The 60,948-nt window shown below is 43.0% G+C and overlaps 2 protein-coding genes across 5 annotated transcripts in view; one reads left to right on the top strand and one right to left on the bottom strand.

Moving 5' to 3' along the window:
* The first annotated feature begins 2,147 nt into the window (after positions 1–2,147).
* Positions 2,148–34,352, top strand: SANBR (SANT and BTB domain regulator of CSR). 2 transcript variants are annotated; one of them, XM_063123794.1, is made up of 20 exons: positions 2,148–2,368; positions 6,043–6,229; positions 8,029–8,122; positions 13,348–13,586; positions 15,308–15,366; positions 16,211–16,371; positions 17,380–17,466; positions 17,568–17,678; positions 19,644–19,767; positions 20,119–20,271; positions 20,643–20,788; positions 20,921–21,020; positions 22,257–22,289; positions 25,735–25,834; positions 28,267–28,358; positions 28,725–28,753; positions 30,090–30,163; positions 30,610–30,698; positions 33,051–33,142; positions 33,882–34,352. In XM_063123794.1, exons 1-20 carry the CDS (start codon positions 2,165–2,167, stop codon positions 33,916–33,918), a joined length of 2,211 nt encoding a protein of 736 aa, XP_062979864.1. In that variant the 5' UTR covers positions 2,148–2,164; the 3' UTR covers positions 33,919–34,352. The 2 variants fall into 2 exon arrangements, with proteins under 2 accessions (XP_062979864.1, XP_062979862.1); XM_063123792.1 differs by having other exon boundaries at positions 28,264–28,358.
* Positions 34,353–45,492: 11,140 nt separating this feature from the next.
* Positions 45,493–60,948, bottom strand: part of USP34 (ubiquitin specific peptidase 34) — a 143,069-nt gene continuing 127,613 nt past the window's right edge. For all 3 annotated transcript variants that reach the window (XM_063123786.1, XM_063123787.1, XM_063123788.1), the window contains exons 73-80: positions 60,330–60,434; positions 58,640–58,764; positions 58,079–58,202; positions 55,253–55,332; positions 53,620–53,760; positions 52,497–52,643; positions 50,077–50,236; positions 45,493–46,769 (exon numbers count right to left, since the gene is read on the bottom strand). In XM_063123786.1, coding sequence (XP_062979856.1) covers positions 46,162–46,769; positions 50,077–50,236; positions 52,497–52,643; positions 53,620–53,760; positions 55,253–55,332; positions 58,079–58,202; positions 58,640–58,764; positions 60,330–60,434 — 1,490 coding nt within the window. In that variant the 3' untranslated portion in view covers positions 45,493–46,161. The remainder of the gene's footprint in view (positions 46,770–50,076; positions 50,237–52,496; positions 52,644–53,619; positions 53,761–55,252; positions 55,333–58,078; positions 58,203–58,639; positions 58,765–60,329; positions 60,435–60,948) is intronic.

Genomic DNA, 60,948 nt, shown 5'->3' with positions numbered 1-60,948 from the left:
GCAGTACTGTATTTCAGTTTATTATTTATTTAGTATGTATGGTACAAGAGGCTGGTCCCTGCCCTGAGGAACTTACAACCTAAAATTTTCCATGGAAACACAGAGGAAGGTGAGGCAAGGATTTAGAGGGAAGCAATATGGTGCTGCTTCAGTTGTACATGCTTAGGCTTAGTTACAGTCTGAGTTGCAGAAAGGCATTTCCAAGTCAAATCAACTTTTTAAGTTCAGTTGTCAATTATGGTTAGCAGGATCAGCCTTTTGTTGCCAGCTGCAAAATTATAGAAACCCTCTGAAAGGAATAACTTGCCTGTTTGCCTCGGTCCCAAGGCTTTCACAGTCTTGACCTGTGTGTGGCAAAAGCACCTAAGCCGTCAGCATGCTCCAAGAGCTTGGCTTCTCTAGCCATATTGTAACTCACAAAGACTGCAGATTTTCTTAAGAGTCATGAGCTGGATAGGAGAGAAACATTTGGTAGAGGCTAAAAGATTGTCAACTTCTTACTTCTCCAATATTATCTCCCTCCATTTAATTAGCTGGGCAGAATTATAGGCCCCTTCCACCTCTACTATTCTATGATCCTAATTAAATCTAGAGTTGCCAATTGTAGAAGTCAATGATTCAGTTTGACACTGAATGCTTTTATTACTGTCAGGTAAAATAAAATCCAAACTGTACAGCTGACTTTGTTGTATCCTGGAACTGGAATTAATCACCCATACACAGTTTTCCCCCTTCCTGAATCTCAGATGTTTGCTTTCTGTTGTGATTCATTATTTAAGAAATGTGAGACTATAAATAGCAATGCATAGCAGTTTCCTACAGAGCAGCAATTTTCTCTCCTTCCAGTTTAGATGTCAAAGTATGTTGAGACTAGCATTGTGTTTTGTATAAGTTAAGTCTTAACACTTGTACAAATGAGCTTTAAGGCAGCGGGGTGAGTGGGGGGAAGTATCTATTATCTGAATAGGACAGTGGCTATTAAAACTGTTACGGAGTTTTATGAGCACGCTCATTTCTTATGGATTGAAGGTAATACCTAGCAGCCCTGAACAATGCTCCAAATGAACTGGGAGTATATCCTAAACACTTCTCTGCATTGTGCATGGGTTCCATGACAGCTGTGAAGTGGTTTCTTGTCAGACCATTTGATAGTTATTTATTAATTATTCAGATTTATATACTGCTTTCCACGAAAGTATCAAAACGGTGAACATAAAATACGATGGCATAAAAACAACTATAAATATAGCAATAAAAACAGCACAATACAACCAATCAGCAATAAAACCACACATACTATTGTGTGCTACAAACAATAGCTGGCTGGCTGGGTAATACTTCAGGGAAAGCTTGTGTAAAGAGATGAGTTTTAAAAAGACATCTAAATGTCAGAAAGGTTCTGTGAAGGCTGAAAGTTTGAAAACACTCCAGTGCCTTTTTTTAAAAATGTAATGAATGAAACTGATTATTTCAATTTAATTGTACCTTTCCTTTTTTTTCTTTTCGTTGGAAGCTTGTGTTAAATTCCAATGCTTGACCTTATTATTCTTTGGGTTACCTTCCCCACCACAGTTAAACTGCTCAATAAGCTGGATTCACTGCCTGCTGCCATATCAATATCACTTATTTTAAATCCTGCTATTCTATGTTCTGCATGCTATAGCCTTTGGCTTGAGTAGTTGGTTTAATTAATATAGGTCTAATTTATGTTGCCAGGCTGATGTGGTAGATGCCCCAAAGCACTTTCTGTGGGCTGTGTTTACAGCCAGAACTGCCTAGTTATTGGAGAGGGGAGGAAATAGCAGTGTGATGGGGATTTCCACTGTGTTTGGAGCTTTCACGAAGGTGGGTCATGGGGGAGCCCAAGGCACCTCCATTAACACAGTTGCAGCAATCGTGAGTTGGCTGAAGCATCCTTGAGCCACAGTTGCTCTCTTGGAGGACCTGATTAACACTTATAATTCCTGCTTTTAAGAGTGTCTTCACTTCTACTATTCTCTGTATATTCATCAGCAAGGCAAATATTACAAACACTACACGCAGTCTCCAGTGCTTTCTCATGCAAAAGACGCTAAACTCCTAGTGCTTCCCCTAGATCTTCTCTCTGCTCAGAAAGTGTGTAACAATATGAATTGATGGGAGTGAACTAAAGTTCTTTTAGGTGATGTGTGTATTGCTACCCTTTTCATGTATTTTCCTTTCTAGTGCCAAAAAAAAAATGAGCCGTGGATATTCAGAAAACAATAACTTCCCATACGACAATAACCAGATGGTTTTGGATATGATACTCTGCTCTTTATTTGGGGTCCCTCAACCCATCAACTGGGACAGTGTGGCAAGGCTGGTTCCAGGCTATTCATCCAGAGAGGTATGGTGGTGTTTTTCCCAAGTTTGGGAGGGGGGAAATGACTGCTAAACAATGCAAGTTGGGCAGGGTCCCTACTAATTACCTTCAATCTCTCATCTTTTTACCTTACATTGATGGTTTGCAAAAAAAACCTTTCAGGTAGAACTATAATTGCCCAGTGCCCTTGTACCGCTACACCAACATATAGACTTTTTTTTTCTGGAACTTTTAGTTTAAGGTAGGAGAAGAGGAGTCTCTGGTTTATTGTTAGGATATCAAACATACATCCAGTTCCCAAAGGCTTTTTGTTACATTTATGTAATAAAATGATGCAATAATTAACACTAGCAATAAAAAAAGATAGAAAATAAGACCAAGGCAGTAAAGTTAAAACAAGCATCTATGTACAATCAGAAACCCAGATACTGCTCAGAAAATCCTCTTGCTATCTAACAGCATCTTCATACATGACGTTCTTTGAGATTTTGAACCTCACATTGCTTTTATATTTGTACATGAATGATGTGAAGAATCAAACGTATATCGTGCCCAGTGTAGAATTTACATTTCACCTTAGGAACTTCGTTTTAATGTAATATTATAATGCAAAGTGAACCAATCTGCAGCCGGAACCACTCTCCCTGATTATGGTGCTCCCTTCCCATATGACTCAAACCTAGCAAATGTAGAAAAATAGATGAAGGATAGCGAGAGAGAGAGAGAGAGAGATGGTAGAAAGAGAAAGATGACTACAAAAAGATACCCAGAAATGAAAAGCAAATATATATGGATTCAAGGGGCTCTTAAGAATTTAGACCAGGTACCACTGAATTTAGTGCTAAGTTTTATGCTTTATTAAATAATTCTTTGACTGCCAGGTCCAGAAGCTCTTCTATATATGCTTTGATTTGTGGTGGGGACAATATCTTCGGTTGCAGAAGAATGAAACTTGAAAAACAAAGTTGATTTTAAGCCTTGTGTGTGATTGAGGCACTTTATAAGTGGTGTTGTTGTTAACTTGTTTTGACCCCTCTACAGAACAGCCCTCCACACCTTCTAAGCTTCTGTCATGATTCCCAGTGGGAAAGCTTGCACAGAGGCAGAGCCATCATCCACTGTGACATCACTTGGTTGCCCTGCCCCCTTTTGCATTGTTTGTTTATGGAGTGATGGAAAGTCATGTTCTAGAAGTATGGCCCAAGTGCTGAAAACATACAGAGCTTTTTCTTACTCATGTGCCTGGCTAGCAACACTGGAGGAAAGTTTTGGTCAAATTAGTTTTGCTGCCCTAGCTATACTCTCACTGAAGGTGGGTACCCAAGCCACCTCTCAGCTTGAGAATATATTGACTATGGTAATAATACTGCTTAGGCACATGAGGTCCCAGTTCCCGCCCTTAGCCCTTCTATAGCTGCTGCCTTTTTCCTTCCCAGCTGCCTCTTAGGACACATGAGAGAAAGAAAAAGAGACATTTGTGCCTCATAGAAACTTTGAAACAAAGAGATTCTCTGCCCTGGTGCTACAGCCTACTGAAGATGTGTCATCTCTGTACGTTAGGGCAGAGATAGGCAGAATATAGATTTTCAGATGTTTTGGATTTCAACTCCCAGCATTTCTGACCATTGGCCATGCTGGCAAGGAATTATGGGAGTTGGTATCCAAAACATCTGAAGATCTACCTTCTGTCCACCCCCTGTGTTGGGGTGCTGGGAAAGAGGAGCAGCATGGAAGGATTATTTTACTTTATATACTCTTCGACAAGCTCTCAAGTAGTTGTAGGAGACAGTGAACCACTAATTAAGCCTTTTTCTGACTTAGTATAGCTAGGATGTAGTCAAGCTTCAGTTTACAACTTCATAGTAAGGCCTCTTACATACAAACTGCTTATTTAAAATTCTCACCATGGGATGATAGTGGAGCCTTAGCTCAGGGGTAGAACATGTGCTTTGCATGTAGACGGTTCAGCCACCAAGTATCTCATGTTAAAAGAAGTGGTGGTTGCAGGACTGGGAGAAACCTCTGCTTCAGCTTTTGGAGAGCCACTGAGAGTCAGAGGAGACATTACTGGACTAGAGGGCGAGTGGTCTGAGGAGATAAGACACCTCCTCTACGGGCTCATCTACACCAAGCAGGATATTCCACTATGAAAGTGATATGAAAGCAGTATATAAAAGGCAGGAGCCATTCTACTGCTTTATAGTGGTATTGAAGTACACTGACAACTGCTGCGGCCCATTGATATATCGCTTTCATACCACTTTCATAATCATAGAATCATAGAATAGCAGAGTTGGAAGGGGCCTACAAGGCCATCGAGTCCAACCCCCTGCTCAATGCAGGAATCCACCCTAAAGCATCCCTGACAAATGGTTGTCCAGCTGCCTCTTGAATGTCTCTAGTGTGGGCTCTCCCACAACCTCCCTAGGTAACTGATTCCATTGTCGTACTGCTCTAACAGTCAGGAAGTTTTTCCTGATGTCCAGCCGGGATCTGGCTTCCTTTAACTTGAGCCCGTTATTTCGTGTCCTGCACTCTGGGAGGATCAAGAAGAGATCCTGGCCCTCCCCTGTGTGACAACCTTTTAAGTATTTGAAGAGTGCTATCATGTCTCCCCTCAATCTTCTCTTCTCCAGGCTAAACATGCCCAGTTCTTTCAGTCTCTCTTCATAGGGCTTTGTTTCCAGACCCCTGATCATCCTGGTTGCCCTCCTCTGAACACACTCCAGCTTGTCTGCGTCCTTCTTGAATTGTGGAGCCCAGAACTGGACGCAGTACTCTAGATGAGACCTTACCAGGGCTGAATAGAGAGGAACCAGTACCTCACGTGATTTGGAAGCTCTACTTCTATTAATGCAGCCCAAAATAGCATTGGCCTTTCTTGCAGCCATATCGCACTGTTGGCTCATATTCAGCTTGCGATCTACAACAATTCCAAGATCCTTCTCATTTGTAGTATTGCTGAGCCAAGTATCCCCCATCTTGTAACTGTGCCTTTGGTTTCTATTTCCTAAATGTAGAACTTGGCATTTATCCCTATGAAATTTCATTCTGTTGTTTTCAGCCCAGCACTCCAGCCGATCAAGATCACTTTGAAGTTTGTTTCTGTCTTCCAGGGTATTAGCTATCCCACCCAATTTTGTGTCATCTGCAAATTTGATAAGCGTTCCCTGCACCTCCTCGTCCAAATCATTAATAAAAATGTTGAAGAGCACTGGGCCCAGGACTGAGCCCTGCGGATATAATGTTATATCCTGCTTGGTGTAGATGTGTCAATGGGCCACAACAGTTGTCAGTGAACTTTAGTACCATTATAAAACAGTAGTGTGGCTCCTGCCTTTTATATACCGCTTTCATTCCACTTTCAGAGTGGAATATCCTGCTTGGTGTAGATGAGCCCTGGATCACCTTGGCTGCAGGCGGATATGCTAGCACAAATGTTTTTGATTGGAATTCCACCTTCAAGAAAACAAAATATCGTTTCAGGAAAAATCGAAAAAGCTTTCAAATTTCTGACCCACCTGTATTACTTGGGAGCCAGTTTCAGTGCTTAGTCACCAACCTTGTATAAGGTTGAAAGTCATTTTTCAGATTTCCAGAACCCAACCTCAGCGTCCTGAGTAAACCTGCAGTTTCTTCCAGCCTCCCTTCCAGCAAGAACTATAACTGAAAATTCCTCATCTGATATCTTTTGACAGTGTGCAAAAAGGTTTGATGAACTGAAAAGCAGTGGAAGCTCTCCAGTGGATAACCAGTACAATTCACTAATGGCCAGCGGCGGGAGCCCTGTGGAAACACTAGCTAGTTATATCAAATCATCGCTTCTTGATGCTCAGGAAGAGTTACAAGAACCTCCTAGTGAAAAAGATGCAATTTCTGTAAATGGTACGTTTTCGTAACGGTTGTTCTGCTGCGTTCATAGCATCACATATGCCATATTTTTTATTGGTCTGCAAATTTAGATTGCTTTTTCAATAGCTGTCAATTCACTTTCAAGGTCTAATTTATGTGGTTGCTTTTTTAAAAAAAAAGATAGTCATGGAATAGAACAAAGAGTGTCTGTAGTGCCATAACAATGGCTGAGCTTTTTCTGTTTATGAAACTTGCCTACAAAAGCTCAAACTATATCAGCCTTCAGATATGTTGGACTACAACTTCCACTGCCCCTGGCTAGGATGGCAAATGACTTGCCTGGGGATGGTGGGAGTTATAGTTCCAACATATCTGGAGTCCACCAGTTTGAGGAAGGCTTCCCTGAATAATATAACCACCAGATAAATATGCTGAGTGTCTAAAGTTCCACAAAAACCAGTTACTGAACCAATACTGGGAGACAAGGCTCAGTGTTAAAGCACATGCTTTGCATGGAGAAGATATCAGGTTCAGCCTGTAGTGAAAGGATCTCAAGCAAGGCTGGGAAAGACCTCTGCCTGAGACCATATCTGGGTAGACTATGGTAGACGTTGAGTACTGTGCAAGGCACTGTTTCTGACCAACCGAGGCCATGTACAAAGTGTTGGTTGTTTTATATGGTATTGAACCGCTGGTAGTGAATCCTTGCCATGAACAATATTTGCATCAGCTTAGGAGAAGGTAAGGACAAGCCAGAGATGGACAATAGCACAAGTGAGAGAATTGGCTGTTGAGAGAAGGCAGAGCTGCAAGTGGTGTAAGTAAAAATCACACAAGGGTGGGATGCATGTGAGATATACATGGCACAGCTTGTAGGAGAAAAGGTTTTGGGCAACATTGGGAGCATGCATCAGGGGCTGCGCGGGGCTGAGGAGGAGAAAGTAATGATCTCCCACAGTTAATTGATAAAGTAGCTGGTGAAAGGAGGGCTTGTGTGTATTAGAATTTCCAGGCCAAAAGCTTGGCTGTGGGCCTCTAGTTGGGATGCTAATGCCCAATACAGATGCAGAATGGCCTCTGGCGTTCTTGGGTTGATTTGATTTGTTTGCTTTTATCTTGTTGAGAACCTAAAGTTCTTGGATTTTGTCTCTACTCAGTCCTGTCAGAAATCTACCATTACTTTTCTGGAACTGGAAGTATTTTTTTTATTTTTATTTTGTTCTTAATGGGAAAGGAAGCACAAATTGGCACTATCCCAGTGAATGTTTTAAGAGAATGTCCACAACCCAGGAACATATATCCTCTGCCTTTGGTACTGTCAGTGCAGGAGGTAGTGCTGTGTGTGGTAGGGGGTAGAGATAGCCATCAGGCTGTACTGCGTTTTAGTTGATGTGTTTCCTGTTGGCTAGACGTCAGAGGCTGTGTGTGTGTGTGGGGGGGGAGAGTTATGAAATGCAGAGGCCCTTTCTCACCCTCCAATCGAGAAGATAGTGCAATAAAAAATAAGCAGCACAGAGCTAGTGAGACAGTTTTACACATAGCCATGATGATTTTGCTCCTTCCTTTTTTGTATGAGTGGACAAGCCCTCTGTGACTGAAAAGATTTAGCCCCTCACTTTCTCCATGTTTCCACCTGGCTGGATTGGTCTTTAAAACAGGACTTCAACTGAAGGAATATGAGAAGTGTCCCACCTAGTAGTGAACTGGACCAGTCCCCTTGCCACTTTTATCGCCCTTGCCTCTGGGCATGGGGCCACCACTTACCAAGACATGTATGAGAAGACCATCTCAACATTATGTCCTAATGCTTTTTCTCCCCGCTTGTATTTAAGGAAGGCCAAGTGTAGCTTCCACAAGGAATTGCTCTTCAGAAAGTGAGAAATGCCCTGCACATAAAGGTGGAGAAAATGCTGATGAAACACAAGGGTAGGAGGATGGCTGTTTCCTTTCAGGAAAGCTAGATAAACCTGAGTCTGTGAGATCTGTTTGTTTTTGTACCTTTACACTTGGCTTATATCGCTGTATTTTGTGGGATTTCTGTTGTGGGGGGGGTTATGTGTAATATTCTATAAATTCTTTTATAAAAGAATTTATATTTATGAGTAATTATTTTATTAACAATCACTTTTTTAAAAAAAAAATAGACACACAGAATAATTAAAGTGATAACACTTTCACAGGTCCAAAGAACATGTTCAGGCCTAGAATAATCCCAGTCGTTAAAGCTTGCAGCTCCTGCCCTAGAAGTATAATTGAATCCATTTCTCGATATATTCATGTCTTTAAGTTTTCCATATTTCTTCTGCTTTCTAATCATTCAGTTGAAATGACTGCTACTGCAGCCTAGAGATAGATGCAGAGAGAGAACTGTTTAGTCCTGACTGGCTGGAGCTGGGCTCCTCTGGGTGGCTTTGGCCTCTGGAAGTTCGGGGGTGGGGGCAATAATTCTGTATCGCTTTTCCCCATTAAATAAGGGCAACTTTTACTTCGTTTGACATGGATAATAGTTGTATCAGTGCGGGGAAGTGTATAAACTACAACATCAGGAATACCCATGCTATAATATTTCCTCTCGTCTCTTCCCTTCCCTGCCCAGTGAACATGTTTCCAAGCTTTTTGCAAATTTGGTGAAAAGCTGTGGTCATTGCTGTCAAATCTTCTACTTCTGTCCTGCTATAATTTCCATAGTAAATCCTGAAAATGCCTACTCGTCTCCCCATACATTATTATCAGTTTGCTTGTAGAGATGGTGAGGCTGCCAACAGGCCCACCTCTGCTCTCCCCTTCCTACACATAGTTTGCCTGCTAAGAATCAGGGGTTCTGTGGCAGCCAGGTTCTAATGTAGAATGTGTTTCTTGCTTGAAAATCATTGTTGCAGAGCTTGCAGAAGGCCGAGAGCTCTCACAAGGCAGCCTGATCAAGCGAATTCTGCCAAGTGTGAGGGTTCTAGTGCATGCGCACACAGACAAACTTTTCCCATTCACTTAAATAGAAAGGGAAACTTTGCATGAACATCTTGATGTCTATGTCTAAATGCTCCCTTCCTCTCCCCCCCCCCATCACAACACCACTGCATGTGTGGACCATAAAGTGTATGAGATTATGTACTAGGATTTATGAACCACATAGTTTTACTTTGACTGTAACCCTAAGAGGTAGACCATAAACCTCTTGTGCTGTGTCTTCACTAGAACCTTACACTGACCCAGAGTGGTGTAGTGTTGGACTAGGAATGAGGAGACACAGATTCAGATCTTCACTCACCCATAAAGCTCGCAGAGTGACTGCCACAAAGTGTCCATCTTTCATTCTGACTTACCTCACAGGGTTGTTGTGAGGATAAATTAGGGGCAGGGGGAAGAATAATATACTGTACATCCCCGTGAGCATCTTGGAGGAAAATTAGTAGGGGATAAATGTGATAAAATATATCCAATATCGGAGGAAACAAAACCCCAGAATACACATCCAGCTCATTCTTCTTAATGCAGGTGTGGTTTTATTCATAGTTCCTCTTTGATCATTAACTGAGGGCAGTTCTGTGAGAACGTAGTTGAAAGTTCACAAGATGAAGTAATAGCTAAAAGTAGTACCTAAAATACTCTTAATTGATATGTAGCCTGTTTGCACTTGTGTAACAGGGTTATGTGTACTCCACTAAACCTTGCCCTGCCAGTTCTGCATATGCATAGCACATTTGCTTAAAATCACATTCTGTATTACTTTTGCTAGGCCTGGGGAAAGTTATGGGGCTACGTAGAACACCAAGACCCTTCAGCCACTCACCCCTCTGGTTTTAGAGGTGTCAGCAGGCATCACTACACACTTTTATTTATGAGCTTTATATCCTGATTTATCACAGAATAAATGGTTTACAATAAATTCAAAACAAAAAGAAATAAATCAGTGTTTTCAGACCATAAGGGTTGGAAATGTATTTCTAAAATTATGAATGAAAGAAGACTTAAGGCCAAACTAGATGTGATACAGCAGATATGTGGAACAGTCTCCCAACTGTTTGGTTTTAATTAAAAGTAGCTGCAGGAGCTACTTTTAATTAATTACTTTTAGTTTGAGTGGAGGACTGATAGTTGAGGGGCAGATTTACGCCTTCCCTCTGGTTTCTTGCTCAGAATCATGCCTTTTCAGCAGCGTATCCACCCAGAGTGAGTAGAAAAGCTTCTGGACAAGGGGGATTTTGAGCAGGAATATGGCTGAAAAGGAGTTAAGCGGCCCCCTTACAGGGATTTTTGCCAGGATATACATAATTAGTGCCAGAGAACAGGGCTTCTGAGCTCCGGAGATCTGGCCTCTGAGAAATGTGTATATCAGGGGCACATCTACACGGACTCTTTACACCGATGTAAATGCGCAGATTTGCATTTTAGGACACATGACGCAGCCATCCATTTGCCACAGCGGCGGCTTTTACCTGTGATAATGTGCACATTCTCATTTCCAATTTACCGTGACTTTTAGGTAAATGTCTGAGTTTGCACCACCTTGGTTATGTGTCGTTGCGGGAGTTAAATCACATTTTAACACGTGTGCATAGCTTTGAGGGTGCCCAGGGCAAACGGGGTGTGTGTATGTGTGCGTGCGCCTTCCTCCTCTCGGCTGCAGCTAGCTTGCATGCACACCCACCCACCCACCCACTGAGCAACCATGCTCAGCAGCAGCCAGGCCATGGGGATGAGCGGGCGGCACGCAACAGTGGACCCGCAGCGTCCCTAACCCCTGGGCAGCAGCCAGAGCAGGAGCGGTGGAAGCAGAATAGCACGGGAGCTCCCGGTATGGCGGTGGAACCTAGCTGGCCATCAATGCTGTCACAACTAGGGCTGTGTATCAGCCCCTGAACTGTTTCGGGTTGTTCAGACCCTCCCTCGAACCGCTCCGGATCCAGAGTGAGATCCGAAGGGTCAGATCGAGATTTGCTCCCCATTTTGCCCCACTTACTTGCCTCTGCAGCGGGCGGCACAGGTAGGTAAGTGGGGAAGGGGGAACAAAATGGGGGGCGAATAAGCCCCCCTTCATCCTCAGCCACACGGACCGCGGCGGTGGCGGGCGGCAGAGCCAGGTAAGCCCCCCCTCCCCCCTTAGCTGGCTCCGATGCCATCGCTGCACAGACTCCGTTGTCATCGGGTAAGCCCCCCTCCCCCCCCCCACTTACCTGCGTTCAGAGCTCCAAATTGAGGCGAAGCGATTAGCTTCGCCTCAATCCGCAGCTCCCCTGACCCCATTCAGATCCGCCCTTAGTGGATGCGGATCAGGTTGCTCCGCTCCCTATTCGGGGATTGGAATTGGAGCGGAGCACAGCCCTAGTCACAACTCGGCGGTTTTGCACAGGAGGAATGGCCACCCAAGGAAGAAGAAAAAAAGAAAGTGGGGTTAAAGTGCCGGGTTGGGGTGAGTGCTTGGACACACAGGAGAGCATTTCCTAAACTGCTCCCCCTCCCAGGATTTGGCTTTGTCTGTCCTGGAAGCAAAGGTGTTCCTGAGCATTGGCAGAACGCTCGGCAGGGAATTCTTCTGCACCGCCCTCTTCGGCTTCCTTAATTGGGAAATGGGCGTGAGACTCGGCAACATTGCATTAATATTGGCTGGACATGCCATTTTTGCACCCAAATTAATTGATTATTAACCACCATCCTCTTATATTGCTAAGTAGAAAGTGTGCAGCATCAAGAACACTATAAAAAAAATCAGGATATAAATCGCCGTTGCTGTTGCAGTGTGACCCTCGTTGCCTACATTCGGATCAGCTATAATACGGGTTAAATTTAAATGACAAGCAATTCCGCTGTCGTATAGACAAGGGCCTGGTCTATGCTTGCATTGTTTCTCAATAGGTAGACCGGACAATGTCTTTCCACCTGCTGCTGAAAACCCTCAGTTCTTTCTCTGGCTCCCTTCAACCACTCTAGCCCTTAATTGCATTACTGCTATAAAAAAAATCTACCATGCCGAGGAGACTGAGTAATAACACTGGACTACACTACAGGGTTGCCATACTCTATTCTAAGTCCCAACTCCCACCCCCAAAGAAGCCCAGGTTAAACACTGGGCTACTTTGAAGGGCTGGTATAACCCACGCATTCTCAGCCACAGCCTTGCTCCTTGCAATATGGGTATAATAATGGACTTCATCTGCTCTGGCATTGTCAGGATAACTATTTTTTAATGTTTATAAACTTGAGGAAAGCCACATTGTTTTGGTATAAAATAAGACCTGAGTTCATGACTCCCGTCTTTGGTACTACCTTTTGTTTTGGGGTAAATATACTGCTCAATCACAGCTACACTAAAATTGTGGATTTCTGAATGGTTTTCTATGAGGCAATAATCATTTTTCCATTGGGAAGAACAAAAAAAGTGGCATAATGAATTGGGAAGTTTCTTCTCCAGACAATTGGTGTGTCGAACATTGTCTTTGGCTTCATTCGTTGGCTAAAACATTGAAAGGTGGGAGCAGGCTAGTTTACTCACAAAATGATTGGGCAGAATATTTCCTTCTCATTTTGCCTTGCATGTTAGGTTCTACAAGGGACATACTTTATATATAAAAAGCTAGGAGTTATGGCTTATCTGGGGGCCAGCTTTCCCTCTCCTCTGCTCAGAACTGCAGCTCCGCTCAGTTGCTTTTAATTAAAAACAAAACAGTTGGGAAATAATTGCACACATCTAGTTTGACCTTAACGTTTTCTGTGCTTCTGCAGTATCTCTTGATCAATACTCCCATCTTGCAATGGGAAGAGAGTACAAAGCTGTGAGTTAGTGGACTGTTGAAAACTTTCTTCCTAAATTGAGTTTATTGATAAGTTGAGTCTTGGAGGATTTTCCAGATCATCTAGCCTACAAGGTTATACATGCCCCACTATTCAGCTTGCTTTTTTCACATTTTGATTTTCTTAACCATATTTACACACCCAAATCTTAGTTACAGCTTTAAAATTCATGTAAGTGTCTCATGAAAATATACTCTAAACTATGTGTGTCTGTGTGTGTGTGTTGAACGTATATTTTTTCATATGCATAAAAATTGCACCAACCTTAAAACTGAGGGATAATATCTTCGGAAATCAGTCTAATATTCCTGTTGATAAGCTATAATAATGTTCCTCCCTCTGGTTTTTTTTCTTCTCAAATCAAGGCCAAATATGGTGATCCATGTGTGTGATGAAGCAAAAAATCTGAAGGAAGATTTTGTTTGTCCACGCGATCTGTTGGTTTCTGAAATGAAGTACTTTGCTGAATATCTATCAGTGGATGCCCAACGCTGGGAAGAAGTGGACATTTCAGTTCACTGTGACGTTCACATCTTTAACTGGTTGATAAGATATGTTAAAAGGAACACTAAGGAGTATGAGGTGCATGAAATACCTACCTTAGGTAAAAGAAAATCTATTCCTTTTTGCTCCAGGTTCATTTTCCGAAAAGCCTTCCTTCTACTTCAGACTAAAAAAAAACATACCCTATATGTAAAATTGGTTTGGAAGGTAATTTCTCTGCCCTGTTCTGTTTTAGATGATAAAAGCCCAGTCTATAATAGCTGGAGAAACTGAAGCTGGCTGGGAAGTTCAGTGACACGCATTCACTAGTCATTGACATAGGGCTCAGGGCTCATCTACACCAAGCAGGATATTCCACTATGGAAGCGGTATGAAAGTGGTATATAAAAGGCAGGAGCCACATTGCTGCTTTGTAGCGGTATTGAAGTGCACTGACAACTGTTGGGGCCCATTGACACATACCGTATACCACTTCCATACCACATTCATAATGTTATAGCCTGCTTGGTGTAGATATGTCATGGGCCCCAACAGTTGTCAGTGCATTTCAGTGCCACTATACAGCAGTAGTGTAGATCCTGCAGTGCACTTCAATATTGCTATAAAGCAGTAGTGTGTCTCTTGCCTTTTATATACCGCTTTCATAGTGGAATATCCTGCTTGGTGTAGACGAGCCCATAGTGCCAGAGTAGCACTGACTGATCTCTTAACCATGCTTAGGTAATTGGGAGCAACTGGCAGGTTCCCACTTCACCTCCTTCCCTCTCATGGATGAATTCCTCCCTTCCCTTTTCAGAAATAACTGTGGATTACAGCTAACCATGGTTCCTAAGTGTATTTAGGAGATTTGCTCCTAACCATGGTTATCTCAGAAAAGGGAAATGAGGGTGTGTGGGGGGGGATTTGACAGAAAAGAAGGGAGAGTGAGCTCATAACATATGAGTTCCTAGCATGATCCTAATCTCCTAATGGGGAGCTTTATGCCTGCACCTGGTCATTATGAAAAAGATAGAAGATACTAGATACTGCTTTAGCTTTCAAACTAGAAAATTTAGAGAAGAGTGGCAAAGTTTAGGGAATAAAAGTCTAGAAATGGGCCCATTTAGAGGAGAGAATATGTCATACATGGTTGTCATTGTCTTTAAATCCTGAAAGACTGGCTATTTCAAACTCAGATAGGACGGAGAGAAAGAATAGGATTTTGAAAGCAGTGACAAATTTGTTTTAACCCAGGTCTCTCAATCATTTGTGACGAGGGAAAAGTGTGTCTGTGTGATTTTTTTTTTTTTAGAACAAAATGGAGATATAGTTGTGGAGCTTCAGATTTTTTGAGTATCTCAGATTTATTTATTTATTATATTTAGAGTATTTATACTTCTTTTTCTAACAAAACACAATTTCCCTTTCAAAAGAGAGAAACCCCCTCTCCCCAAATTGAGGAGTTCAAACTCAAATTCTACACTTTAATGGAAAGTGTTTGGAACATGTGAATTCAAACGTTTAATTTTTCATTTTAGCTTTAGGTACACTGTTAGCATTCTCCAGCTGATTAATATGATATGGCTAGCTTTGCTCTCAAAAGGTGATTTTTAAACTAGTTTTAGCAGACAACCCCAAGTCAAGATATATCATTAGATATATTTTTTTCCTCTATAGGAGGGACCAAATCAAGTTCCCGAACGTTCTCCCATTCCTTCTTTATGGAATGTGGATTTTGCGATGCAAAGAATCTCTTGTAGTGTTTCCTTTTACAAATAATGTGAGATACTTAAAGTTAACCTAATAACCCTTTTCACCTTGTTCTCTCTCTTCTCTTTTTAGAACCAAACAATGTCATTTCAATTCTCATTTCCTCCGAGTTCCTGAAGATGGATTCTTTAGTGAGTATATCAGGGAATGTGGGTTTTGAGCCATTGGAGCTCCATATTCCCCTGGGATGGGAGCACACAGTCCACAAAGCTGAGCCATATAGCCAGATGTACCATTAGGTTGGTTTCCATATCTTTTACCTCTGGTGTCATTGGCTACAATGTTCATTTCAGAGGTGATGGTCATCATAGAAATGGAATCTCCTTGCCCTAGCTAAAAGTTGCCTATTTATTTATTGAATGTTCTATCCTGCCTTTTGATTGGAAGGGATCTCCAGATAGCTTACATAAAATATAATTACATGAGGATTGGTTCTACCACCCTTGACATATATTGCTCAGAAGTAGCATATCCTCATTCCAAAAACCCAGTTTTCCCTTTTTGTTGTTGTTGAGAATTGGGTGTTCTGCATGTTCTCCCCCCAACCCCACCCAGTTGTACGTCTTTTCACTGTAGAGAGAAGGGGAGAGAGAGAGAGAGAGAGAGAGAAGGACTTGGCTGTGTGGCGTTCCTGCTGGAGTTTTTTTCTTGCATGAGAGCCTTGGAAGGGGGATTCTTCCCATTGTCTCAATTGCAGCTCGTCCCATTGTCTCAACAAATCCTCATTGACTGATTTTGGGGTTTTGGGAACGATGCCTGTGATAGTGGTGAGGAACGACACCATTGCCAGCACAGAGTCTTATGGGCCACGCAAAGGCCAAAATGGCTGCTATCACAGCAACAAGACTCAGCTTGTGTGAGCAAGCTCTCGGGTTATGTCAATCTCACCCCTGTGAACTTTACTTCTAACAGTAGCGTAAGATATTCCTGTGTGACTAATAAGTGGATCGCGTGCACGTTTATCTGTTTTTCTAGGTGGAAAAATGTATTAAATATTGCCACAAGAATATGAGCGCTATTGTAGCCACGCCATGCAACATGAACTGCATCAATGCTAATCTCTTAACTCGCATAGCAGATCTTTTCACACACAATGAACTGGAAGAGGTGAAGGACAAGAGAGATAAATTTAAGAGGTACTTTTTTAAAAAATCCATCATCTCTTGATAGAACAACACTTGTCTATCCTTTTACCTTTCTATAGCATTACCCAGATCAGAGCAAAGACCAATCAATTAATATGACTAATTGGTGGTACAAATGTGGATTTTGAATTACCTAGCAGTATTTGATAACTGATGGTTAAGATCCTAAAACCCATCAGGTTTGGGCAGCGACAGGGTGACAAAAATCTGTGCCAGAAGAAAAACAGCCAGATAGATCCAGGCCTTGGTAATGCCACGATGCATAATCTGTTCACGTATTAAGATGTCTATTCACTCTATTTTCTGAGAACCCATGTATGCTGAATTATAATTTGGCATTTTTGCTTATTTCTTTTGTTGTAATGTTTTCATGGCTTCAACGACAATTAATAGCGTGTTTTCCTAGTAGGCAAAATGACAGTGGGTGTTCTGTTTTTCTGGCTGGCTGGGCATAGGATAGGCGGATTTTAATTTTTCCCCTCGTTATATATGTAAAATATGGAAAACTTGACAAAGTTTAAAACATGGTTAAGACTGTTTCTGCATGCCAAGTGGCTTGAGTTTCACAAACAGCAACCTCTAATAAATCACTTTTGACAATGAGGGGACTATCAAACTCAGTTCGTGATAAGATCTGGGTGGGTTTTTTGCTATTCTGTTGGGCATTTTTCTTCTCTACTTCTATTTTCCCAAGCTTTTGGGCACACTCAAAGTAGCTCCTTGGCTCCCAGCCACTACCCACGCATCTGTCTTGGTTCAGTTCAGCAAGGCATTGTGACCTATGTCACTGAGTTCATCTAGTAATGGGGATTAAGAACTGAGTAACTGGAAGAGCAAACCATACAATAGGCCAGAATGTTTGTGAGGTCTGATACTTCATAAAAAAATCTTGCTACAGGTTGTTGTAGAGAGAGTTTGTTTCAGCAAATCAAAATTTTGATTATAAGCAGTTTAGCAGGTAGCTCGTTCTTATGATTTGTCTTTGTTTTCCACTGATAGCAAACTTTTCTGTAAGAAGATAGAGCGATTATTTGATCCAGAGTACCGGAACCCTGATTCTCAAGGAAATGCAGCAACCCTGTACAGGTACAGAGCAATCATCTTATTTGTCTTACTTTGGTACATACTTCCTTTTTCACTGCAAATATGTAATGCCAATCTCACAGGATAACTTTGTTCTTGAATAGGTGCTGTTTATGTAAGAAACTTCTTATTAAGGACACTGAAAGAAGAATCCCATGTGTTCCTGGAAAGATCAATGTAGATCAGCATGGAAATATTATCTATATCCACATAAGGTGCTTCATAAATCATGTTGTAATAACACTTTTACAGGGTGCGTCTGTGGAATCCTTTTAATAATGTGCCCTGGCAGGTTTTTAAATTATAAACTGAGCTCTCTGTCTATTGTTCCAGGTCTTCAAAGTCTCAACCCGCTAGCAACAATGGCGTTAAACATGAATTCTATGGCTAAGTGTCATGAAGAGCTTAATTAGCAAAATATATTTTGCAGGTCAATAGTACCAACACCACAACAATCATTATAAACTTAGTATGTGTATACAGTTCTCGTCACCACACCTAAAAAAAAAAAGAAGATATTGTAGGGCAACTAAAATGATCAACAGACTGTAGCATCTTCCCTATGAGGGAAGGTTACAACAGCTGGGATTGTTTAGCTTGGAGAAAAGGGGGTAAGAGGAGACCTGGTAGAGGTGTGGAGAATGTGGATAGGGAGACATTTTTCTCCATCTCCCATAATACTAGAACCCAAAGGGGTCATCCCATGAAGCTGATTGGTGGGAGATTCAGGACAGATGAAAAGAAGGACTTCTTCACACAGCACATAGTTAAACTCTGGAATTCACTACGCTAAGATGTGGTGATGGCCACCAATTTGGATTTATTTAAAAGAGGGTTGGATAAATTCCTGGAGGAGAAGGAGATCAGTCACTACTAGTCCTAATGGCTATGTGCTACCTCCAGTATCAGAGGCAGTAAACCTATATATATCAGTTGCTGGGGAATATGGGTGGGAGGATGTTGTTGCACCGTGTTCTGCTTTGCTGGTCCCTGGTCATATTAATATGGTCATATTAATAGGGGTTGATCCCCTAAGATCATATTAAACAAACTCCAAGGAAGGGAGGCTGTTTGTAGGAAGCAGGAGGGAGCGCATGGGCCGAGACTGTTGCTGTGCCTTGGCTTGGGAAAGGTTTACAGGTGAGGAGGAGCGAAGGTTTGTTTTGCTCGTTTCAAAGGGTGGACAGATGAATAATAATTTTAACTAATTGCTTTTGTAAAGGTAGTCAGGTCCCCTCCTTTGCTCCAAGGTAACCAAAATGCTTACACCTGCGTAATTAAAGATAAAGAGAGCCCAGAGAGCTTCGGCTATGGGGCGGTATATAAATTAAATAAATAAATAATAATAAATAAAGAGATCTAACTTGGCACAGTGATAGCTCTTAAGGAAGGCTTTAGCCAACCAAGTTTGAATCAGATCAGTTCATCCCTTGATTTTTTAGGATTTTTTTTTTATTTCTCCCTCTTAAACCCCTTCCCTGATAGTCCACCAATGCGAAAGTCCACCTGTTTGCATTTGTGAAGGATCTATTTTCCTTTACTTTGATAATGCGAAGCTGTGCATCTCCAGTTCATAAAATAGAGATCTGCTGGTTCGCTTACTCAAGAGTAAATCCCATTAATTTCAAATGCATTTACATCCACGTCATACTAAAATCAGATGCATGCTTACCTTTGAGTAAACCTCATTGAACAGAGAGAGACTTACTTCTGAGTAACCTTGCAGCCAGCATGGAGAGAACCTGCTGGCTGCCTCTTTGAGCTCACAAAAGTGACCTGGGAGATGAGGGAAAGGGGGTGGTTCCATGCGCAGAGAGGAGAGGCTCACTTACGAAGAAAACTGCTTTCCCAGCCTCCATTCTTCCCGCTTCACAGAACCCCAACGAGACGGGCAAAAAAGCCTATCTGGCGAAAATGCAGCATGGGAGGGATGCAGAGGCCAAGATCGCCTCCCTCTCCTCCCACATAGGATGTTTGTCAGCATCTGAGACAGGCTTTCCTATAGGATTACGCCCTAAATTTTGCATCCGTTGTTTAAGTCCTTCTATACACTGTAACTTTATCAAGTGAGGGAAAAGGTGAGAGATCTATAATTTCCTGTACAAAAGTTACCAGTGGGAATTGAGAACTAATATCTTTCTCTCTGATCTGTCTGCCCACTTGTTCCTGTCTGTGTACAGAGATAAATCTTGGGATATCCACGAGTACTTGCTAAGTCTTTTTGAAGAATTAAAATCTTGGCGGGATGTATACTGGCGCCTTTGGGGAACTATCAACTGGCTGACCTGTTCAAGGTGTAATCAAGTGAGTATTTTGGGGGCCCTCTGAACACTCTTGACTGTCCTAAAGCTTAGAAGGGAGCAGTTTTCACATTTTATAGGATTAATGTATGATCTGTGCTGAGTTAATTTGGTGAACCATTCTAAGAATGCTTTAGAATGGATCGCCCAAGACTCCATTGTCATAAAAATGACATTCTCTTCAATATGTAAGAGCTACAACAGTTAACTTGTACATCATGGTGCAATCACTGGCTGTAAGACATCGCTATGTTCTGGCAATAAATCTTTTCTCCTTTTTTTTAAAAAAACAAAAAGATTGACCTTGAAAGTGGTGGTGATGTTAACATTTGCTGGTGTTGTGTCTCCCGTGCAGACTTTCCTATGCACTGAATTCTCACATTGCCAATATCACCCTCAACCGGTTCTGTACCCTGGCGTGGCAAGTGCTCTTGGCTCTACCGGCACTGGAGTGTATCCTTGCTGTAACCAAAAGGCTCTTAGGTTTGATCCTGCTCCTCTTCCCAAAGTACGTATTTGAGAGAGAACTGGGAATCTCATTGCACCTTCTGGTTAATGCCAAACCACGTTTATACCCAGCAAAAGTGCGGGGGCATTTCTCCCACATCGTGGTGCTTTGGTTCCCACTGTATAATTGAGTGATCTGGAGTAGGTCCAGTAAAATTGTATGGTGAACATGCAGTATGTAAAGTAGCTGCACTCTTGCCTTAATCATGATTAGGCGTTGAATCCAAATACCTAAAGTAGGATTGGTCATGTTAGAATTTGAAACCATGGTTTGAGTTGGGATTTCAAAGCGTTGTTTGTGTTTATGTCTTCATTCAGCAAGTAGCCTATCTAACCAGGCATCACTTTGCCTTTTTTTTTTTTTAATGGAAGGGGTGCAAAGTAAGAGACCATGTGATCGGCTTGCCTGCTGGAGGTGAAGGTGGAGATGCTGTGCCCTTTCATACTGCTAAAATACTGAATGATCTGACTCAGCACAGAAATGTCATTGTTGTGCCTTTTTCAAAAGACCAAAACAGGTAAGAAAACCTATATGTTAGTGTTTCTCTGGGTAAAATAATTCCCAGATGGCGACGCCACCTGTGGAGTGGGCTTCTCTGGAATCCATAATATGGACACCTATAACTTACCTAAACATATTTCCTTTCAAGCGATTCTGGAATTGGACTGAGTGACGAAAAGGGGATAGAATGTGATGTGCTATTGGAGCCAAATTCACCATGGGGCTCCAAAACAGGAGAGATTAATGCTGTGAGTAATTATTTTCCCCTCCTCTCTTCTGTTCTTGTTTTTCACATAGTTGATTATGTCTCAAAGTTTTAGATTGGAATATTAAAACATAATGTTTCCTTTACAAGAAGAGCATTGGAATTGTGTCCATAGGAGAATAAATATATATGGGGAATGTTATGTCTCAGTGGAAGATATGCAGGTAGGATTCAGTCTGCCCTTTGTAGATCTCTCTATCTCTCTCGAGTGTGTGTGTTTTCCAACTCTAACCATCCATGCTCCTTTACAGAAATGTGAACATATTCACCCTGTTCAGACGACACGTTAAGCCATGGTGTTTAAGCATTTTGAGCTAAATGTTATAGCTTAGCGTGTCATGTGAACCATGGCTTAGTGTGTCGTGTGAACCATTCCTAACCATGGTTTAAACACACTCACTAACCACGGCGTAACATGTTGTGTGAACAGGCCCATTCTGAAATACTTCCAAGCTGGAAAAATGTAACACATGTAATACTAAATCGTGACTTTGTGTTGCCTGACTGTGCCCTGGGCCCCTTCCCTCCCTTCTCCTCACACTCCACTTGCTGTCAAAGAAACCATGGTTTGCTGATTCAGATGTATGGAAACCCTAATTTCCCATTACAAGTGGAAATACACTGCCTTGAGAGGGTTCCACCTTTAAACGCAGCCTAGAAATAATTTTAGATGGATGGATGGGCAGAAAGATAAAGTGGAACTGTCTTAAGAGAAGTGGGGAGAGAGGAGAGCACAGGGCTTGTTCATGGGAGCACAGGGCTCGTTCGTGTAATGTCAAACCATGGTTTGGTGTTACATGTCAACAGACTCCATGGGTATTGTCCCAGCTGCAAACTGGATCTTGATAACCAATGGGTTGGTAATGTCAAAGACAGTGGGGTAAAGTTTGGGGTGCATCACTTCCTTGTGTGTTCTACATTCTATTACTACACACAACTGCTTAATTCATGTATCAAATGACCAGACATCTCAGGATGAACCTTTAAAAAACAATTAGTGGCAGTTGATCGGTTTGGCTCCTAAGCAATAATTGCATATACTATCACTCCCTAGAAATCTCATTTGTACTTACACAACTATTCAAGCCCCCTTTTGTTGCTCTTGGGGCAGGAGAGTGCCTTTCTATGCACAAATTGGTGCCATAAGAAATGCTGCCAGCACCCTCCACGTTCCCTGATACTCATCTCTGCCCATTTTGATTTTCTTTTTCTTCTCCAGTTCCTTTCTCTGAAAAACTGGACCCTCCAGCTGGTATGTTTACCCCAGTTATCTCTGTTCCGTGTTTTGGTACTTTTTGTATTTTAAACATTCTGTATTTTATTCACTCGTGTTACATTATTCAGTTCTTCGGCCACTTCTGGCACATTAGCTCATACAGTCAGGTGTGTTTGGGTCTCGCGGGTGCTGTCTCAAACCATTGTAGGTGCTTCTGGTCACGTAGTGCAATGCAAAAGTGTCATGCAAGGGTCTAACTAATACTATGAAGGCACCATGTGACTCTCCTGCTGAAGCAAATCTATGTCTGTCCTCATACATGAGAGATTCCCAGAACCGCACTGTACGCTACTCTGAGCTCTGTAGGAGAACGCGAAGAGTCATTAATAAACTCGTGTGCCATTGGGACGATATGGTAGGATGGGCCAGAGTCCCATCTACCATCCTTGTGAGGCAACCTGTGGGTTTTTGGGGTCCACTGGAGACTGGTGCAACCCTAACAAGACTTAAAGGTAGTGTAAACCGTCTCCCTGGCCCTTACCTGAAAGGAAAGCAGGCTAAGCTGTTACTTTTACATCAGTCCAGTTTCTTGTTGGGCCGGGTAACTGGAGCATAAAACACTGATTCTGTACTAGATATGCTCGTTACCAGTGCATTTCAAGACTAAATTTAGAGAGGTGGGTATTACCTTTAATGTACTATTATTATTATTATTACTGGTGTTTTATATTTCAGGTTTTTTTTCTTAAAATTGTAAACCAATGGGGACTTTGCTCAGAAAGGTGGTGCATAAATACTTGCTGCTATATGGCGAGTATACAAAAAGGATTTACTTCCGAGTATTTCCCCAATATCACTAGTGATAATGATGCAGAACTTTCCGGGAAACTTAAAAGATAAGTTGGGGAAAAGTTTAATAGAGGGAAAGGTAATGAAGTTAAAAGATTGGCTAGAAAAGATGAGAACACGAGAAGAATTAAAGGAGAGATTAAAAGAGGGAAATTTAACGTGGTTAAATTATTTTCAATTAGAACAATGGACGAAGAAATGGCTAAAGGATAATGGAGAGCATAGAGCGATTACGAAATTTGAGGAGATGATCTTAAAAAAAGAAATTGAGAAAAGGGAAAATAAATTAATAAAAGGGTTAACGAGTGAAATATATAGAATATTAGTGGAAAAGGGGGAGACGGAAAGTGTTGGCAAGGTGGTTTGGGAAACTGACTTGAAGGAACAAATAGGGCAGCAGAGCTGGGAAGGAATGTGGAAACAAAGAGTGTTGAGAAATATGTCTGTGAGGATAAAAGAAAATTATTATAAGATTGTATGGAGGTGGTACCTAACCCCGGTGAGATTAAATAAAATAAATAAGTTGAATTTAGCAAATTGCTGGAGAGGTTGTCAAAAAAAGGGAACGTATTTACGTATGTGGTGGGAATGCGAATTTGTACAAAAATTATGGAAAATGGTGTTTAATGAGATAAAAGAAATTTTAGGAATGGAGATTGAAGAGACACCTATAGTGGCAGTGGCATTGTTATCATTATATGGAGAATTAAATTGTAATAAAGAGACAAAAGAATTGATAACGAATTTGTTAACAGCAGCAAGGTTAATGATATCTAGGAACTGGAAGGTTCAAGGGGATTATCATATAGAAGATTGGTATAAAGAAACATGGGATATTGCTATTAATGACAAATTAACATGTAATATAAAAGTTAGACGAGGAATGATAAAAACGAATGATTTTGAGGGAATATGGAAACAGTTCCTAGAATTTGTATTATCAAAGGGGAGTGGGAAATCACCTCCAGAGGAAGCAATGAGATTTTGGAAACAGGAATAAGATCCCGTGGTTGGGGAGAGCACTTTTATGTTAAGTATGATTATGTTAATATAATAAGCTAGAATATATGTTATCAAATGTTATCCAATATTTTATGTATTATGTAGTATTGTTTTATTGTATTGATGTATGTTTGAAGTATTAAATAAAAATTTAAAAATAAATAAATACTTGCTGCTGCTGATAATGAGAATAATAATAATGACATATCCCCGATGATTAATTGAGCAGGCAGTTGCTGATGGCGAGCCTGTGAGGTTGGACTGGATATAGTCCAATTGTTAAAGAAAAGCTGTGATACGTTGCCTCTTCTGCCAATGTCTTGACCGTGGAGCTGATCACTCCCTGAGTTATGTCCATTTCCAGTGGCGCTGTTGACATCCACAACCTTGGTTAGACGCCTAGATTATATTTCTAGGTTACCCAGGAGGGAAGACAACTCCCAGTCAGTGTAATGTCAGCCAGTGAACACGGTTATCCATTTTAAAAGGAGGCCTCTTCCTGTGTTCCATGTAGCAAATGGGAATGCCTGCCTACCCAAGTTTTTTTCTGTTTTCAGATGCATTCTCTATGGTGCAAGTAGTTAACTAAGAGCTTCTTCAGAAGGGCATTTTAAAGCATGCTGGTGACTGGCCACTCACAAATTTTCATGAGTCATTTTGACAATGCTATGTTCCTCCAGTGCGCCTCCCACTCCTTCCACCATTTTTTTCGTTATAAAATAATCTTAATTAAACACGACTCTCAACCAAACGTTATTTGCTGCGATTTCCTGCCACGTGCAGGAGAGGTTTCACTATAAAACACCACTAGAGGGCGCTGTCCCGCTAAACTGAATGGGTCACGTGGGCTCTTCCCTTCCTGCTCTCTTGCTCCGTGTATCTGCAGCTCGTTGCAGAACCGGAAGAGATGTAGCTTCAGAGCCAACGGTAAGGGAACGCGACACACACGCACACCCCATTTGAAGGAGCTCTAAATCAGTTTAGACTTTGCTATGGGATCTGTGCCATTTCTGCTGCTTTTTAGCCAGAGGCCCCCACCCCCCGCTCCTCTCTGGTAGCAAAAGTTAATACAAATACAAAATTCAAACTATGCTATTACAATTTTGGTTTCTCTCCGTTTTCCAAGTCTTTCAGTTTGGGTTATCCTGCATTTTGGAAAAAAAAACTATGTATGAAAATTCATAAGGCTCTTTATATACATTTCTCCTAGTATATGCATTTTGTACCCAATTCTGCCTAATGTGCAGATTTTGTGCAAGATGTTTCCTAATCTAATGCATTTTTAATATTATTTTCTCTAATATATGCATTTTTATGTGCACCATTCCCTAATAAACATTCAAATTATTTGGACTTCAGCTCCCATCAGCCCCAAACACGATGGCCAATGGTTATGAACACTGGGAATTGTATTCCAAAACATCTGGAGGGCGCCAGGTTGGGGAAGGCTGGATTATTGTGATGCTAGCTTTGGGTTCAACAAAAATTATTGGAGGTGCCAACTACAAAGAGAAGTTGTCAGTTTTGCTTATCTGTCAAGCCTTAACGTATTTGTGGGTGGAGGGGCAGGAAAAACCTGTGGTTTCCTGAAGAGAAGTCTTTATTTTACTTTTTTCCTTGACGATGATAGAAACAACAGTTGCTGCTTTCGGAAGATGATGAATACACCACTGGATCTGAGGTCACAGAAGATGAAGTAGGCGATGAAGAAGAAGTGTACAAGAAACCAGGTATGCCCTTCCCTGTCGGTGACGTTGGAGTTGCTTGCTGCTGGCTATTCGGAATTGGTGTGTAAGAGAGAAGAAAGCTTGGAAAAGGAAGCTGTCAGAGAAGCACTTAAACCACTCCGGTTTCACACAGCCTGTGGCTCAGTTCAGACCACACGTTTCTCAATGGTAGTTTTAGAACTCCACGGTGGAGCTTTTACACCACCATTGAGAAATGTGTTGTTTGGCGTCGGGAAAACTCCATGCAGCGGTGGAGTTTTTTTGGGAAAACACTCCATGCAGAATATCCACGCTGTGTAGAGAAGAGTTCCTGCACAACCGTTGTGTTGCGTGTTGTGTGGTGGGCTCTGTGGAGTTTTCCGTTGTGTTGAGTTGACTTTTCCCACTGGCTACAGAGTTCCCTAGCAAGAGTGGTGAAAGGAATGCGTGCCACTCTTGGAGAACCCCTGGAATTGTTTTTTTTTTGCAGCAATGGCTGATGGGATATCATCAGGAGGACCAAGGGAGGAGAGAGGGCAGAGGAACTGTCAATCAAATGGTGCAATGGGTTTTACTCAACTCCACAGTAGCCCACAGTCACACAATAGTGGAGTTGGAACATGTTGTGTGGGGAGTAACCCCTAAAAACTCAACCACTGAGTGGAGTTTTCACACTGAGTTGACTAACGTGTTATCTGAACTGAACCTGTGTCTTGTTTAAAAGTTTTCTGTTCGGTGCACCAGTTCTTCAGTATGCAGCACTTACTTAACTCTCAGACGCTGGGTGTGTGGAGACCATGCTTTGTGTCATGTATATCAGCCTCCAGTCAATGCTCTTAGTGTGTAACATTGGAGTCGTTTCAGAAAGTCTTTATTATAGCTTTTGGATTTTATAGGATTTATTTAACCCTATAGGGTCCTGGGGGTTTCCGTGGATCATCAGGGATTACTGCAACTGTAGAGATTTTGAAGGAAAACTAAAGGGAAGAGTAGAGTAATGCAAAAATGGGTGGTGTAGCACGTTGTTGTTGTTGTTGTTGTTGTTGTTGTTGTTGTTATTAGTCCCAGGCAAAGTCTACAGTGGGCATGGAAAAGAATGGCTAGTGAAGGGGGATGTGGCTGAGAGAATTAGGGAAGATTAGTATGTATAACAGTCTTACTGAGCAGTTCAGCCATTTTCAGTTGTTAATGTATTTATCTTATTCATAAGCTGTTCTGACAACTTAGGCTGAAGAGTCAGCGTGGTATAGTGGTTAGAGTGTTGGACTGGGAGTCAGGAGATCTGGGCTCTAGTCCCCACTCGGCCATGGAAGATCATTGGGTGACTTTGGGCCAGTCACAGACTCTCAGCCTAACCAACTTCACAGGGTTGTTGTGAAGATAAAAATGGAGAAGAGGAGGATTATATAGGCTGCCTTGGGCTCTTTAAGGAGGAAAAAAGGCAGGATATAAATGCAATAAACAAATAAAATATAAGGGCAGCTAATAATTTAAATAAATAAATAAGCATACCTGCCCTAAGCACTTGTGGAAAACTGGTAACCTTTCTTGGTGTAACAATTATCAGTGTCTGGTCTCTGATGCTGAGAGAATGTGATTGAGAGCACCTTCTTTCCCTGAGGTGTTCACAATCACTACTCGATCCTTTGTTTCTGCCCCCATAACGCCAGGTGTTGTAGGAGATGGAGTGTTGAATTACAACCAGTGAAACTGGGTTCAAATTTTGGCACAGTCTTGAAGCTCTCACTCTCCATTATTTCCTGCCCTAACCAGATGCCTCCAGAATCACCACTCCTTCTTTACAAACCTTTCCAAAAAATTGTCTCCCCTTGCTGTCTGCTGTGTGGTTTAGGGGCCATAGAAGAAAGGAAGTAGCATCTCCCAGATTGTGCAATAATCCGGCCCCGTCGCTACCTGCCATTTCAACAGACAGTGCAGATTTGTTTTGTTCCAGTGTGCTTTTAATTAAATGCTGCATCTTTCTATAACGTGTTGCGTTATTATTGCGAGCCACCTTGAGTACCGCTTCTGTAGAAAGTTGGGATATAAATAAATAAATAAATGACAAAAGCATGGGTCACAGGGTTGTTGTGAAGATACAATTTGGGGGGGGGGGAACCCATGTATACTGCCTGAATATATAAAAGTGATAAATCAAACATCATGCTTGCCATTCTAGTTGCTAGAGAACCCCACTGCATGTGAAGACTTGCCCTCATTTTGACCATCCAGAAAGGCCAGGGTCAAATGTGTCACGTATGTCCAGTATGATTCTCACTTGCTCTGCAGTTATACTAAGAAGAGAGAGACATTGCACATTCTCTACTTAAACTTATGCTTCCATTGACTGTTGTCTGAGTCATGTGTTTGGGTGGTGGGGAGAGTTGGGAAAGGCAGTTGCCCAAGATTATACACAGATGATTTGTGCATATTACTAAAGTCTTTCTAATTAGCAGGAAGAAAAGAGAGGCCAAAGAAATTTATGAAACATCCAAAGAAACAAGTGTCTTCACCCAGTGTCCAAAAGAAAGAAAAGACATTGGAGAAGGTAAATCTGATCCTGAAAATCAGACTGCAGAATGTTGCAGCACAAGATGGGAGCTTCTAGGTTGTAGATCCTGACGAGGTTACTCATTTATTTTATTTATTTATTTATTACACTTATATACCGCTCCCATAGCCAAGGCTCTCTGGGCGGTTTACAGAACTCATGATTGGTCATGACTAACTTCCTCCAGATCTGACCCTCTGATCTGGTTTTGTAGCTGCTACACAACTCATTGTAATTTTTTGCAGGGGAGGAAGTGTCTCCTGATTGGTTTGGTGGCTTGCAATTACAAAATAAAATTGATCTAAGAATTCTCAGAATATCCCTTGCACCCTATTCTTCATCTCTCTGCCTTTCTTTTGACAGTCTAATTCTCGAGACGCATCTCCTTTTATGTAAGTATTCTGCTAAATTTCTGAGGAAACTCCATTACGATGGGAGCTAATGACCCTGTTCAGGCGACACGATAAGCATTTTGTGGTTAAGCATTTTGAACTAAACGTTATGGCTTAGCGTGTCGTGTGAACCATGACTTAGTGTGCTGTGTGAACCATTCCTAACCATGGTGGCTACATACCCATGGTTTAAACACGCTCATTAACCATTTGCTGCAAAAGGGTCAGCAGCCTAGCCCATGGCTTAGTGTGTAGTCTGAACACGCCCAATCTAAATTTAGAACACTTTGGATGGCTGTAATTTTTTTAAAAAAAATTAGATCAAACCATAGGAATAGAGGTCTCTCAATAGCTATTGGTATGATGGCTTCTTTGAACGTGAAGCAATGTACTCTGAACACTAGATCCAGTTTAAGTTTTATTAATTCCAATCAACACACCTTCCACTCTCCTGAAGACTATGGGAAACCACTGCAGTCAGGACAGCACTGATAAAAAAAATGTTATTTTATTTGTTGATTTATTTACTGCATATCTGTATTGTCCAATTACCGAAGCTTTCTGGGCGGTTAACAAAAATTGAAACCATAAAATACAACTTAGCTATACAATTTAAATCTTAATACAAAACCACAACCAGATTAAAACCTAGCAGCAATGCAGAGATATAGAATACAGGTTTAATCATCAAGTTAAAAGACTAGGGCAGTAAAATGTTAAAATACTGCAAAAATAAAAAAAAGTCTTCACTTGGTGTTGGAAAGAGTATAACGTACGTGCCGGGCGAACCTCTCTGGGGAGCTCCTGCCACAGCAGAAAAGGCCCTCCTCCTCGTAGCCACCCACCTCACTTCCTTTGGCAGGGACTCATGGAGAAGTTTCTTCTAGGAAAAATCTCTCCATCCGTTGGGCTGGTTTACACATAGTACCAAAACTATGGTTTGGCATTATCAGAACAAGATATGTGCTTAGACACTTTCCTTCCCTAATACGGTGGATTAGTTTTCCATTAGCATCTGAACTGTATTGCAAGCCAGTTCAAACAGCTTGCATTTCTGGCTTGGAGGGAAAGCACAAGCCATAGTTTGCTGCTTTGGATGCATTGGCAAACTAAATTGAGCATGTGAGGGAAGTGGCAAACCATGGTTTTGGCATGATGATAGAACCAAGCCTTTGGCCCAATATTCAGAGGTTCTTGGAGTCATTGTGAAGTGGCTTCAAGTGAGCACAGCCAGATATGGTGGCCATATGAACAGTACCAGTCATATTCTAAAGCAAAATAGCACTGATCACTTGTTGGTGTTTTATTTCTCATGGCTTTTCTGCTTTTTAATTAGTGTGAGCTTGCAGCAGAGTAAGTGGGATGCTTCCAGATCACTTAGATTTAACCAAGATGCTCAAAGAGAAGAAGGTAAGGTGTCCTTTTCAAAATACTTGTCTTGCTTGTTCAGCTTAGGTACAGGAACTAATTAAAACTGTATTCTGCAACTGTATAAATGTGCAAATGGCCAGGGTTCCATGAGACAGAAACAAAATCCATAGTACTCCCTCCCCATCCCACCCCCTAACGATGGAATTAAATAAACTTCTTTGATGTTACTCCTGCCATAATTCCTTGGGGCTATAAACTTGCCCAGGTAAATCGAACTGTCCCGTGTGCTCTCTGATGTACACATACGGAACTCCTTTGCAAGCAAGCGTCCCAGTTCATGTAAGAAGGGTGTAGGTCAGATGTGTCCATTAGCTTTGCAGAAATGATGGGCTGAAACTGTAATAGCTCTACCCCTGATAGTGGTTTTAACGGGGCACAAGAATGGCCTTTTCTGTTCATCTGTTGCTCTTCCGTGCTTTTTACAGATCAGCGAAGGATGGTCGAGATAACAGGACACCTCATAAAAATGAGGCTGGGGGAACTTGACCGGACAAAATCCAAAGAAAACAAAGAAGTGAGTCATGCTGTTGTGCTATTGCTAACGTAATGTTGGTGATTAGTTTTGGCCAAGCATTTGACCCTTTTTGCTGTTTCCATGAAATTATGGTCTGTTGCCCTATTCTAATCCCGTAATCTTTAAGCCGTGTGCTAAATTCCTCTAACATGCCCTAAGGGAGAATTGGTAATGGGCACCCAGACAACACCCAGAGAGCTTCAGTTATTGCGCGGTATAAAAATGTAATAAATAAAATAAAATAAACACGCTGAACCATGCTGCTTAACCACAAAATGGTTAATGGAATACATTAAGGTTATACATTCCGTTAGCCAGTTTGTGGTTAAGCAGCATGGTTTAGTGTGTTGTCTGAATGGGGCCAATGTATCACATGAGATAGAGAAAATTAAGTAAAGGCTGCTGTGAGCTGGCTGCTGCCTCTCTGCATGATTCACTGCTCTGGCCTTGCCCTCTTCCAGTTTCCACTGGGGTGATGATTATGTTACATCACTGTGCTAGATGCAATTGGGTCATTCAGTCACAAAGAGCAGGATTTGCCCTCCCACAAAGGAGGTTATCCGTTGCCCCTCCTCTTGAGTCACTTCTCTGGGCTTGCCTCCTCCTAGTCGCAGCATCTGCTCAGAACAGCATCTCATATAGATATGCAGTAAAGTGGACTCTTTTGAAGAAGGGTAATCCTCACTCTTTCACCCTAGTCTAAACCTTTTTGGGTGTAGGAGTGAAGCGGTCTTCCAACTTGACTTTGAGTGGGATGACAGTGAATCCCTGTGTGATTCTGGAGTTTGGAAAAGGCCTGCCTAGTCCTCCATTGGGCATGTCAGAAAGCAAATCCTTCATTAATGTGAACTTGAGGGATACCGGGCCCTTGTCCTTGGATATAAAAGCCCTTTCCCACAACTCCACAAGGACACTGAAGGGCAAGTTGAAAACACTCCTCTTTTATTCACATGTTTTGGGGCTGAATGCTAGCATTGAAAGCGCCCTACGGCTCTGGGTGAGACTAAACTTTTAGCTTCTGTTGCCGTTTGCTTAGGGGAGAGGAGCAAAGGCTGTTTTTCCTGTGCCAAGTTTCGCCACCTGACTTTTCTTCTGGCTCCTTCGCAGCCACTAGTCTATCTAGCCAGCTCACCTTGTCCACATGATCCATACCAAGTTAACTGTTTAGATAAGAGCAAAGCAAAAGTCAACCCTGTTTCTATAGGCAAATACACACACACAAAACCAGGAGACACCAAAATGAGCCTTGGCACTTCTTGGCCAGAAGCTTATTGACCTGTTGGTTGTGCACACTTTTAAACAGTTGTGCCGTCCTTCCCAACCACCGACTCTGCAGCCTCGCAGTTTCCAGGAAAATAACTCTTGGAGCCAAACACACGAGGGTCTAAGAATATATTGTCTTTCAACCTTTGTTCTGCAGCTGTAAAATAGGAATGTTTAAACCGTCAAATTTATTTTTATTTATTTATTACATTTTTTATACCGCCCAATAGCCGAAGCTCTCTGGGCGGTTCACAAAAATTAAAACCATGATAAAACAACCAACAGGTTGTTTTACAAAATACAGTATAAAAAGCACAACCAGGATAAAACCACGCAGCAAAATTGATATAAGATTAAAATACAGAGTTAAAACAGTAAAATTTAAATTTAAGTTAAAATTAAGTGTTAAAATACTGAGAGAATAAAAAGGTCTTCAGCTGGCGACGAAAGGAGTACAGTGTAGGCGCCAGGCGGACCTCTCTGGGGAGCTCATTCCACAGCCAGGGTGCCACAGCGGAGAAAGCTTTGCTCAGTTTGAAAGGAGACTCTGCAGTGGTGCTTCTTGCTCACCCAGAACACAGGAAATCTTCTGCTTGCCTCTTGTGTAGAAACATGGTTGGTGTTCTGGAAAATCTTCTAAGATGGAGTAAATCCCACTTACCTGTTCTGCATAATCAAAAAGGGAATATTTACTGTAAGCACGGGATGCCGCACAAGGCCTTCACTGCTTGATGGCCTTTTATCTGCTCCTTCCTTTGGCTCCAAAGGATCCTCTTTCTAGTGTCTGTGCAAGATGAATGCCGGCACCAGATCTCCTTGCGATCACTTGCTAGATTGTGCAGCAGTGAAAGTGGCCAATTAGATTGAGTGGGGGTTGAGTGTGTATGTGTGTGAGAGCACATGCATGCGTGCAACGTATGTTGTTATTTAGAGATGGCAGATCTGCCTTGCACAGAGCCACAGACCAAGCCAGACTGCTTCATGTCCCCTCATACTTGCTTAGCAAGGCTGTACCTCTTCTGTTACACACAGCAAGAATACAGTGCTAGTTTGAAAACTGCCACCGTATTTGACTTTTGTGGCTTGCAGTCTGCAGGTGGAATTTATGCAAGACTTGAAGCTCAGATCAGGGCAACAGCACAAGTCAACCCTCGCCAGAACATCCCAGAAAGAAATATAAGGTAAACTCTTAAGTGAAATAGCAGGGGAATGGGGGAGAGAAGAGAAACAGTGCACCTTGATAATCTTATCGAAATGTCATTTCCCAGAAGGATTTTGTTGAGGAATAAACAGTTTCCCCAACAATTTAGGGCACAATATGCCCCAGAGCATCCTGTGTATATCTTGTGCAGCCCGCTTTCTTTCCCTGAGGCCTGTACCCAATTTAAGGCTCCACGTGCAGAAAACCTAGTACCTGTGGATTGTTTGCATTCATTATGTCTTGCTTGCTTTGATTTACCTTAAATTTCCAGTTAGGGTGTGTGTTTTGGGGTGTTGATCTTGCCATATTCTATAATGTTCTAAACTAAATGATGAGAAGTTTCCTTCTGCTTCTTCCTCCCTTGTCAACTCCCATATTTTTTCATTTATAATATGCATGCCATAATACATGTGTCAGTCTTTAAGATGCTATAAGACCCTTTTGTTTTTGCTGCAACAGACTAACACGGCTGTCCCTTGTGTCACTTAATATGTCAGTGGTGTGATATAGATGCCTTTATAAAAGGTGCTACTTAATCATGTAGTTTCAGTGATGTTAACATGTAAATATCTATGAGTCTCCTCCCAAAATAAATGTTTTATGCAACCTTTGAAGTATCAAGTAGACTGTTCAATAATTAGCCATTAATGATCATTAATAACATGGTGGTTTTGTTGCCTTCTAATGTAACATCTTCTAACTTATTTCTGTAAATCTAGGACTAAAACCCGCTTTGGCCAAGGCCGTCCGACGTAAAACCAAACACACACAGATCTCCCAAACAGAAGCCAAAGCACTCTTCTGCCTCTTGTGACCGTACTGGACTCCAGAAGCTGGGCACGACACTTCCTAAAGCTTTTAAGTGACTTATTTATTACTGTATGCCATGTAAATTATTCTGTTTTAATAAGTGAATGCGGATTTTTCTTCTACATTTAAGCTGTAAATACATCATTTATGCTGTTAAACCAAGTGCATTTTCCCTTAAGCAGTGGTGCATTTATGAACCTGTTAAAACCCTCATGTTATTGAAGGGTAGAAGGAGTGGTGCTAACAAACTGGTGGATTCCATATTCACATGCTACTGAATTTTGAGTTAGGATCAAGCCTCTGCCTTTTGGGTGGTTTGAGGTGTGTCTTGCGCTGCACGAGAACGTCTAAAACAGATCTTGCTTCTGTTGATTTAGCTGTGGGCAGCTACAGATTGATACCTTTCCATTTAGTTTTAGGTTGACACCAAATCAGACAACTTTTCCCCCTCTCTCTGCCCCTGCCCTGTACCCTTTTGGTTTTCTGATCATGGCAAGAGCATCTAGATCAGGGATAATTTAGGGATAAGGTCTACATTTTTGTTTTAATTTTGTCAGTGAGCTTCACCCTTTGTACATGATACAGTGATGTTGCAATTGGATGTGGGAGAATATCGCACCCTCTTCAATTCTCTGTGGGTAAAGGAAACCCTAAAACTGCCTCCTGCATTGAACTGTAGGTGGATATTGTTGGGGCCAAATATAATTCACCCTGGACTTGTTTGGCTAAGCACAACAACTGGAAAATGATCCAGGCAGATGCAATGTATGGCTGGTATAGAGCACATTTTAAACTCTGAAATAGATTTGATTGTAAACCATGCCTGAGGAAGTGTGACTGAGACATAAGCTGTGGCCTGGTCAAAGTACAGTTTAGGGAGTCCCCCTGTGCTTTCCCGGAAGGCTGCTTGCAAGCTGTTGACTTGCCTTTTGTGGGCTCAGCTGAGTGGATGCCAAATAGATGTCACTAACTTTATTGGAGGTAGAGTTAGTTTGGATTGTGAGCATGATGCATTCATTCTTCCCATTTTGAAACCGACTCTGTTCATCCAAGAAGGTACTTTACTTACCTGTGTTTGTGCTCAAGGGCTAACTGTTTTTTTTTCCTCTGTTGCTATGCAACTCTTTCTACGAATATATTTTTGAAGAAACTGTTATGCATGGAGGTCTCAAACTTCAGACTGGGCCTGTACCTGCCTTGATTAATCCTGTTGAGAGCAATAAACGATTCCGTGTCTGAGGTAAAAAAAAAAATAGAATCCATCAACCTCTTTTGTTTGTCTGGTAAAAACATCTTGTAGGGAGTACAGGACATCCTTCATTTTCAGTAGAAATGGCTTTTATTTTTTTTAACCAGGCAGACAATGTGACCGAGAGCTGAATGTGTTAAAGTCTGTAGTCATGGATATACTTGGAAAGAGACTTCCGAGTTATAACATGCTCCTTCTGTCCTGCAACCCCCGCTCCCCATTTTGAAAAGAATAGGTATATTGCAAAAGCAGTTGAATTGCCTGCAAAATCTCTAGGGAAGCCCAGTTCAAAATGAACAGCCTAGATGTTCATGCTGCCTTTCTCACCCATACTGGGCATGAGAAGGGGATAGTAGGATATCTTTTGAAACATAGCACCAATTCCTTCTGGACCTTCTAATTGCCTTCTTATCTGTGATGGTGCCTCATCCCCCTGCTTCTGTTACCGTCAACTTCCCCAGAGCTATTTTGAAGCTGTGAAACCCCAACCCACCAAATATGGCTTCAAGCATCTCTTAGGGCTACCTACCAAGGAAGAGCTAGCTGGAACATTACTAAGTTTACAGCACACACATGAAAAGCTAAATAAGCAATCAGACACTACTTAAGTGGATTTACTAAAGCTGAAGTATATTTTTGATTGCATAGGTATATATGTGATTGTGAATGCTGTGTAGGCTTTCCTCTCCGTTCTTTTTCTCACTGAATCGTCAGCCTTCTCCCTGCGTAGACATCAGAGGAGCCCTTACATGCGTCAGAGCAGAACACAGGCTGTGCATGTATAAGGTTCCAGGTTCAATCTGGAACCTGGTCTGGCAAGACCCTCTAACTGAGTCCCGAGAGTGCTGCTGCTAGCCGCTGTAGGCAACACAAGGCTTGATGTACCTGTGGGCTGATTTGAGTAAATAAAACATTTTTGTCCGCAGCTTGCTGTGGTATCACATAACACCACAGTTGATAGCATGGTGCACAGATTGTGATTTGTGTGTTTTAGATTGATCATGAGAAACTATGATCCAACCCTTCTCACAGACACAATCCATGTGTGATGCCATCAGCACTGGAATTATAACACTTTGTGATGCCACAGCGAAAAGTTGTGGACAAGGCTGAAAATGAGAGACGCCTTTTAAAAATGTGTGCATAAGAAATGTGTTTTTACTGGGTATTTAATGTTGCTTGTCAAAAGAGAATCCAAACTGCATGTTTACATTTTGTTACGTTTTTTTTAAATTTAAGTAAAAGCTGACATCATGATCCTGTACGTGTTAAAAGCTAATCTGGAACTCGTTACAATAATAATGGGAATGAAAGTGCTATTTATCATATGCCAAAATCTATCATAATATTATGTTAGTCTTTATGTACACATCTCATGTAGCAGGAAGTTCTGTTCAATTAGTAATAGTACTTTACATGTGCAATTTCTTATAACCTTTATGAACTTCTTTGAATTCTTGTTGCATTGAAATAAATAAGTTAATAAAACCTTTGTGTGTTTCTTTATATACCATCATCTCCAAAATGGTGTGTTCGTGTTGGTGCAGGTGGGTGCATGAGAAAGACTGCATAAATCTTTTCGGCGCCAGGTCAAGACTTTTCTCTTCTCCCAGGCATTTTTAACAGCATTTTAACAGCATTTAACAACGTTAAGTTTGTTTTTAACGGACCCCACAATTGTTGTTTTTAAATGGATACTGTTGTTTTTATACTGTTTTTTATGTGTGTGTGTGTGTGTGTTTTTAAATTGTATACTTTTAATGTTGACTATTTTTAAATGTTGTAAACCGCCCAGAGAGCTTCGGCTGTGGGGCGGTATATAAATGTAATTAAATAAATTAAATAAATAAATAAATAAATCACTAATATTCAGAGGTACATTTAGGAGCTAGCAATAGCATTTCAAGTGGTCCCTGGAGAAAGCTTTGTATAACTTCCCATTTTTTAGATGCTAGCATTGATTTTCTAAGTATGAAATCATACTTCCATGAAAGACCTCTTAAGGTCTTTCCAGCCTTCGTGCCTGAGCAGCTGAGTTTGGCCCTTGTATTGCTGTAGTACTAATCGCTCCACTTCCTAGGATACCAAGTGCTACAGGTTTAGTTTTCCTTTGACAGTTTGGTGTGATTGTATCATGTCTTTAAAAAACACCACCCTACACAAATGCTTTATAGCCTTTGAGGAGGCCCTTCCCTCCATTACTTCTAGCAGGGTCATTTCGTGGTGATGATGCGGATATTTACCTAAAAATGAAGACTGCCCCACTCCAATCCCACTGGAAAAATAATAGCCAACAAGTCGGTTCCTCAGCAGTGGAGTGCGTGATGCTTCGTAACAGGCATCCCATCTCACTACTGTATGAACCAAGATACCATGATTTCCACCACCCCACAGGGTTGCAGTTAGGAAATGTGGGATTACATTGGGGAGAAAAACCAGTCATTGCAGATACAGTGGCCTTGCAGAAGCACTCAATCTTGACGGCCAAAAAAGCCATGAATTCATCTACACAATGAGAAACTGCATATTGATTTATTAAAGGTTTTTATATATTGCTTTATAGACTGACCTCACAAAGCAGTCTACATGACATTTTTAAAGCAATGAAATCAATAAAATTGTGCAATCAAAACCAAAAACAGACAAACAATTCTTTGTCTTGGAGAAGCTGATTCTGATTCTTCTCCTCTCAGGGCAAGATGGGAGTCTGCATGCCAGTGGTGCCACCCTCCGCTGGGTCTCGGGTACTGGTGCAGGTCTACAGTGCCCATAAGGTGCCGCATCAGGACACCATCCCTGTGGCTCATTGAGCCTGCAATGGGTCAGAGAGAGGTCTTAACCCCACACAAGTCCTTGGCAAAACATGTGCCAGAGGAGTGAAAAAGGCTATGTCACATCAAACTGGAAGCCCTGTGCCTTATTTTAATGGGAGAGGTGGTTAACTCTGCCCGTGCTGGAAGTCCGATTCCATCCATGGAAGTCCCACTTCCAGAGTCCTGCCCCAGAAGGAGATATCACTGGGTGGGGGTCATGTGACTTCTAGATGAAATCATACTTCCATGATCCAATAGGATGTGGGTGGAGACCCCTGCTGTACATGTGGGGGAATGAAGTGACCCAGTAGGGGCCATTTCCAACCGCATGCCCAGAAGTCCTATCCTGGAGGAAGGGATCACCTGATGAGGTCATGTGACCTGTCTACAAACTTATGCCACCTCGTCCTCTTCAGCCACCATAGCATGAGTTTGTAGAGGGGTCACACGATCCCATCGGGTAAACCTTCCATCCAGGCCAGGACTTTTGAAATTGGGAATTCTTGGGATGGGGTTGGAAATTATCCCACGTCTGCTACCTTGCCCTGTGATGGATGCTCTGTTCTACTGACCCTTGGACTCCTCTGTGACTCTGCTTCCGGACTGTGTAATGCATGTGAGTGCCTGACTGTGTTTTGTCCCCTGACTGCTATGCCAACCCCTCCTGCCTAAGCCGGAACTCCAGTTAGGGATGTCGGGGGAATCCATGTTGCGGATGGAGCTTCACAAGCTTTTGTCAACTCAGCCCCACGGACTCCGTTGTGTCTTCCACCAACTGGCCCCACTCAGTGTGCAATGAGTCGGGCCAGCTGGCAGAATTTGTTTTAAAAAATGTCCAAATTTTTCTGCAAATTATGCAAATCTGCATAATTTACAGGCAAAATGTATGCAAATCCCTATTTGCACAAATTAAGACAATACCCCAAAAAATCTGTAAACCCGCACGACTCGGGTCACAAAAGCAAACTGAGTCACGCATACCGTGGAAGTCTAGCAAGCTGAAAAGGGCCAGATTTCTCAGTGACGGACATCCCTTACCTCTGTATCTAACTGCTTCCAGTGCCCCACATGTATGGCAGGGGCTTAATGGACAAATTGATAGAGGAGTCACATGACCCCCATCAGGTGATGCCTCGATCTGGGACATCCATGGATGGGGTGGGGCTCCTGGCAGATATGGGGCTAAACCCCCCTTTGAATAAGGGGGAGAGCTTAGAGTTTGATGTGAGGTAGCCTTTCCAAGAGTCCCTTGACCTCTTCACTCTGTCTCCCACTGCAGGCTCTCCCAATGCCAAGTCCAAGCACCTTTCGTTGTGCCACATGGAGACAGACGAGGGAGGAGGATGGAGATGTTCCCTTGAACGTGATGAAGGGAGGGGCGTTGTCTGTGAATGCTTCCTCCCCTGAAGCTCTAGGAATGGGTGTCCTCACTCAGTTTCAGTCCTAGGGGAAGCAGTGCGCACACAGTGTTCACTGTCTGTTCTGGATTACTCTGAGCAAGACAGGATCCACATTGGAGAAGGCCGGGGGTAAGGCTGGAGGCAGGCCTTTGGAGAGCACTGTGGATGAAGTGGTGAGATTTCTCCCAGAAGGAGCTGTTCTTATGGTGAAGGATTGCAGTCAACTGATGCATTGAGATGGTTGGCAGAGCCTCTTCAGTTTCAGTTTGCCTTTCCAGACAATATACCACCTTCCAGTCCAAGAAGAGAGACCCAGGCTGTCTGAGCCATCCCAGTCACTGCTTTCTCACTGTGAATGCTTCCTCCCCTGAAGCTCCAGGGATGGGTTTCCTCACTCAGTATCTGAACCGGGGGAAGCGGTGTACACATCATATCCCCATCAGGGATGGCTGGAGGCAGGGCAGGACTTTGGAGAACACAGTGCATGAAGCGCTGACCGGACGTTTCTCCCATAAGGAGCTGTTATTCAGGTGAAGGTCCGGAATCCACATAGGCCAGAAGAGAGCTGGGTGTGTCTGGTATTTCAGTGCCCCACCCCCATGTTGCCTACTAACTGGGGTTCTTCAAGGGCCACTGACAAGTTCTGTACTCCTGTGCTCTTGGTGGCTGAGGAACAGGGGGAGATGGAGGTATAGAAGGAGGTGCTAAGGACACCCACTGAAGTGATATTATGTGTCTGAGTCATTTTCAGGGGCCCTCTGGAGCCTCAGATCTAGGGGAGAAGATGCCTTCCCCAACTCTAGGCACACCCCATCTCACCTGACATGGTCCAGGCTTTGACTGAAGTCATTTGTGAAATTTTATAGAATCATAGAATAGTAGAGTTGGAAGGGGCCTACAAGGCCATTGAGTCCAACCTGCTGCTCAATGCAGGAATCCACCTTAAAGCATCCCCGACAGGTGGCCATCCAGCTGCCTCTTGAATGCCTCTAGTGTGGGAGAGCTCATGACCTGCCTAGGTAATTGGTTCCATTGTCGTACTGCCCTAACAGTCAGGAAGTTTTTCCTGATGTCCAGCCAGAATCTTGCTTGTTGTAACTTGAGCCCATTATTCCATGTCCTGCACTCTGAGATGATCGAGAAGAGATTCTGACCCTCCTCTTCATGACAACTTTTCAAGTATTTGAAGAGTGCTATCCTGTCTCCCCTCAATCTTCTCTTCTCAAGGCTAAACATGCCCAGTTCTTTCATAGGGCTTTGTTTCCAGACCCCTGATCATCCTCGTTGCCTTCCTCTGAACACGCTCCAGTTTGTCTGCATCCTTCCTGAAGTGTGGTGCCCAGAACTGGATGCAGTACTGGAGATGAGGCCTAGCCAGTGCCGAATAGAGGGGAACCAATAACTCCCATGATTTGGAAGCTATACTTCCATTAATGCAGTCCAAAATAGCATTTGCTTTTTTTGTAACCACATCACACTGTCGGCTCATATTCTTGTGATCTACAACAATTCCAAGACCCTTCTTGCTGAGCCAAGTATCCCCCATTTTGTAACTGTGCCTTTAGTTTCTTTTTCCTAGGTGTAGAATTTGCCATTTATCTGTATTAAATTTCATTCTATTGTTTTCAGCCCAGCGCTCCAGCCTATCAGGATCACTTTGAAGTTTGTTTCTGTCTTCCAGGGTATTAGGTATCCCATCCAATGTTGTGTCATCTGCAAATTTCTAGATGAGTTCATGTGCCTGGGCATGCATGGAGGCTCCTACAAGCGCTCTTCTAGACCATAACCTTTTCAAAAGTTCAGTAGTTGTTGCACAATTGTAATTCCCCACTTGTCTTTTGATGAATCAAATACGTAGCCTGGCAGGTGAGGTGGAAGATTAAAGGAAACCATGCTTTTGATTTTTAGCCCAATTCCATGAGGGCTGCCAGTTCAAGTCGTTGTGATAGGGAATGCAGCTGGCCCACAGGGATGCAAAGTCCTGGGACAAGGTCAATGGGGCAGACAGAGGGGTAATGAAGGGCAGCTTTTCTGGCAACTTTGTAGGTATGTCCAGCTGAGCTAATTCATCTTAAAGAGGATCTACCAGACCCACCTGGAATTGATCAAGGAGGGCAGCCTCATTCCAATCTTAGATGCAGAAAGATTGGCATACTCTAAGGTGGAACCCGTCCCTCAGTGAAGACAGGAATTGTCTGTTTCCACCTTCCGAGGATCCCTCAAACAACTGTATCATCTCAGCAAGGAAGGCCATATAGCTACTGAAGAGAGCTCTGGCTCCCAAATAGGGAGTTGCCCGGACGCCCACCACCCTTCTCTGGGGAACCAACATGACATCTTCCCCAAGATGGGTCAGGGGCAACGTTTGCAGCTTCGTTAGCCTTCCGTTGGTTTTTAATGTTCAGATTTTCAGCTCGATGTTGTCTACAGGGACGGGGACAGCAAGATGCAGGAGGCAGTGGGGACAATGGGTGGGTGGCAGTCTCCTTGTCTGGTGTGCTTTTTGCTACACAAGCTCCCATGATGTGTTGCAGGGCTCTTATCTTATTATGGCCCTGGCTTTTGGGTTCCTGGAACAACTTTGAGGAATCCTCCTTGAAAGGGAAGAAACCCTAGGATCCTTCTTCTTTGTCCCACCATCTTCCACGAGGGGAGGTGTATTGGAATTGCAGGAGATCTCTTGACAGATGTGTAGCGCAAGGAACCCAAAGACAAGCCATGGGGATGAGTTTGAGAATTGCTGTCCCCGGCCTTTCTCGGAGGGAAATGTGTTGCTTCCCTTCCATGAAGAGTCGAGACAGACATCCCATGGGCGAGTTCAGGGATTCAGCTGCCATGCTCACGCCGGCCTGGGATGTGGGGAAGGGTCAGTCAAGGGTCTCCAGGAATCAGGTTTCCAGAAACACTAGAAAGAAAAAAAGTTGACCAGAATTGTCCTGTGCGCCTCTGCTTGTAAGGCTGCAGTCCTATCCTCACTTATAGGCTTGCTCCTTCAATCGGACTATTGTGTTGTCATCTCAAACTGTCATGGGTGCTGATCACGAAGACCACATACAGCAATATTTTAAAGACATTCCCTCCGTAGGTAGAAAAAGGAAAGCATTCTCTCTTGATTGAGATAAAGAGATGCCAGTCCTGCTTTGAATAATGAAGCATTATGAAAATGCATCCATTCATTTTCATTAATTTCATTGTGTCCTACCACTTGGGTATCTTCAGCTACTATGATTTTATTAGATTGTAAGCCTATGCGGCAGGGTCTTGCGATTTACTGTTTTACTCTGTACAGCACCATGTACATTGATGGTGCTATATAAATAAATAAATAAATAAATAAATAAATAATAATAGATGGCAGATTTTCCTAACCAACACAGAGCTTTGCAGGCCAAGCAGTTTGAAGCCAGGGGAGGAAAGCAGTGGAGGCTGGTGGCTCCGATTTTGATGGGGCTCTGAATCCATTTTGGGTTTCCAGTCAGAATCAACCAGAATGCTTAATGAGCTCTCCAAGGTGCTGAACCCTAGCCACAATTTAAACCAGCACCTTGGATAACTCCTTCAAAGTTCTGGCTGGCCTGGTTCAGACAACACGCTAAACCATGCTGCTTTAACCACAAAATGGTTAAGGGAATGCATTAAACTTAATGAATCCCATTAACCATTTTGTGGTTAAGCAGCGTGGTTTAGCGTGTTGTCTGAACCAGGCCATGGACTCCCAGAATGGATTCACAGCCCCACTGAAATTGGAGCCCTCAGCCTCCAGTGGCCTGAGGGGCAGAGTTATCCATCTCATCCTTGAGTGTGGCATCACCCAGAAAAGAGCCCCCAAAGATGATCCTAAGTCAGGTGGGAATATATGGAAAAAGATGCTCCTTAAGTTAGACTGATTCTAAGCCGTTGAAATAAACAGCTTTAACATTAACAAATAAACCCACTTTCCCCATAAATAATTAAAAATAAACTTTTTCTGGGAATAAATGCAATACACCCCATCCCTCATCTTGGGTGATATGTTTGTCCAAGTCTCCCCCTTCTCTCTCTCTCTCTCTCTCCTTGCACACACAAATTTCTTCAACTCTTATGTCTCTCTCATGGCGGTGACAGAGGCAGGAGCACCCAGTTGACTTGTGGCCATTGCTGCTTGCGTGAGACCTGTGAGACCCTGAGGCCGCCCTCTTCTGAAGCTGCCACCAAGTGAGCACATCCTCCCCAGCTGTGGGCTGAGCCACTACTGTAATGTCACAAACAGGCTGACATGCCAGGAGGGCTGCAAAAGTTGACTGCAATGAGCCCACCTCAACCAGATTAAGCTTTATTATATTTATATCCCGCCTTTTTTCCTGCCAAGATCCCAAGGTGGTTCCATAATCATTGTCCTCTCCATTTTTATCCTCACAACAACCCTGTGAGGTAGATTAGGCTGAGTATCACCGACTGCCCCAAAGTCACCCAGTCAGCCTCATGACTGAGTGGGGTCTTGAACCCCAGGTCTTCTGAGTCCCAGACCAACACTCTGACCGCTAGGCCACACTGGCTCTCAATGCCATGACCTCAGAAGCCCTGAGGTTGCCCTCCTCTGAAGCTGATGGTTGACAAGTTAGCAAGGCCTCTTTACCCACTGACTAATGTCACAAAAGGCCAGAAGCCAACGCTGGAAGGCCAGCTGCCAGGGCCCACTGCTGTGCTGATATTTGCCCCAACCACTGTTATCTGTCTTATAAAGTTTGGTAACGGTGCACATGAAGCTGACATGGCTGTCCTACAATAACCCTGATTGGAGAAATTTCCTTCAAGGGTAGGTGGCTTCAAGTGAAGTGTTAATCAGCCTAAACTGATTAACCAGAGCAATGCAGTCTTTAATCCATCTGGAAGCTTTACTACTCAATCATCTATCCAGGAAATAAACAATAATTCCAAATGAGGTAAGGAGGATGAACTGACTTAGTGCAAAAATAAGGTAGAAAAATCTCCCAGCACCTGTGGAACTTCTGATGTAGGAAGGGTCAAGGGCTGAAGATTATTTGATCCATAATACACACACAGCTGAAGGCTGGGCTGACAAACCTCTCCATTCTGAAACCTACCAGGCTACCATGTCAGCTACTAAAAGCATCATCTTAGGAGTAAGGAGCTTTAGGATTCTGTATTTCCATCAAGCTCCCTTTCTTCAAGTTAGACCAGCTCCATCTTTCACCTTAGTGCTAGGTGGAGGTGTCCTAGAACCAGCAACTGTTCCAGGAATGGAAGGGTTCTTGCAGGGACCTGACATGAAGACACAGTCATTGAACTAGGACCTGGAAAAGCACCAACATCTTCAACAGCTGAAATAACATGAGGATGTTCGCTGTGGCTGCAATTGTTCTTGTTTATTTAGTTTCTTAAGATAGTTCTAAGTATTGCTGGTTTTGTCCATTTGCCACCTTGAGTTCCCTTTCCAGGAGATAGGATGTAAGCTTTATAAATAAATTAATCCAACATAGAACTATTACTTATCTTCCATTGGGATCAGCTTGAACTTCGATTCTGAAGACTGCGTCTTCAAGTATGCTGCCTCACCTCTAGATTCACTATTCCCGTATGCCTAATATTCATCTCCTACTTTAAAGTTTCCATATTTGTCACACCCGTTTTAAATGTTTCCTGTAAAAGAACATTATTTACTTGTTCCTTTTTTTTACTTTCCTAAAAAAATCCTGTTTCAATGCATGATTCATTGCTTCGACATTCACTGAAATAATTTTAATATCCAAAGCTTTATTAAAAATAGGAAAAGGAAGAACAGGGGTGGGTGGGAAGGAATCGAAATATAAAATACAAACGTCACCAGGGTGAGACTCAAAGGAGTTAATGTGGGAATATTTGGCAACAGGATGGATTCACCAGGGACTTGCAAGGCTATTTAGTAGAGCTTTTAAGGAATATTAAAGAGCCTTCAACAGACCATAGCTGTCAGGGATGAGAGCGGCTTTGGTACAGGCGCGCATCTCTTTCAACTTGCAAAAAAAAATAAAAATAAAAAATGGACCACTGAGGCAACATATATAAAAACGAATGAAAAGTCGTCACAATCAGTTTAATGAAGTGCACAGAATAGCAATCGGTCATGTCAATAAAAATAAAACAATTAATTTTACATCAAGTGTGCTTTATTTCTTCCACAGGTATTCTGTTAAATAAAGCACCATATTTATATATATATATATATATACTGTCAGGCCACAGCTAAAGAGGATTCTTTACAGAATCAAATTTCTTGTGGTTGTTTAGTATACAAGTAAACTTAATTTTGATAATAAGAACCACAGCGATTGGAGACATTTTGCCTCTATTGTAAGGTACAAAACTGGCACAGAGGACACCATATTATACACAGTAAAAATGCCATAAGTTTAAATTACATCCTACAGGGCAAGGAGGCCCTGTTCTCCCAGACAGCCATATTAAATGAAAGCCACTACAGTGAACTTTGAATTACATAAAACATATTCATTATCTGATTGCCCTTTAAGAAAGTGTACGGTAGATGCTAAACTTTTTTAAATTTTAAATCTGGAATTCTGCCTGACCAAGAATTAAAGCGTATAAATTTAGTCTTGCCATTCAAGCAGAAAGCACTGGACAAACTGAAGCACAAAACAGAAATAAGCAAAACTTATACAAACAGCATTTTCGAAAGGGAAAAAAAAAAAGAGAGAGAGACTTTAAAAGCAGGCGCGCTCCTTTATTGTCAAGAAGCAGCTTGGTTTCCTTTGCCAGATATCCTTGTGACCACGTGAATCGTTGACTCAATGGTCCTGCAAAGGATGTCTAAAATGTCCTGCTGTTGCTGCATGTGGCTTAGAAGTCCTCTGGAATGGCTGCAACTGAGTGATAAGCCCGTCTCGGGGTCCTGCAAGGCTTGACTTTCGCAGCTTTTCAAATCTGTGAGGTCAGACAGAACGGCAGAAATAGACGTGGAGGGGAACTCGGCGTCATCCTCAATGATGTTGGCCTCCTTGGAGCTGGGGGGCTCTTTCAGGTCTTTACATTCATCAAACCTACCGCCGCCCGGCTGCTCCTCCCCATGCTGTGAGCGCGTCGCGAGCATCATGTCTTCAGAGAACGAAGATGGAACTTCCATCCGGTACTCTTTAATGGAACTATTCTCAGGGGAAGGCAGGTCCTGCTCAGTGCCAGGATCAATGATGGAGGAGTCTCTTGTCTCGTTATCTGAGGTGCTTGTTGGAGTCAAGGCCTCCCGAGGTTCAGTTTTCAGATCGCTGATGCAACTGTCCACAGTGTGTTCCTCGTCACTGCTAACCCGTCTTCTTTTTACTGGAGTAGCTCCTTCATCATCTGTAAAGTCAAAATAGGGCATGCTGAAAGACACAGATCGAATTTTCTCTATACGTGAGCTTGGATCCAGGATCCGTGAACAAAAGTGGAGGAACTTCTGATTCAGTGGAGTGTTTCTATTGGTGGAAGAGGCCATTTCCTCTGATTCGCTCATCCCCCTAGCCATCAAATTGCACTTCAGGTGATTGCAGGATCCTCTGGAAAAGCGTGGCGGAGAGCCCCGGGGTCAATCCCACCTTCCTGGCAGCTGGAGCATCCTGAGAGACGCTCTGCTCAAAGGACGCTTCCGCTGGCAGGAAGAAACCTCAATCCAACCCAAATTTGGCAAACCCTTTAGATACCTGGCACCAAAATGATTCCCCCCCGCCCCCCAGAATTAACACCGGTGGCAGATCTCACTCTTTCACTCATAACGGTTCCTACAGTTTCTGAATAAAGACCTTTTATTCTCATCGTATTTTAACAGTCTATAAATTATTTTTAACTTTGCTGTTTTAAATTTGTATTTTTGCATTGCTGCTGTTTTTATCTTGGTTGTGCTTTTATATTGTATTTTATATTATGGTTTTATACTATCGTTTTGTTTTGAATTGTCTTAAATTTGTAAACTGCCCAGAGAGCTTTGGTTATTGGGTAGTATAGAAATAAATAAAATATCTACAAGAGTTAAATTCTATGCAGCTTGAATTGAGATTGTGAGTATTTATCACACTGCACTACAGCTGTTAATTAACTAAACAGTTGACCAACACTACTTTGTCAATTGTCAGTGTAACTATTTTGCATATTATTTATTTATTTATTACATTTATATCCCGCCTTTTTTCCTCCAAGGAACCCAAGGCAGCATACATAACCCTCCTCCTCTCCATTTTATCCTCACAACAACAACCCTGTGAGGTAGGCTGGTCTGAGAGTCTGTGACTGGTCCAAAGTCATCCAGTGGGTTTCCATGGCCGAGTGGGAACTAGAACCCGGATCTCCTGACTCCCAGTCCGACACCTTAGCCACTACACCACACTGGCTCTAACCTTTAACATAATAATCACATTTTGTATTTCTTGTATTTGAACTCACTGCTAATTTCTTCTTCTTCTCCTTACACATACATTTGCATGTGTGAGCATCATCTAATGACTCAGGATGACATTCCATGCAAGAATTGGGCCCTGCAGGGTCCATGAAAACTTATACCACAATAAATATGTTAGTTCTAAGGTGTCACAAGACTCTTTTATCTTTGCTGCAAAAGACTAACATGGCTACGCACCCTGGAATATATTGTCTTGATCAGCATCTAGAACAATGGGTAGATAACTTCCAAGGAACTGAAGGATAGCCCTGTTAGTATTGCATTCCAGAATCTCACTCTTTGCCCAGTGAGTTAAGGAAACTGGCAGAAGGTAGTAATTGAAAAAGAACCTTCCAAAAATGTAACCTGAAATCTGTTTACCCTACCCTGTGCCTGCTTACCCTACCCTGTGCCTGTTTGCATTCTCTTCCCCTCCTTATTGTTTTACTATGATTTTATCAGATTGTAAGCCTATGCGGCAGAGTCTTGCTATTTACTGTTTTACTCTGTACAGCACCATGTACATTGATGGTGCTATATAAATAAATAATAATAATAATAAAGGTTGCCATTGGCTCAGATGGATTTGCTGTCCAGAGAGTGTAGCAAGACAGATAAACTGCATGCTGGAATGAAACTCAGGCTCAGATAAAGCATCCGGTACAGACGTATCTAGCATATAAGGAGTATAAAGGTAAGTACATCCTTCAGGGAGGCTGAATGAGGATGGAAGTCCGGAAGATCAGAGTATTTAGAAGAAACATTCCATTTCATGGTAGATGATTTTTCTGTTGCCAGCTTACAGGCTGGGTGTAACATGGAATCGACCTCATGTCAAAATTAGAATGCGATTGTGCTTTCTCACCAATGGTCTGGCCCACCAGATATAGTGTTTGCTGTGCACCCTGACATCTTCCCTCGGAAGGATGTCACTGCACATATATTGGTAGGGGGTGCCCAATATATGGGCATCCAGTGGTCACAGAGTGGTGGAGGCATCCTACTTTTTGAGCATGTTAAAATTAGCATTTGAGGGACACTACTAAGAAAACTGGGCCAGATGCAGGGTGGATAAAAATCTATTATTTTTAAAAATAATAATTAAAAAATTGGATTTTTTTACGTTTAAATTGGATTTTTTTAATTTAAATTGGATTTTTTTAAAATAAAATGCTTTTTGAGGAAAAATCTATCTAAAGATAGTTTTCTATTTAAGATACATTATAGTCCAAAGGTTACTCATCATAAAATAAGGATTAATTTTTAATTATGTAGCATGAGGCTGTTTAAATTTTTTGGTACGTGAATTCCATTAATCCATTCACCATGTCATGCCCTTCCAGAGGTTTCTGTAAGATTATTTTTCTCCTTCCAATAAAGTACAGCAGAAAAGTTGTCCAAATATGAATGATTAACCTACTAAACTGGAGATCGTTCACCTCGCAATAATTTCATAATTATCTATCTATGATGTGTTTTTAATAGTATAACTCTGTATTTTACTCTTTTATCAATTTTGCTGTGTGGTTTTATTCTGGTTGTGCTTTTTATACAGTATTTTGTATTTGTGCTTTTAACATGTTGGTTGTTTTATTATGGTTTTAATTTTTGTGAACCGCCCAGAGAGCTTCAGCTATTGGGCGGTATAAAAATGTAATAAATAAATATAACCAAATCAGTATTTTTTTATATATAACTGTAAAACTAATCTGAAAAGTCGCTATTCTAAAAATGAAACCTTCATCTGGCTGTAAACATTAAGGTTATACCAGCAAGAATGAGTCTTTGGTAACACTGACTTGCGTAAAATATAGCGAGGAAGAGAGCACTTTTTTGGGGGGTGGGGTGAGGATGTCACATGATTCATAGAATCATAGAATAGCAGAGTTGGAAGGGGCCTACAAGGCCATCGAGTCCAACCCCCTGCTCAATGCAGGAATCCACCCTAAAGCATCCCTGACAGATGGTTGTCCAGCTGCCTCTTGAATGCCTCTAGTGTGGGAGAGCCCACAACCTCCCTAGGTAGCTGATTAAATCAAGTCTTTCTGAGTAGTGATTTAAATCGTGATTTAAATCAAATTGATTTAAATCAAATCCACCCTGGCCAGATGGCAGCAAGTAATCAATACAAGGAGAGCAAGCTGAGTCTGAATATGTTACTCAGAAGAGCCAAGATGGCAGCTAGAGACAGGGCTTGAGTAAGAGGGGAAAATTCGAGATGATGCAAGAATGAACCTTTAGTTTTTCTTTCTTTGGCTTCTTGCTCCTGCAATGAGTTCTTCTGTTGTTGACAAGTCCTGCATTTGTTTAGCAGTTCTTGCAACGTTGGAATCAGGGCGGCGTTCAGCTGTTTTGGGGTGTGTACAGAAAGCAGCAAAGTGAGGGCTCGGAGGTCCTGCAAAGAAAATCCAGATAAACCTATTTACTGAAGCTTCAGCTCCTCATCAAGAATCCTACGCACATATACACTATTACATGAATATTGCTGAAGAGAATCTTAAACGTCTCAGAACAGACTCCTAAATATATATATATTACATTACAGTATGACAACTTTTTAAAAGGCAATTTCCATTGGCATTTAGTAGTTCTTGGACATTCGGTGTTAGTGCAGCACACAGGGGACACGGGCAACATGAGCCAGTGTTGCACACTCCAGCAACGCACAATGTTGGTGCTACGCTCAAATGGAAATGGGGTGAATTCAATAATCTGCTGAAAAAGTTTCTCAGTTACTTGGGCAGCATTTTTGATGTTTATGTAATAGCAAAAGTACTTATAAAAGGTATAGATGGCAAAAGCATCGCCTACATTCTTCCTTTCCTTTTGTCGAAAAGGCTTCTAACACGTTGCATGCTGCCACACATGCAGACATAATTTAAACACAAAGCAAGCAATTCTACTCAGAAAAACAGTATGTTAACTCCACAAGTGAAGTAACTGTCCTGGTCCAGACCTAACAGTGTCAGCTCATAAGCCACACGCCTGCATACTCCCTTTTCGCCTCTCCCCTTGCATGCCTGTCTTCAGCACTTCTGTCGAGGGTGTTTAAAAAACACACCCCAGTATCTCATGATGTCCAAACTGGGAAAACGTGGTTTAATTGCTGCTTACAAACCAGGATATGAAATCAGGATCAGATCCTGGTCCAATTCTATTACACTCAATCCGTTCTCCTGTCTTGCTGCCCATTCCTGCAATTGCTCTGTGAGGAGGAAAAGCAGCAGTCGACAGCAAAGTGAATGGCTCTCCTCGCCATAGAATCATAGAATAGCAGAGTTGGAAGGGGCCTACAAGGCCATCAAGTCCAACCCCCTGCTCAAGGCAGGAATCCACCCTAAAGCATCCCTGACAGGTGGTTGTCCAGCTGCCTCTTGAAGGCCTTGAGTGTGGGAGAGGCCACAACCTCACCAGGCAACTGATTCCATTGTCGTACTGCTCTGTCAGGAAGTTTTTCCTGATGTCCAGCTGGAATCTGGCTTCCTGTAACCTGAGCCTGTTATTCCATGTCCTGCACTCTGGGAGGATCGAGAAGAGATCCTGGCCCTCCTCTGTGTGACAACCTTTTAAGTATTTGAAGAGTGCTATCAAGAGTGCTATCTCCACTCGCCACTGAGCTGGGACCCTCCTCTGCCCACCTGGGGCTCATCTACACCTCGAGCCCTTTCGAGAGGGGGGAGGAATGATCGCAAACATTTCTGCTTCAGCCATCATCCCTCACAGGGCACACGCCGATGCGCCTGCCCACAATTTAAGGAGAACTCTTCTGGGGCGATTTTTTTTAAACGACTCCCGACTCTTGCACAAGAACAGAGTTGCGGTCCTGCGCAAAGATGAGTTCTTTTAAAACACACACACACTCGGTGCTGAAAAACCCCGATACCCATCCAGAATGTGTTGACAATGCTGTCCCGATACCCATGGGCTCGCTCCGCACAGCTGGTTGCCTGTTCGCTGAGACCCGCTACTCGCGAGGAAGAGCAACGGCTTCGCAAGGGGAGGGCACACCAGCTGCGCACCTTGGGATTTTTGCGAGCGTGGGGAAAAAACTGGGACAAAAGCTGTCATCGATATCCCAGGAAAGCTTGGGTGTTTTTTCCCCCGTCCCTAGATCATTGTGGGATCAGCTGCGTGACATGTGGTGTGGCAGGGATGACCTCAATACTATTCTGGAATAAATGGCTGGTGTGGATGAGGCCCTGGAGGACGTTGGAAACAACCAACTGCCCTATGCTCTGGTGTTGGTAGGTGTCATCAAGGCTCCCTAAGTCTTTCCTTTCCTGACAAGGTGTCACCAAGGCCCCAGAATCCAGCAAGGTCCCATTCTGTAAGGCCAACAACTTTGAGATGCATTGCAGCCACTTCCAGGAAGGATGGAACTCAAGTCTCCTCCTTGGAAGCCACCAAGGCATGTTTTTAAATGAGGAGAAAAGCCCCCGGCAGCAGGTCCATCTGCTCTGAGGATGGTGGTGGTGTCATCTTGTAACTGAGAACGACTGTCTGGATTTGTTTTCCCGCCCACTTTCCTTTCAATTCCTTTTCCTCCTGCGTTTTGTCTTTTAGATCATATGATGCTCTGGACGCCTTCTTTCGGCCACAAACATTATAAATAAATAAATAATAAGCAAACGTGGAGAGGGAAAAGAGCGACTTACCCCATTTAAAGTGGAGCTGGCCTTAAAAATTTCAATGCGCTGATTGGCAAAATCGGATTCTAGGCTCTGATACTGGTTGATCAGATTGGTAACCAAATTATTGATTACTCCGGCACAATTTGCTTCTGAAAACACCTGCCCTTGTACCTATAAAAACAATGAAAAACATGATTTTGAAACTTGGCTCAGGAGATATAATTCATGAATGTGATTTCAGCACAGCACTGGAGCTGCCTTTCTGCAAGGAAGCGTGTACATGCGTGCGTGTGTGTGTGTGTGTGAGAGAGAGAGAGAGAGAGAGAGAGAGAGAGACAGCTATTTTAACTGGCTAACGAATTGCACTAGAAGTGGCACTATACTTCTGTCACTCAAAGAGCAGGCATATTCTCTTATCTACCCTTCTGAGTGTGAGAGTGAGTGTCGGCAGGAACACCAACATGCACATTTGCACGGATGCGGGCAGCCCTCCATCAAATGCACTGCACACAAGCATGAGCTGTTCAACCCTGTAGCAGGTATCAGCTTTCTTCCACTTCCTCAGAGAGGCAAAACTATGTATTTATTTATTATTGCATTTATATTCTGGCTTTTTTCCTCCAAGGAACCCATGGCGGCATACATAATCCTCCTCCCTCTCTCCGTTTTATCCTCACAACAGCCCTGTGAGGTGGGTTGGGCTGAGAGTCTGTGACTGGCCCAAAGTCACCCAGTGGGTTTCCTTGGCCAAGTGAGGACTAGAACCCGGATCTCCCGACTCCCAGTCCAACACTTTAGCCACTAGACCACACTGGCTCGATAGAGTCTGTGCACCTTCCACCTACGCTCTACTCAAAAGGCTCAGCAGCAGCTTCCTCCTTCAAGTGAGCCAACTGGTAAAGCATCTACAAAAGTGGTCTCCACCCATCAAACACAGCCCATCTCCAGCCTGGGGCTCTTGCCTAGCAATCTCAAACTGGGCTTCATGTAGCTAGAGCCCGGTGTTCCTAGCCCTGCACCATAATATGACTACATATAGTTATGGCCAAATTAATACAAGTCACTGAAGCCTTGCATTAGGCCACAGCACATGGGGGAGAGCTCCTCATCTGGGCCTCAGGCCAAAATGCCCAATATCTTTCCATACCTTGAGAAGGAAATGTGTTAAGAAGGTATACACCACGTTGTTGTTGAGAAAGGTCCTTTCGTCCATTAGAATGCATTTAATGTATTCCGCAAAGACCGGATCCTCACACAGGAGCTTGATGCAGTTCTTTGACATGGTGGACTGAAATAAGAAAGACAGGGAAGTCTCCTGACAGTGAATTCTCGGTATCTTCTGCAGGACATTCCAGACCTTTGAGTTACCCCCTCCCTTCTAGCCGGCAGATGTGACACTACTCTCCAGGGGAAGCAGAGCCAGGCAACCTACACCCTAACTTCAGGAATCACAATCCTCACAACACGTCATGCGCACAGGAACAGAATAACTAGAACTCTGAACCAACCAGTGACCAAGCAAGAGAAACCAAAATGGGATGAGCTGGAAGAGACCCAGGGCTTCCTCCCCCACAAATAGCCTGAGAAGATCACTGTCCACTGCAAAAAAAAAAAGGGGGGGGGTTCCAGAAGAAACCAAAACCAGGAATTCGCAATAAAAGCACCCCATTCTCCTGTACCTTCCAAAGAGCATTCCAGACCTTTGAGAGGTTAAAAAGCAGGACCTCCATAGTGTGGGTCTGCAGTGGAAACTTACTAATTAACATGTACCCTCTGCAGTACCTTTCTGTGAAAAGCAGCGCCTCAGATGTGAAAACATGAGTCTTGAAATGTCTGGAAAACATGTGCAAGGAAGCCCACATGGCCACCTTGCAAATTTCCTCTATGGATGCATTAACCCTAAAAGCAGCTGTATTTTGCTGCTCCCTTGAGAGAACACGCTGTGGTTTTCTCAGGATATGGGTGGCCTCCCCAGAGACTGCTATGCCAGGTCAATGGGACTCCTTCAACCATCTAGAAACATTTGAGGAAGAGACCTTCTTTCCCAAAGAAGCTTCCTTGATGGATATTTTTCTTTCCAGGTAGAATCTGAGTGACCTCTTGACATCCTACATATGCCAGGCCTTTTGCTATGATGCAACCGGCCTTGGACAGATGAAAAGCGAACAGGACGAGCAACTGCATGTCTACTTAGAAACAAGCAGCATAAGCCCCTACCGGACAAGCCTAAGAGTAAGCAGGACTGAATCACCCAACAGCTTTCTTCCAGGGCCCTGGCCTCTCCCCCCAGCAGGGAAAAGTGCCTGCACAGCAAAAAAACCTGCCCCCCTGTGTCGTTGAGAGAGGTGTTTTTATACCTGCAGCTACATAAGCATCCATATGGTACCCAAGAACATAGGAAGCTGTCCATCTACCCAGTGCTGCCCATTCTGACTAGCAACAGCTCTTCGGGGTCTTAGGCAGGTCTTTTCCATCACCTGCTCCCTGATTCTTTTAAATTGAAGTTGCCAGGGGTCAAAGCAGGTATTTCCTTCATGCAAAGCATGTACTCTAGCAATGGCCCTATTATTATTATTATTATTATTATTATTATTATTATTATTATTATTATTATTATTATTATATTATTATTATTATTATTATTATTATTATTATTATTATTACTACTACTACTACTACTACTACTACTACTACTCAGAAGTGATTTAAGGACTGGCTATGATGAACACTAAAGGTTTTTTAAACAACAACAACAATTATTCAAGTATATTTAATTTTACCTGAGTTTGGCAAAGCTCAGTCCAAAGTTTTGGGAACAAAGCTAGATGAAGAGGCAAACCTTCATATGCGACAAGGACACCTGCAATTTTAAAAGGGAAGATGTAACAATTTCTCCAGAGTGGTGTACATACTCCAAAGATTTAAAACCTAAAAATATTATACAATGAACAGGACGGCTGGCTGTCACCGCAAATTATCAAAGACATACGAGAAGCATAATACGTAACTACCATGAAAGGAAAGGAAAGAAACCCACGTCTGTAGCTGCAGCCCAAGTGACTTAGGTTGGGTACAATCACTTAACTGACAGTGCAATCCTAGGCCTGTTTACTCGGAAGCAAGGCTCACTACGCTTACAAGTTACAAGTAAAGGACGTCCACTGCATTCACTCAAGTAAGCATGTGCTGAGAAGACAGATGTGAACGCAGGAACAATTCTATTTGCTACTATAAATCAGGTCAGCTGAAAACGAGTTTGGTTCTCCAGGCTGCATTTTTTTTTTAAAAAAAATAATTAAGTGAAAGCTGCTAGTGGAACTTCTTGCACGCGGCGTTCCACCACTAGTATCTGTTGAGAACTGAAACATTTGTTTGCCATCAGTGGGCTTTAAAACAAATTCTTTTTTTTTTTAAACAGGGGTGCAGCTGGGTGATTTTAGATCCTGGACTTAATGGTCTTATAGGGCCCCCAATTTAGACAGACATGTGTATTAACTCAGTTGTGAAGCACACGGCGGGCAGGTTTGCATGACATGACAACCCACCCTGCGAATAAGCTATGCTCACCAACAGACCACTTAGCTCACCATGGGTTGTTCTCCCCCTCCTTCCCCCTCGGTCCCCTAGCTGGGATCTCAGTGTCCTTTGTGGTAGAAGCTGTCTTGTCTGCCTGTCCCGTCTCCCTTCCTGCTAACCCTAACCCTTTTTGTTTCCTGTGTTATTGGTTTTTTTCAGCCCCTGAAATGTGCACCAATGGAGCCATAATATATTGTCCCCAGAAATTTGCACGAGTGGGGCTTTAATTTTTTTTATTATACATTCTTTGTCGGTCTTTCGGAGGTGCACAGGTATGCTTAGATCTTCCCTTTCTCGAGTAGTTGGAGACTCAGGGAAGTGCTGAACGGAAGCAGGACACTGACAAGTTTCAGGTCAGCCCAGAGGATCGCCTTGCTAAGTGGGCAATACTGTCCCGTTCCCCACACTTTGCTGCACCTGCTTCTCCTGAACTTTCCCCTCTTTTCCTGGTCTGTCATTGTCAGGAATGCCTACATGCAATCTCCTCTTGTCAATGCCCTTGTATGTTTCCCACTTCACTTCATTCCCTTTGACAGCTGAAACATACAAGGGCTTGGACAAGACAAGGCATAGAGGATAGCTGTAAGTGCATACTTCTGCTCCTCTAAAAGACCAGCAGAAAATGTGTCCTGCTACAATTCAACACTTCTCTGAGTCTCCTGCTACTCAAGAAGATCTAGGCCAGTGGTTCCCAAACTGTTTCAGGTAACCGCCCCCTTGGTTCCAAAAACTCATGCCCAGTGCCCCCTACCCTACACTATAAAAATCATTATTCAGAATAGCGGTTTTCAATGACCCACTAAGGAAGGTAATAACAATAAAATTCAAAACAGTAACAATTAATTGAATATTTATTCAAAATCCGAAGCACCTGCCGCAGGCTTGCCGAGGGAGGGAGGGAAAAGAGAGCAAACGCCTCTGTTTTGCAGCCAGCGTGGCAGGGCACACCAAGCCGGGTATGTCTCTTCATTTGCATTTTGGTGCTTTTGAAACTTTTCAATTCACCGTTAAAAGGACTCTTCTTAAATGGTATTAATACATGTGTGGATCTTTCCCCTATATGGCTTGGGACCAACCTACCTTCTCCCATAAAAATGTCCCTGGGTTTTAAGACCTTCTGGAGAGGTGCTTCTTGGAAAAGACCACCTCGAGAGCCCCCCTGCCGCCCCCTTGCCTCTTAACGCCCCCCTATCAATCCCACCACCCCCAAGGGGACAGTACCGCCCACTTTGGGAACCAATGATCTAGGCTCTCCTCTCTTGCAGTAACTGCTCCGAATTGCGCAAATTTCTGGGGCCAAAAAAGAAAAGAAAAAAGAGGAAGGTGGGTTAGTGAGTGAGTGGCAGCCCCTCCAAAGTGCCGTTTGTGCATCATTGGAGGGGCTGATTTAAAGGGAAAATAACTCCCGAGCATGTGCAGTTTTGCATGTTAAACTCACTTGAGTCACAGCAGCATCACGACTACAGGAATAAAATGGTGCTTTGCATCTGCTGGCCTGATCGCCTGCCGCTCCCTATGCGGTCATTTGGAGGCCCCCCTGGACTTTGTCCCCAAGGTCCAGGTCCAGCTGCGCTACTGCTTGTTAGGTCTGAAGAGCCAGGTCAGGGGTGCCAAACCTCAGCCCTGGGGTTAAACTGCCCCTCCTAAGGCTTAGTCACTGGCAGTAAGCGCTGTAAGCTAAAACCAGGCTGGCGGTTGTGGCATCCGGGCCCACTTCCTTAGCCTTCAGCCCCACCTACAACTGAAATGAGCCCCCCTGGGAGCTTCTCCAAAACTGAATCCGGCCCTTGGGCTGAAAGATGTTCAAGTCCCCCTGGCCTGAGCTGTGAAGACAGGAGCTTTGCACCACAGTTAAAAGAACCAACATCAGAATCAGCAACGCATTAAGATTGGCTTCAAAGCGAAATAAATGCACTCTGCATTGTAGTTACTATGTAGCGGACTCTTTTTAAATAGTTCCCAAAGGAAATATTCCCAAAGGCCTTCTGGGGTGTAAGGATCCTTTAGGCAAGCTTCATCTCTGTACTTACTCATCTTCACTAAGGTTTCTGTGAACTTCTCACAGTTGATGGCAACTCGGCACAGGAGATGGATGAACTGATGATACGAAAAAAAATAATCTAGCAGCATACGGTCGTAAACTTCATCTTTGCCCTGAAGATTTAAGAGACGTGGAAAGTGACCAGTGCGCGTCTTTTCGTGGGCATTGTTTCCCTGCTCACTGCCTCTCCGCTCCCGATCCCCCGTCCCCATTTAAGCCTTGAACATGTCCGAAACCCAGCATGCGAGAAGGGGCAGAGGAGAGAAAGATTGGGAGCAGAGAAGAAAAGGACGGGATTCATCCTCCCCTCTCTGCTCCCAACAGGGTCTCATTTGAAGCGGATTCTCTCTTATAAGCCCACATACGTCACATTTAGTTGGGTTCTAAGCGTCAATGGCGAGCCGAGCACCCAAATATATTAAACAGCACAGCTCTCTTCTCCCACAGTCAAGGTACAATTCTTCTGGAGTGTCACCCACTCCCAACAACTATCCTGAAGAGAAGATCGAGGAGTCCCCCACCCACTCCAGCCTCTTCCTGACAGATGTACCTTGTTGGCTTCGACCATTGTAGGCAAGAGGCACATGTTAAGCTCAGGGCGAGGTGGGCGGATGTTACTTTTGCCTCCTATCAATTTCAGATTTTCACGGCATGGGAAGTAAGGGCCAAGAGACACTGCAACAGAGACGAGAAAACAGGCACTTACCAAATGCACCCCAATTCGGTACTTAAAAGAAGCAACTGTGTGTTTAATGGCGAAATCAAAGTGCTGGCACTGCTGATGCCCTAACAATAATAACCAACGTAACTGGTGTTTTGCCACAGTGAAGTGATATGTATTGATAGTTCAATTAAAGTCAGGAGGAAAAAAAATACTATGCCCAAAGACCAATGAGAGGTCGCTTTTCATATTATCATCGCTTTCAATATTTTCTTTACAGGTTCGACCCTGTCTAACGTTTTAGCTCTTTTCTGTCAAAGTATTGTAACCTAAGGCTAGAACTACTGCATTTCTTCGATTGTAAGACTCACACTAATTTCAGTACCACCAACAGAAAAAAAAACACAAAACCCTAAGACACACCCGCGATTCTAAGACGCACCCCGTTTTTAGAGATGTTTATATGGGGGAAAAAGTGCATCTTAGAATCGAAGAAATAGGGTAGACGTTCAGAAAAAAACACATAATATGGGGGAAGCCTGAGTTCTCCAAGCATAAGGCAAAGATGTGCCATGTGATCCCTGTCTTTCCGAGGGGGGGGGGGGGAGGGAGAGTTAGCCCATTGCTGGATGGCTCCTTCTACCAAATTGAGAAGTGGCATTTTTGGAGGGACACACTTAACCTTTTCCCTTCAAGGCTGCTTTTCCTCTGCAACCACTCTCCACCAGCCGCATGGCCCCTACTTGACAGGCAAGTGTGGTCTCAAAGCCAGGTTGAAGGGAAAGTGGCAGGCAGGCGAAGTGTTAAGCACTCCCTCCACTCTCCCACCCGTTGCTTCATCCTGGCAAATGCCTTCTCCACGGGCCACTTTGCAGGTCAGAGGCAAACACGGCATAGGGAATCCCTTCTTTACAGCCAAACATCAAGTTTCATCCTGAGACATTCAAGCCTGCAAAACTATCTGACGTTAGGGCAACTGCTTCTGAAATCTGTGTGATCCATGTCCTCTTGAGATGGACATTCTGGCTGCCCACTCTTCCCCACCGTCTTTTCATAGTGTTGCCTCCCCTACCCTTTTAAAACCATGCTTCAAATCTCCCCATCATTACCTTCAAACCTCAATCCCAATACAAGTGTATCAATAATGGTAATAACTCCCAACATTATTTTGCAGGTTTGTCACCCCCACCTCTTATCATTTGCCTGATGCTTGATAATCATGTTGATGGCCGCATTTCATCTCTGGTGACAGCAAGCACATGGACTACGACACTAACCCACCATCATTTCTTCCCACACAAAGAATCCTATCCGGTTTCTGCTTATTTCACTATCCCTACTTTGGTCTTAAGCTGTCAAATACTTTTATTTTTTAACCATACTCTCCCCTGAAATTTAACCATACCAGAAATTACTTAAATTGCCTAGATGCCTTGAGAGAGCCCACCCTCCTACCCGCTGCTCCAGGCTGTCTTTTTTCTCAACGTAAATCTCAAATCTGCCTTATTATATTCTACATAGTGCTCGGGTCTGTACGAAGCCCCTGTACACAGGGGCTTCGTCAACTGGAAATACGTACTTGGGATGTTGCTGTGGTGGTACGTGCAATGGTTGTGCTGTAGAAATGGAACCAGAGTGTGCAGGAAATCATGAGGGCTTAAGAGCACCAGCTCCTTGAGGACATCTGCAAAGGAAACACTGGGGTTGTATTCTATTTTCCAGAGGCAGGGCTGAGCGGTGCGCGCGCTTGGGGGGGGGGGGGAAGTTCTGTACCCTGTGATAACGCTTGCAAATTGAGCAGATCTGTTATCATTTCTCCCATCTTACTTGATTTATCCTGCAATATTTGCTACTTTGAATAATTTATTGTAGTTTCGTTAGCCCTGGGGGAGGGGCAAGGAGGCAGGTAGGGCACTGAAGTCCTACCCCTGACCACTGTGTAGTGTTAGTCAGCCACCCCTGTCTAGGAAAGTGAGTGGGCGATGCCTGCTACAACTTGCAAACGTAATTTTTGAAGTCCTAAGGGCTACGGACTGGGATTCTCAAGAAGCTGGGCAACCATCTGTCAGGGATGCTTTAAGGTGGATTCCTGCATTGAGCAGGGGGTGGGACTTGATGGCCTTAGAGGCCCCTTCCAATTCTACTATTCTATGATTCCAAGCTAAATTCTGTCCCCAATTATTATTATTATTATTTAT

The sequence above is a fragment of the Elgaria multicarinata genome, chromosome 4 (genome assembly GCF_023053635.1).
Source record: "Elgaria multicarinata webbii isolate HBS135686 ecotype San Diego chromosome 4, rElgMul1.1.pri, whole genome shotgun sequence".
NCBI lineage: Eukaryota > Metazoa > Chordata > Lepidosauria > Squamata > Anguidae > Elgaria > Elgaria multicarinata.
This window is presented reverse-complemented; position numbering and strand designations above follow the sequence as displayed.

What these genes read in the sequence shown, in the direction of transcription:
- SANBR (XM_063123792.1), top strand. Translation starts at nt 2,165, where the DNA reads ATGTGTGTATTGCTACCCTTTTCATGTATTTTCCTTTCTAGTGCCAAA. An exon ending in AAAACTGGACCCTCCAGCTG is followed by an intron (nt 22,290 to 25,734) that starts GTATGTTTACCC and finishes TGACGATGATAG; the next exon opens with AAACAACAGTTGCTGCTTTC. An exon ending in AATCCAAAGAAAACAAAGAA is followed by an intron (nt 30,699 to 33,050) that starts GTGAGTCATGCT and finishes TGTGGCTTGCAG; the next exon opens with TCTGCAGGTGGAATTTATGC.